General features: G+C 42.2%; 1 pseudogene; it reads right to left on the bottom strand.

Annotated features, from left to right (window-relative positions):
- Positions 1 to 38,028: 38,028 nt before the first annotated feature.
- On the bottom strand, positions 38,029 to 38,870 carry LOC107128491 (keratin, type I cytoskeletal 18 pseudogene; annotated as a pseudogene).
- Between the last annotated feature and the right edge of the window lie 33,219 nt (positions 38,871 to 72,089).

Here is a 72,089-nt window from a genome sequence, read left to right as displayed (position 1 = left end):
TGAAGGAAAGGAAATCTAAGGAAATTTTGGTTTTAGAACAGGAGGGGGCATTCGGTACCCAAACTGCAAGGTGGCCAGGACATTTTGAGGCTGCAAAGCAAACTCTAGGAGTCTCTGTCTGAGTAGGAATGTGGAATAATACTGCAGGCCTCAGTGACCCTGGTGTGGGTGAGGAAAAATGGAGAGAGAGAGAGAGAGGCCTAAGCTCTTCACATCTAAAACCAGAAATAATCTAGTGAGGGAGGGGGAAAAACCCATTTCCTAACCTTAATACAGTTAAGGAGCAGAATAAACTGCCTAGTGAGGATCTTGAGTCATTGGCATAAGAAGCATTCAAACTAGGGGAAATTGGCCAGACATGATGTACCATGTAAAATGAACTACGATAAATAGATCTTTAGTGGTGTAGTCATAAGGTGTGAGTGGAAAGGAAGTCCCCTATAAGTAGTAAGGGACCACTTATCTATGGTCCTATGCTTAGGTCTTTTGGTGAGCCTGTGCCTATGGAATGTGAACGTGGTCAGTGGGGGGAGGTGTTGGAGTCAGTCCTCAGAGGCCACCACACATGTGCTTGCACTCTCTCTGTCACACACACACACTCACATTCACATTTACACTTCTGCACACTAAATGGAAAAAAAAAATTCTGCTCCATTTTCCCACAGCTTATCTGTTTCATTGATGACAAAAGGGCTATCACACTACAAAGAATGTATTACTTCTCCTCACTGACAAGTCACTTCTTGTGATCCTGATGTACCCCTGCAAAAATCCAGGTGTCTCTCAGGCCTTTCCAGTCAGGAAAAATTCAACCTTGCAGGTTTACCTTCAGATATGAATTCTCTCTCTCTCTCTCTCTCTCTCTCTCTCTCTCTCTCTCTCTCACGCACACACACACACACACCCCTCCAACCTGACTCAATTTCAACAGATATCAGCTGGACTCCAGCCTCAAGTCTTTCTGGTTCCCAGAATGCTATGGACTGTGAACGCGGTCAGTGGGGGGAGGTGTTGGAGTCAGTCCTTTCTTCGCCTTTCTGACTGTCAACTCCTCTTAGAGTCTCTTGGCTAAAGGTGAGAGTTTTCATTGCTTCCAGAGGAATCTATGGTACCCCTTGCGCCAAAGCCCAGTGGCGACTATAAAAGGGCCCATTCCTGCTCTGAGGGTCCAGGGAAAATACAGACTTGCCCCAAGCGCTGCAGAAAAGGCCATGTTATTTTCCTTGCCTTTCCTCTCACTCCATCCTCTCCTTCTTCCCTTTGGCCGCAGCAAACTCAAAGGCCTTCTCTCAGTCCCACTGAAGGGAAAAGGAAAGAACAAGACCCAAATGAAATGGATCAACTAGTAGACTGGGAAATTGAAAATGCACCAGAGGCCCAGGGAGGGAAGTGGAGGGCAGCAGGGCAGGGAATGAAAGTGGAAAGCCCCCAGCTGAGAAGCCAATGACCACAAATGGCCCTGCAGGGTCCTAGCCTGGCCAAAGCTGCTCCACTCTGTTCACTGTTAGCTCAGAGCAGAGAGCACAGAATCTATCAGGGCTGGCCAGTGGCAAAACTGCAAGGTGCGGGGAGCTGGTCTCCAGCATTCCCTGTTCGGTCCTCATCTCCATTTTGAGGTCCCCTCTCTCAGACTCCCAGTGATTTCTCTCTGTTCCAAGAGTCTTGTACAACCTCTCCACAAAACAAAATTCATCTGTCCCTGTCCCATTTCTGCAGAACGTTGGGTGCATTAAGTCATTTGTGCAGCAAGGTGTGAAATGATGGTCATGGCTGAAAGCTTTGTTCTCCACGGCTGTTATGTGGCTGTTAATAAGGTGTATTTGAGGAGGAAAAGAAGAAGTTGGCGACCTATAGTCAAATAAGTATTGGAAGCCACAAAACTATGTTTTTAGCAAGTTTCTCTACTGCAAAACTTCTCAGAGCCTTTCATATGCTAATGTGCATTACAAAGCTCTAAGAGAGGTAAGTATACAGCATTTCTCAAACTTATTCGGCCAACCACGGAGTTTTTTTTCTTTTTTTTTCTTTTGGGTAGAGCAGCTTAAAGGACTAGTATTTTATTTGATGTATTTTCCCCCTCAGATAACTTAGTTGCATTTCATAACAGTCCTTAATACTTAAACATTAAAGAGTGACTGTAATGGTGGGAAAGTCAGGCACCCTTACAATTAGAGAAGACAGTGATGGTTAGATTGGATCAACCACCAGGCCATAGGGAAGATATAAATGACCAAAGGACCTTGGTGATCTGGCTGTTTTGTACCACACATTATAGGTGGTTGTCACTTACCAATTGGCTTGCTCCTATCTCATACAGTCCCAAGTGTCTTTAATACTTATTTTTTGTGTTCTGTGTCTGGGAGAGTAGTATGGAGGGAATAGAGGAGACTCTATCTTAAGATGTGTCTATTTTTTTTTTCTTTTTCTTTTTTTAAACACAGTATCACTCTGTCACCCAGGCTGAGTGCAGTGGCACAATCTTGGCTCACTGCAACCTCCATTTCCTGGGTTGAAGTCATTCTCCTCCCTCAGCCTCCTGAGTAGCCAGGATTACAGGTGCGCACCACTATGCCTGGCTAATTTTTGTATTTTTTGTAGAGACAGGGTTTTGTTATGTTGGCCAGGCTGGTTCAAACTCCTGACATACAGTGATCCACCTGCTTTGGCCTCCCAAAGTGCTGGGATTATAGGTGTGAGCCACCATGCCCAGCCTAGACATGTCTATTTCTCATGTTGATACACTCATATTTGATAGCTGAATCAGGTCCTTCCTGAATCATCTGCCATTTGTGACTTTGTTCTTCACTGACACCACCAGTCCCCCAAACTCCATTCTCTAAACCCCACTGGGCATGATGCCTCAAGAAAGACTAGTTGGGAACAATGGTCCTCTCTCTGGGTTCTCCCATGTATGAGCATGAACCAATCACTTCTTTATAGTTCACGGTATTAGAAAAATGGGAGGCATTGGGGAGAACTTGAGGGCTGTTCTCTGTGAACTGTTCAGTCACACTGCTTCTCTGCCAGCTTATTAAGTGGCCTGACCAGATAGGTCCCCAAAAGTGACCTCCAGTAGCTCCCCTTAAAATAGCTGAGATGCTCATCAACCGTTGAACTGAGTGGGGTGGACACCAAGGTGTTCTTTTGAATCAGGTGACCTAATCTTGGAAAGTGTCAGCTACCTAAGAACAGGAAGTTCTCATCCATTAAATTGAGAACTCTGCAAAGTTGAGAACTGTGCAACATCAGGCAGCTAATAAAAGCACTCTGGCTACTGTACTGTGTGCTACTCCGAGTACTCCAGGAGTACTGTGCTCAGTTTTGGAAAGGACCCCTAAGAGGCAGCCTTACAAATTGGAGTGTTGCCAAAGGAAAGTAACTAATATGCTATTGGGTCAATAGGCTAGGACATTTTCCAGACATGTAGATACAAGCCAACATTCTATATAAAATTTCAGGAGGTTCACGGACCTCCAGGTTAAGAAGCTCAGAGGTGGAACCATATCATAAGAGGAATCACTGAGCAAACTGGGTAGATTTAGCAAAAAAAAAAAAAAGAAAAGAAAAGTCGAAAGCTAGACAGACTTGAGGGAACGTGATAGCTATATTCAGATATTTTAAAGGGGCTGCCAAAAGGAAGGAGGAAAGAAATATAAGATTGTTTTCAGCTCGATATCAAAAAATGTGCTAATTAGAGTTGTTCAACAGAATGGGCTACCTTGGGAGGCAGTGAATGCCTTGATGATGAGAGTTAAAAATTCGAGGGGAAGAGTGGATTAGATGATCTCTAAGGTCCAACACCCCTTCCAGCTTTGCATTTCCTTCCAGTCATATGTTTCTGTCTGTGTCACTGAGACCCTTTCTAGTTTATCACAGAAAAGAGCCACAATCTTACCAACAAACAAATCCTAAAAGGCAAGATTAGATTAGATGTGGCCCCAACCTCAGGACTACCTGGTCCCCTAGCTCCACTCCCACCTGAAATTATCACATCTTACCATCCCCCATACTAGGGCTCTCAGGGTTTGCTTGGTGACAGCTAGTTAATCTGATAAACTAATCTGCACTAATGGGATCAGAAATGCTAATGAGTTAATGCGTTACCTTCCCAAGTGACATATTTGCATTTTAACAGAGGTCTTCTGGAGATAATGCCTTAACTCAAATGAGTGATTAATGTTGAAATTTTGTCTGTTTGGCAGTCTAGCAAGGAGATATTTTTAGAAAGGGAACCTTTTTCCATCCTTCACATCAGACCATCTGCTAGAAGAAACAACATGTCCCTGCCCTTGTGGGGTTTACAGTTAATATAGTGGGGGGATTACAATTGCTAACATTGATTGAGCCTCTACCAAAGTGGAGAGCATAGCACTTAGCCCTGTGCTGAGTGCTGTAGAAATATTATCTTTGAGTTCTTGCAACAATAGCCTCCTGACATAGGTATTTTGCAGATAAAGGAACTGGGTCTCAGAGAGGTTAAGTAACTTAGTACTGCATTTCATTGACTCTAAGATGCTATCAACTGTAAGAGGCAACATTTTCTCAGGTTTCCCTAAGAAAGAAGAAATGCTGGCCAATTAAACTACAGTGAACCATGGATCATCAGAAGCATTTCAGTTTCAGAAATGTTAAAAATGTGTATTCAAATATGAAATACACAAAATGGTAAGGCCGACTCCAGAGTACACACTCTGCCTAATGCTTTTTATAAAACCCAAATGGGAAATAGCTGAGGAACACTTTGATATGATCATATAATAGCAAGTACATATTAATATTTTAAAACAAAATAATTATACAAGCACCCAGAAGATTGCACACTGAGTATGAGGTCAATGGCAGATTATATTGCTGGGGATCACAAACCTTAGTGGTGGAGAAAAATAAGGACAGTATTTGTGGAAGAAGGACTACCCTGAGCTGGGCCTGGAGCTGAGGTTGTGGGGGTGGTGGCAGACAGCAGATAACTCTGAAATTCAGTTTTCAAGGAGATGGCACATTGGCTGACTTGGTTAAAGTGAAGGGATTAGTTGATGAAATCAGGAGAAATACTTTAGTGAGAAACAAGGAAGGCAAATGAACTGGCAGGTGGTCTGCAAAGACCCAGATGAGAGATTGCCCTTTAATATGATAGACAAAGGGGGCAACTGTGGATTCTTGCCAGTTAATGCCAAAATATTAGGAAAAGCTGATCCTGGCCACCAGGATGAATTAACTTTTCCAGGGGCTTCCTAAAGGGGCAAAAATCTAGCATGGCAAAGGGGTTGTGTCATCAGAGGCAGCAGAATTCCAGGGCATTTTGCACCCTAAGCTTTCAGCCCTCTCTTGAGAGAAGGGTGCATTCCCTTCTCTCCCAGTGCATCATTCCTCACCTGGAAGAGGAAGTAACAGAGCCATTGGCTGTGTGGGGCACGAAGCCCCAAGCCCTGATGCAGAAACATGCACCCCTCTACTCTAGGCCACGGTGGAGGGTTGGGGAGGATACAGCCTGGATGATGTATGGTTCATCTCCCCTTCCTCTACTAATTAGTGTTTGTTGAGCCCCTGCAATGTGTGTCTGGATCAGGCCTGGAGGATACCTTGATGAAAGAGGCCCCTGAAGAGTTCAGTCTCTAGCTGGGGAGAAAGAAAAATTGAAGTAATATGAGATAGTGGGATCAAGTGTTGAACTGTGGTGGAAAGACTGTTCAGATTCCAAAAAGGAAGAGGTGGAATTGTGTGTGCCTTTTTTTCCTCTTTATTTTTCTGTATTCTCAAAGTTTTCTACTATGCATAGATATTACTTTTATGATAAGGGGAAAATTATAATTTTTAAAATGGGGGCAGCCAATGAGAGCTAGAATAATCAGGAAGTCTTCATAGCAGAGGCTGGACTTGAGCTTGTTGGTTGGAGGATACGATGGAAGGATTTCCAGAGATGGAGCAAAGGGGGCCACTGCAGGCTGGGGGAAGAGAAAAAAAATGGCTGTAGGGACAAGAGTAAGCACCAAGTGGGGTACAGTGGACAGGGAGAGTAAGGAGACTAGGGGAGCCTGGGGGTTGGGAATATATATATATATAGTGAATTCCAGATGTTGTGGAAGGCAGGCCTCAAATACCAGGAAGAGGAGCTTCTATTTGATATAGTAAGCAAAAGGGCGCTATTACAGGTTCTTAAGCAGGGAATGACATGATGAAAGATGTTTTAAGGAGACTCCTCTGGCAGCAGCATTGAAGGATCACTTGGCGCTGATGGGAGGCTGAATGCAGAGAGACCAGTTAGGAGGCTGCTGCAGTAATCTAGGCATGAGGTAATGAGAGCTTGGGCTATGATGGTGGCTGTGGGAATGGTCAAGAGGGGGTGGATTTGTGAGGCACCTGTGAGAGATGAACTGCCAAGACAAGGTGACTGACTGGAGTGGGGAGGGAGTGATTGATTCCAAGTCTCAGGCCTTGGGCTATCAAAAGAGTGATGGTGTCATTGATAGAGACAGAGATACAGCCTGCTGAAGAGGGGCAGGAGCTTTCAGCATGCAGGGTAAGGTTGGAGAGGAGATCCCGAGTTTGCTTCTAGATGTGATGAATTTAAAATTATGGTAAACTCCAAAGAGAAAATGTCCTTAAAGGTAATAATGAAATGCAACTGGAGCTCCGGTTAAAGGCCAGACTTTATCATTTCCAGCAATCACCTAGAATTCCAAAGCAGGACAAGCTATATTTAGACTAAGTGTGGAAATCTCTAAAGCTGGTCGGGGGAAGTAAAGAAAGCAGACCCAACAGTCAATGCTGATTTGGACTTTGCAGGTGACAGACACTAAACTGTGTGGTGGCAGCAGACTAGTGGGTCTGTTTAAAGAACCCCCTCCTTTTTCTCTGTCAGTGAGTGATTTCTCCACATATTAGAAAGATTACAGCTCGATTGTATGTGACGAGATGAATATGGAACAACACTCACTTTATTAATCATATCTGCATTCTCTGCAATTTCACTGATGGTGGCAACAGAGCCAGTGCGACACACAGGACCTTCACCAGCCCTGTGAGTGGGCTGGTTTTCAGAACCCCAGTCCACAAAAGAGAGATCCAGATTCCTGGCCATACTGATACAGGATTAGAGGCAAATTTATTTAAAACATCCTCTGGGGGCTGGGCACGGTAGTTCATGCCTATAATCCCAGCACTTTGGGAGGCTCAAGTGGGAGGATCGCTTGAGCTCAGGAGTTCAAGACAAGCCTGGGCAACACAGTGAGAGCTCATATCTACAAAACATAAACAAAATTAGCTGGGCGTGGTGGCATGGACCTGTAGTCCCAGCTACTTGGGAGGCTGAGGTGGGAGGATTACTTGAGCCCGGGAGCAGAGGTTGCAGTGAGCTGTGGTGGTGCCACTGCACTCCAGCCTAGGCAACAGATAGAGACCCTGTCTAAAAAAAAAAAAAAAAAAAAATCCTCTGGGTACTTCAGTTTCTCCCTGTGGCAACTGGAAAACCATCTGAAACCAACTTGCTTGGGTCTAGGTTAGAAGTGGGATGATAAAGAGAAAAATTACTGAAGGAAGAAATGTATAAACCAATGACAAAACTTAGGAGAGAAACAGCGAGTACAGATTGTAGCAGAATCTCCAAATTGAGAGATCTTGACACTTACCTGGTTGACTCCTAAGCCAGTTGTTGCCACCATGCCCTTTTCTTTCTGCCTTCAATGGGCAGTAAATATACAAACTGCCCTAGTCAGTGACTTGCATTCTCTCTTCTCAATCCTTCACCTGCATAAGCATTTTCCACTCTGGACACCTGCCTACTACTTAGCCACCAACCACCACCCCTGCCTCAAATCTGCAACCAGAAGACTTTACAGAAATCAAAACAGAAATCTTTAGCAGGGAAGTGCTGGAGGCCGCTGATTGACAGACTATGAAGAATGTGTGTGTGTGTGTGTGTGTGTGTGTGTGTGTGTGTGTGCGCGTGCGCGCGCTTGCATGCATGCGCGCACACACACACGTGTGTTCATCCACCAATCTGGCCATCTGTTCCTCTGTTTTCCCAGTGGGTTTGGATCAGAAGCAAGGAGAGGCCTGTTTGGTTGGGTGGTCCTGCCCTCGAAGCAGAGCTCCCTTGGCAGTTAGGAGCCCACAGCCTGAGCAGAACTACTGTACTCATTCATCTTTACAAGGCATCATATGCTCCCACAAGAAGAACCAGTAAAAGGAGACTAAAATCTCACAAATATCTCTTTATCTGCAGTTCTCTATTTCCCTCAAATCCAGGGCTGGCAGACCTGGCCCAGACACCTACTCAGGGCTGATATTCAGTGGATTGGGTAGGGAGGGGAAAGTTGGTAGGGGAGGCTAGTGAGCAGGCAGAGGCCCTGGCCATGACTCTCCCACCTACCTGTGGACTCCTCACTTCATTTCCTCATACCAGCTGCAACAACAGAGCTCCAGCTGGCATCAAAGTGCTGTGGTAGCTCTTGCCATGCTCTGGCACAGGTGTGACCTCCACTGAGATGATTCCCAAGTGCTCAGAAGAATTTTCAAACTGATTCTACCAGGGAAGCTGAAAGATGTCTCCTCACTCTTACCAGCTCTCAGAAGCCTTGGGGGACTGCCTCCGGCCTCCCTGTTGGGGGATGTAATACTCAGCACCCTAGGTTGGCTATCATCTCAACTGCATTCTGCAGCCAGATTCCTCACTGCTCACTGTTTCAGGTCATGGCACTGAAGGCCCCTGTGCAAATCTACTTTACTTGGAATGGATAACTGATTATAATGCTCAATGTCATCTTAGCTCCAGAAACTGCCACCTTAAGGTCCTGAGGGCATATGGCAAAGAAAGTGTAAGTACTGAGGCTAAGAGGAAGGAGTGAGTGAGACAAAAACAAATCAAGAAAATCTACTTGGTGGTTTATCAGCCACGCCGATGCCTTGAGAGACTTTTGGATTCGACCCTCCTCTCTATGCCCACTGCCACCACCCTTATCACCTCTCACTTAGATTGCCGTAGTATCTTACAGGCTGGTCTCAAGTCTCTCCCTATTCCAATCAGTTCTGCTTCCAATTGCAAAGCTAACCATCCTAAACCACTAGACATAATTGTCCGACAGCCTGCAAGGTTTCCCCAAGTCCAAATTTCTCCTTCTGACATCAAAGGCTCTTCAAATCTGGGCATCCCATACCCAGCCAATCATTTTTTCCCCACTGTGCCTGCATATACACCCTCTCCTCTAGTCAGACTTCTTTCTGACCCTTTCTTGATAACACCCCGACCATTTCCATCTCCAGCCTTTTCCCTATGCTGTGCCTCCCCCTCAGAAGCCTGCTCTTTTTCTAGTCAACAATCTCAATCTCACATGTTACTCAAAACATAACACAGGTTCAACCTCTTCTGGGAAGCCTTCTCCCCTCGTTCCAGCCCACACTCTCATTCTCTCTGTGCTTTGAACCCCTACAGTGCTTACTGTTTAGAGCAAAAAAATGTGGCACATAATTGTTTTCCATCTTGAATTATTCTTAGTTACTTCATATGAATCAGTATTGTTTTTCTGTTAAATTACGGATTTCCAAAGAGCAGGGCCTTTGCTTTCCCCTTCTCACCACAACATTAGTACAGGGCTAGATCCTGGAATTGTCAATAGACTTCTGTTCCCATGCCTTAACTCCAGTATGAACGAAGGATGAGATAAGTGAAGCCCTCTGAAGATCTCCCCTGTTCATTCCCTCACCTTTCTCAAAAGATGTTCCAGATGGCAGAGGAGCTGAGGCTGCGGAGTGAGACATAGGCAGCCAATCAGCTGTCAGATCCTAGCTTTCAGAACACTCCCACCTCCTAAGGTTTTCTGGGCAATCAATAACGCTGCTTAAGTGATCAATCTGAGACACAATGGGCTGCAGAGGCCAGTGTTTGATTAACTCGAGAGAATAAATGTACGCTGGAAGAGAAAGAGCAGGGAGAGGGGAGCAGAAGAAAATGCAAGAAGAAAGATGAGTTAGGGGAAGGAAGAGAGAGAAAAGCCTTTATGAAGGAGGATATGATGGGATGCAGCTGAGAGTAGTTCTCACCTAATCCAATTCAACGACTTAAGCAAGTTCCTACAGAGGTGTCGAAATAATCGTGGGGCTTTGTCAGAGTCCAGTGAATATCACAGGGCTTTCAGGCAATTTTTGACCTTGGCAAGAACACTGTTGCCATGGTCCACTGAGGGTCCACACAGCCTCCGTCTCCATATTGGGTGGAAGAGTCGGTGTGGGATAGAGACTTCAGGGAACATCAAGGAAGGACATGGATCTTGAGCTATGCTCATTGGCTGTGTCTAGAGAAATCCCAGGTTCTGGCATCCTCCACTCCCCTACCCAAGCCTGATGACTCAGAAACCCATGATGATACGGGACAGTAGGCTCATCTGCAAGGGAGATATCAGCATTACCTTCTCTCTATCCAGAATTGTATATACTATCCTCCCTCTCAAGGCCCTGGGGCTGGAAATTTAACTATTTGCAGTTAACAAAAAATAAGGAGTCCCCTTCCAAATGTTTTCCAAACATTAGCAAATGTTTAGCTATACCACAAATCAAAATTTTTTCTGGGAAAGATAGTATTATCTGGAAAAAAACAGAGCAGATAGCCTCTTACTGTGAGAAAGTTCCTCCTCTAATCTAACCATGATACCTGCTGCTCTCATTAAAAACTCATCCTTCGCATAGGGTGGTATTGGTACCCTCCTGGTTATGCAGGCTCAAAGCCTCAGAATCATCTTTGACTTCCTTCTTCCTCTCCCCACGCATCCAATTGGTAGGTAAATCAGGTTTCCTCTACCTCCAAATACATTCACCCATCTTCTTTCTGTACCCAGCCATCTATGGTAACAACCTGTTAACTGGTCTTCCTGCGTCCAGAATGATCTTCTTTTAATTACTATGCCAAAGCGAGAGAAAAAGAAAAAGGATCTTGAATCTAATCAAGCCCAGAGCTAACTTCCATTTACAGAAAATATAGGGGATAGGTGAGCAAGCTAACTGACAATAAGAGGACAAACCAGAATGTGGGAATTGTGCAGAGCAAACAACCTGATTTCTGTGACAAGTCAAAGAGAGAGGGCTGTTGAAAGGGCCTTTAGAAATATAACAAACAAAGGTCATGTGTGGAACTTTTTTGGAACGTCTGTCAAACAAGCCAACTGTAAAACATGTTTTGAGACAACTGAGGGCATGTGATTATGACAGAGTAATGGATAATACAAAGGCATTATTGTTACTTTTGTTAGGTGTATTAACAGTTCTGTAGTTATGTTAGAAAATGTCCAGTTTTTAAGAGATGCATAGAGAAATATTAGAAATAAAATGATGTGATCGATATTTGGCATGATAGTTGAAGCAAATATGGCAAAGTCCTGATAACTAGTTAATGTGGATAATGAGTATATGGGGGTTACTATACTATTTTCTCTAATTTTTTTGAGGTTGAAAATATTTATAAGAAGAAATAAAGACAGGCTGCACGCAGTGGCTCATGCCTGTCATCCCAGTGCTTTGGGAGGCTGAAGTGGGAGGATTGCTTGAGCCCAGGAATTGGAGACCAGGTTAGGCAACACAACAACACCCTGTCTCTACAAAACACTAAACATTAGCTAGCTACTCAAGAGGCTAAGATAGAAGGATCACTTGAGCCCAGGAGTTCGAGGCTACAGTGAGCCATGATCATGCCACTGCACTCATTTGGGCAATAGAATGAGACTCTGTCTCTAATAATAATAATCATCATCATCATCCACTATACCCACTCTATCTTCCTAGCCTTATCTTCCATTTCTGCCCTATTTCTCTATGACACAGCCACCCTACGTCCTTGCTCAAGTTTTTTCCAATCTGAACTTCATCCCTTCACTTATTCACGAACTCATTCATTTGATCAATCAACAAGTATTTATTAAGTATCTATTCTATGCACTAGGCACTATAAATTCAAAGATGACTGAGGAGAAGGACAGGAAGCCTCCTTCATCTTTTGTATTATCCACAGCAACTAGCACAGTGCCTTGTACATAATTGGTGCTCAATAAATGTTTTGTGAACTAATGTGCAGGGGGAGATATGATAGAATCCCTGTCTAATATGAATCAACAAGTATTCAGTCCAACTCAACTATGCCTATTGAACATCTACTATGTATAAGGCACATATGCTATGGGAATTTAAAAAAATTTAAAAAATGATGTACTTGCCAAATGTATTTTTATTTATTTATTTATTTAGAGACAGGGTCTCACTCTATCACCCAGGCTAGAGTGCACTGGTGCGACCACAGCTCACTGCAGTCTCGACCTCCCATGTTCAAGCCATCCTCTCACCTCAGCCTCCCTATAGTCCCGAGTAGCTGAGACAACAGGTATGCACCACCATACCCGGCTAATGTTTTAGTTTTTTGTAGAAACAGGGTCTCGTTGTGTTACAAGGGCTGGTTTCAAACTCCTGGGCTCAAGCGATCCTCCCACCTCAGCCTCCCAAAGTGTTAGGATTACAGGTTTGAGCCACCAACACCCAGCCCCAAATGTATTTTAGAGACAGAGGAGTTCACAGGAGACAGAGATCACTTTAGTCTAAAATGATCAGAGAAGATTTCACAGAGGAGGTGAATTTGAATGTAGAGCTGAAGGATAGGTATAGTGATATTGAATAGGAGAGAAGCATAGGCAGAGAGGAAAGGGCATTCCTGGTGAGTGAAATGGAATGAACAAAACATAGAGGGGGAAAAAATGTACAAGGTGTGTTTAGGAGATCCTGGGGTAAGAAACTTGCCTAGAGTAGAAGGGTCCATGTAGGGCTTTGTTTCACAAGTAGACCAAGTGTATCAAAATCACTTGGGGAGCTTGTTCAAATGCATATTCCTGAATCAGAAGCTCAGGAAGTGGGACCCAGGAATCTGCATTATAACAAGTTCCCTCAAGTAATTTTAAGACACATTAAAATTTGAGAATCAATGATGTGGACCAAGCGTGAGAAATAGGGTTGGAAGAATATACAGGGTTAGATCCACACAAGGAGAGCTTTGAATGCCAGGCTAAGGAGGCTGAAATTTATCCCACAGGCAATCAGCTATCACCCTCCAAGGATGATGATCAGAAGCATTATGAATAAAGGATATTCCACAACATTCATCTAGCAGTTGTGTGTATTATGGACTAGAAAGGAAAGAGACTAGTGCAGTGTGGCTGTGAGGTGGTGGCAGGAGGCACAGTGGACTGGGGTATAGGGGAAGAGTCAGAGATGGCTCTGAGGTTTCTAGCCTGGGAGACTAGAAGGCTTATGGTAAAAGAAAGGTGAGAAGAGTGAGTCATCTCTGAGAAATACTGAGTCTGAGAGCAAGTTATCCAAAGGGAAATGTTTAGCAAGCAGCTGGAAATACAGGACTGAACCTCAAGAGTGGGGTTAAGTTTGGGCTAGAGAAATGGGAATGGCTGGTAAAGAGGTGAGAAGGGAAGCCATGCATGCCTGTGTGTCCCTTGTCAACAAAGAAAGTGGAAAGCAAGAGGAGCTGGAGAACACCCAGATTTGAGGGGTAGGAAGAAGAACTAGCAATAAAAGAGATAAAAGGAGGGGTCACTTGGCTGGAAGGAGACCCAGATATTAGAACCTAGCAGAGAGCTCTTTCAAAAGCTGGGAGTGGCTAGTAGTGTGGCTAATGGCAAAGTGAGTTTGAGGCTCAGAGCAAAAACACTGGCTATGGCATGCATGCTGAGAAAGCTGCGAGAGTGCACACACCTGCTCATTCTCATCTTCCTTAACACAAACACACAGGAACAGACACACCTGCTCCTACAGATACAAAAGTAGCACCTCTTTTCCTCTTTCTCCTTTCCCCCGCCCCACATTATACACATATTCCCATTTCCAGGCTTATTTTCTGACTACCAGGGATTGGGCACTAGTGTGCTGCAGGCTGTTAATGTTCTGTTGTAAGGATGGTGCCTCAGGTCTCAGAAAAGGGGGCGCTGCCTGTCATGGGTGGGAAATAATACAGAACCCCAAGATCACTGTCCTTGCCTTTAGCAGCTCAGCTGAGGGGAGGAAAGGAGAGAAAATGGCATGTTTCTCTGGATTTGCTCCCTACCCTACCCCTTTGCCCTAGGCCCAGTATTTCTCAGCAGATAATAAGGTCCACCCCATTTTGAGAGTCCTTCATTTTGGTTGCCGATAATGCAAGAGAATGTTTTTGTTTCTGAATTTATGGTAAAAAGGAAAACAGAAGTCCTTGAGAGAAGAGCCAGAACAGAGTTTTCTGCTGGGAATGTTAATGGCCTTGAGGCTGCCCCACAAACAGAAGCTGACTTGAGTGTGCTTCCTCCCAGGAGGCCTGTCAAAGCCAAGGGTTTTCATCCAGTATCAATAGTTATCAATCCCAGTTCCCCTAGCAATGATTGCTAGGGCCTATACGTGAAGGCACGAACCCCCCAAAACCAACTTTGTCTGCGTGAGCCTCTCTTTCCACAAATTGCCCCAGGTATGTGTTGCGGTGTGGGGGTGTGCCCGAGGGGTGTGTGTCTTGTGTGTGATGTGTGTGTGTATTTATATGTGTGTGTGTGTGTGTGTGTGTGTGTGTGTGTGTGTGTGTGTGTACGTGTGTCTTATGGCTTCAGTTAGCCTGGAGGTGCCACAAAAACAGGGATCTTTCCTCTGTTGCATTGGTGCTGCCCCTCCAAGTGCCTTATCAGGCATTGGCCACAGAGCCCAATCATTTATGCGTAGTGGGAGTGGGTGGGTACAGAGCGCTTCGGTTGTCCTGCATCCACCCATGCTCCCTCCAAGGGCTGAAGTAAGTATTACGGCGATGGGGCAATTCCTCTCCTCTACCCATCTCACCAGAGACTACCCTGTTACCCACCCCCAACCCCATCTCCAAGTGCCTTTCCCAGCTTGCTGCTGTCATCAGCAATCCCAGGGCTTTCTTGTTGCACTGTTTCAATCTACTACTGCTACCATAGGATGTCGTTGGTCACAAAATCCCCCAATTGGGCCACACAGCTCACTTCTCAAGACCCTCGGACTGCACCACTTACAAGAGGGAGGGGTCCCCTGACTCATTCCAAATGCAGCCCGCAGCCTCATAGGAGTCCCCAGACCTCTCCTCCAGTGGGGTAGAGGCTCTGTTGCACTATCCAAAGAAGCTGTAGCACCGACAGCATCACTAGCTTCTGTCGGAGGGGGCACTTACTGACTTCAGGCCAATAGTCTGGCCACTCAGCAGAATGCCTCACATATCTGGGAAACCCTCAGGGGCAGAAGCCTGGGGCAGTTGCCTCCCTCCCCTGGCCAGTCTCCTCTCCCTGGTGGCCTTCAGCCCACAACTGCAAGGCAGTTGTGGTGGTGGGTGCCAGCGAGGGATAGGAGGTATTCTCTCCACATGCAGCAATGAGTGTTTCTTTCCTGCTTAGATCTTATTCCTTCCTTTCTCAGAATCCGGCAGTGGCTCCCAATTGCCTCTCAAGTCAGTTGAAACCTTCTCTTTGTAGGCCTCAAAACCTTCCACAATTACATCTCACCTTCTGACACCCTCACTCCCACACACACATCACCCATAAATCTGGCCTAGGCGCAGACAGTAGAGTAGACAGATGACGTTGTCCACAAACTGCTCCTGCCTGGGTCCTGCCACAGGTGCCTGAAAGCCCCACCAACAGAGTCACTCCTCTGTCTCCTTTAAAAATGCAAATGTCACCTGTGAGGTGTAAGCAGTAAACCTCTATCAGCTATTAACACCTTGGCCTGGCAGGGATTCTGTCATCAAATTTGCCCCAGCAGTGAGCAAAGCCCCGCCTAAATAATCTAAGGGGGCAGGGGAGAGGACCCAGAGGAGTCCTGAGCAGCTGACGGGAGGGGCAGGAGCAGGGAAGGGGCTCTGACGTCGAAGCCATCACCGTCACGATTTTACCAATCTACATTCTAACTCCGCATCTCTACTTAAACCAGTGAAAACCACTAGTGCTTGCTCCCCTCAACCTTGCTTCCCCCATCCACAATACATTATGCCTTATTCCACCTCAGGGGTACCTTCATGACAAGCTGCTAAGGTTGAATTAGTCCTCTCATATGAAAAACAAATACAAAAACAAACAAACAATAAAACAAGCCATGAAATTGGGTAGACGCTGGCATGTTTGCTTGGGCACGGCCAAGTCTTGTTGAGGTCTCCCCGGTTAGAGCAAGATCCTTTTGCTCAGCGGAAACAGTAAAGGCTTCCCGAAAAGACTCTCTTAGCTCCCAAGAAGCTGGCAGCTGGGTTTCCCCTGCTTCTCCTGCAGTGAGCTTCATGGGCAAGGAAGGGGAGGGAGGGGCAGGGCCTCCCAGCTGAGGGCCTCTGTGGCTGAACAGGCACACTATCCTGTGTCCTCTCACTTGGTGCTTCGCTCTGAGTCAGCATAGAATCCCCCACCCTCCACTTCGAGAAGGGCGCCCCCAAGGGAGCCTTGCTCTTATAGCAGTTTCTCCGAAGGCAGGAGTCCAAAGACTGCCCCGCCCTCCCTAAGAGCTGCAGGATGCTAAGACCACCCGGTGGACTCCCCGGTTTTGCACCTGGACCAAGATGCCAAGGGGAGGGGGCAGGTCTAGCAGAATTCGGCATTTGCTGTGATCAGGGGCTCTTTAGTTGCAGCTGCAAGGGTGGAGGTGCCACCCGCTTCTGGGGAAAGGTGTCAAACATTTGCCCCTGCAGTGGTTTCAGTGTGTGTGTATGGGGGTGTGGTGTGTGTGTGCAGGAAACCCAGGAGCTCGAGTGTGGAGGGTATGACTACCAGAGTTGGGCACGCCTTTTTGCCAGAATGGGGTTCTTAAGGGATCTGGTGGAGGTGTCTACAGTAGCTGCGTGTGATGTGATGGGGGGGTTGCTGGGTGTGTACTGGGGGAAGCAGCAGGTACTGGATCTGCAGTAATGTGTAGTTGTCATGTAGTTTCTCAAGACCACTCTGAGAAAACACACACACACTCACATACACACTCTTCAGCCTCCAAAGCACTAGGCTGCGGAGTAGAGGAGTGTGTGTGTGTGTGTGTGTGTGTGTGTGTGTGCATGTTTTAGCAGCGCTGGGGGGAGGTGCATATATCTGTATATGTGTTTGAGCTTTATTAGCATCTTGGTGGGAGGGGGCAAGTGTAGCGCTCTCGCTCTCTCTCTCTCTCTCTCTCTCTGTGTGTGTGTGTGTGTGTGTGTGTGTGTGTGTGTGTGTGTGGTCTTTGCATGGGGCTGTGTGGCTGAGGGCCGGGTATGTGGTGCGGCTGTGTGTGCGTGTGTGTGCGCGTCAGTGTCCGCTTGTGAACATGGCCCCAGGAACCACGCACATGCTTCAGACAGCTGTTTCTGGCAGCCCTTAGGCTCGGGTTTCGCCGGGCACCCCGGCTAAGTGGCCACCTCCCAGCAGCCAGGCCCCGCGTCTCTCCAGCTCTCCCAACTGTGCCCACAGCCCAGGCGCGCACACAAAGGCTCCATAATGAACGCGCTGCACTCCCCTGAGCTCGACTCCTCACCCCGCACCCGCGGCGGCGAAACGAGCCCGCCAAGCCAGAGACTCGCCCGGGCAGTGGGCACGCAGCGGGCCGTTACCCCGCCCGCCCAAACTCCGGGCGGCCAGACGCTCGGCGCCCCCCGCCCTGCCCCCGGCTCCCGGGGGCGCCCAAGCGCCAGTCGCCCCCCAGCCCGCCCGGGGCAGAACGCTCCCGCCGCGACCCACCCCCGGTTGGGCTGAGACAGCGGGCGCGCCCCCCTTAAGGCAGAGCGCCTCTTACCTTCCTCCTCCTCCTCCTCCTCCTCCTCCTCAACCTCCTCCTCCTCCTCCTCCTCCTCCTCCTCCTCCGCCTCCTCAGCGGCGCGGCAGCGGCGTCGCAGCGGCGGCGGCGGCGGCAGCGGGACTAGGGCGCCCGTGCCCCCGAGCCCGGCATGGGCTTGGGGCTCAGAGGCGCCGGGCGGCGGGGCGAGCAGAGGTTGGCTGGGCGGCAGCAGCTGGCCCGGGACGCGGGGAGCTGGCGCGCAGGCGGCGGGCTGCGGGCAGGATGGCAGCAGCGCGCGCGGGCTCCTCGGGCGGGCTTCATGGCTGCGCCGCGGGCGGCACCATCGCCGTGGCTCGCTCGTCGCTCTCTCGCTCCAGGAGTGCGGCAGGCAGCGAGGTGACGGATGGCGGCGAGGCGGCCGGACGGCCGAGGAGGGGAGGGGAGAAGGGGCGGGGGGAGGGGGAGGGGGAGGAAAGAGGGGAGTGCAGAATGAGGGGCCTCTCCGGCGCCTCCCGACCCTCGAGTGCTGGCGTCGATTTCCCCGAATGGGAAAGCGGCTTAAAGGCGCAGTTCCTGGCTCGGGTCACTACTAAAAATAAGCAAAAAAATTGACAACTGGGGAAAGAATCTCCCAAGAACAACCCAGCAACCCAGCAACCCAAACTGGCGCTGCCTCACTTCTTGAATCTGACCGTTCCGGCCGGACTCTGCCGGAAACTGCTGGCTGCCGAGAGGGCAAGCCAATTTCCAAAGTGAACCCGCGAAAGGGGGGCGGGGAGTGAACTGCGGAGAAGGGGCAGCAGGAACGCTTGCTTCCGAGACTCCATTCCCTGGCCCCTGACCTTGCTTCTCGCCCCTTGTTTGCTCGCCTTCTGCTGGGGATGCCCTCCCTGCAGCTCCCCTCCTGGTCACCATCGCAAATATCCACACGCACCTTGAGTTTCGGCTCGGGCTCCTGCTCTCAGCGCCTCGCTCCAGCACTGGAGTGTGAGCGGCTTCGAGCCCAGGCCTAACGCCAGGAGCCCACCTCAGTAAGGGAGCGATCTGTCAGCTGGCAGAGGTCTGCTTAGAACACGCGATTGGTTTGGTGAAAAGGGAAGAAGGGTAAGGTGTGTGTGCATGTGTGTTCACCAGCAGATGGAGGGAGGGTCCTGGCCACACACACACACACACACACACCCGGAAGGAGAGCAGCTAGGCACACAGCACAGTGCCTGATGAATGATCTCAGGACATTTTTTAGAGACATGCTGTGAATACTAAACATGCAGCAGCCGAGATTCAAGATGAAGCTCTTGGCCTCCCAGCGGGCTTCAGACCCCTTCAGAGGAGTTTTGAGGGCCAAGAAAAAAAGGCCACTCTTCCTTCCCCCAAAAGGGCAGCCTCACAGTGGCTCTGGGTAGGTGAAGTTAAGGCCAGGGAAGAGAGAAGCAGGAGGAAGCAGTGGAGTTGAGGAGCTCCTGCTGATGCCAAATACATGGTGAATTTCCGAGTGTCAGAGGCACCTCGGAGAGACAGCTAAACATCCGCACATTTGGGCCTTGTGAGTTCTAAGGTGAAAAGTGAGCCGTCCTCGATTTCCTCTGTGTTCCTGAACTCTAAAGGAGGCTGTTGGCATAAAGGGATCCATTCTAGTTGGAATATTTCCTCACTTTCGGTTCTTTTCAAGCACTTGGTTAAAGCTTCAGAAGAGGCTGGAGGGCTACTGAGGGGCAACTGTGGGACAAGGGCTGTTCTCCTAGGCTGTACGGAATTTCCAGGATATAGAGGAGAGCTCCGCGCACAGGATTCTGTGGCTTCCCGCAGCTGGGCTCAGCAGTGGAGTAGCTGACTAGCAGATTTGGCCATCCCTCCACTGAGCACACTTTTTGCTTTCTTCCTGGCACTTCCCACCTTGAAAAAAGGATGGAAATTCCCTGCATCTGGATGGGAGTAGCCTAAGCTGGGAAACCAAGCTGAAGGAATTATTAAAAGCGGATGGCAAGTGAAAGTGAAGACATGCAGGGAGAGAAACACACAACATTCCCTGCAAATGCACAGGCAGAGCCCATCCTGAGAAAATGCTCTGAGGAACACAACACACACAAAGGGACACACATGGAGTCAGTCACATGTGGGGCCACAGACACACTGAGCTAGTGCAAAAAAAAAAAAAAAAAGGCTAGCCAGAGAAGTGACTCAGACTTTATTTCTAATCCTTCCAAAGGAAAGAGATGAAGAGAAGCAGGGAAGAATTGGCCTCCCATCTCCAGGGACTGGAGAGGGAGCCAGGAACCAGCTGTCCAGTATGAATAATAATATTTCCAGCCAGACTGTCCCTGGCAGATTTTCTTGGGGTGATGTCTCAGAAGGTGGGATCCCCTCCAGGGTCTCCTGAGCCTCACCTTGTTCAGTCTTTATTAATATTAATAACACAGGTCCTGACAAGTTGGTTTGTATCAGTTATTATAATAAAGCTCATGGTTAGTTAAGAACTAAAATAAATGCCTCTCAGGAATCTGATTAGCCCTCTTCTGCTGCTTTCTGGGCTCACTCAAAGCATATGCTCAGGCTCCATTCAAGCTGCTGTGTGGTAAACAAAATAAAGAAGCGGTGGTGAAGCAAGAAAGAGTATTGAGAGGGACTGTGTCACTAAACAAATGCACGCTTGAGGGTTCCTGGGTGACCAGTGAGGCACTGTCTGGTTTAGGATAGCGATTAGGTGTGTGGCTTTCAGAATCTACTTCTTACTAGTGATGTGATCTCAGGTAGCTCACCTAACCTCTTTCAGCCTTACCTGTGAAATGAAGACGATGGCAGAATCTACCTTATGGAGTTATTGGAAGTGTTGAATGAGATAACAGATATAAAAGGTCTCAGTAAATGTTAGCTGTCACTCTTCCTCAAAACCAATCTGCCTCCTAGTCATCTATTTAAAGGCTCATCGTTCTGTTCATATTCTGCCTAATTCCAGTCTGAAGTGATGCAGCATTTGCATTGTTTCTTGCTCTCGATTAAAGTGAGTTCTCAGGACTTGATGAAAACTAGCTTGTTTCACTTCCAAAGAGAGAACTGTCACCCCAGAAAATCATGTAGATGGAATTTTCTTGTTCTTATTTTTGTTGTTTGACAAGTTGTGTGTACTTCCCATGTCCAATAGAAATGATGGAGGTGGGGTACAGAGAGAACATGGTGAAGATTCTTCAGTGTTCTTAACCGTGTACCAAAATGCAGCAAAATAAACACTTTCATGTAAAATGGGGACCCTGGATCCAGTTGCACTGAAATTTGGTGAGGGCCCCTGGGGGCAAGAGTTCAGTCTCTTCAAATCTGAGGACAATTGGATGACAAATGAAGATGGTCCAGCCAGAAGTCTATTTTCTATTGAAACCAATACATTGCGATGAACATAATAAGTGACTGTTTTTCTTCCCTGCATACTGAGAGTGAATGGAGGCAGCCTGGCTTCACTAGCACTTTGCTCTGAAATCAGCACTTAATATCCAAGTAACCAACTTGCCATTAACTGAGAATCCAGGGATAAATAGACAGAGAGTATCCTGGCCTCTAGTAATAATAGTAATACTGACTACCATTTATTGATCCAACACTTAACTGTGAGCTAGGCACGCTGCTAACACTCCTAGGAAAAGGACAGCAGTTCCTCATCTCAGGGATGCAATTACTTCAACTCTCCTGGTAGGACCTCCAGCCAGCCCTGAGAGCATTACATGCATTAGCTCATTTCAGGATCACCACTCCCTCTTACCAGGTAACATCATTATTCTTATTTTACAGAGGAGGAAACCAAGACTCATGTAGCAGTAAGTAGTGGAACCTGGATTCCAACCACATGACAATTCATAATAATAATTATTATTGCTTTTATTGATCACTTTATGAGCCAGGCAATGTGATGGCATTTTACATGCATTATCAAATTTAATCCTCACAGTAAACCAAGAGGGTAGGCTCACAGAGGCTGCTAAGTAATTTCCACAAGGTCACACAGCTAGTAGAACCTAATCTAGGATTTGAACCCACGCTTGTTTGACTACAGAGTGATAGTATTTCCAAAAAAGGCCATGACTCCAAGACTTCAGCTGAGATTACACAGAGAGACAGGTTACTAGCCTTTCCTGCAGACACTTTACTAAACTGCTTGCCTCTGCTGGGGCAGCCCGCCCACTCATTAGCACCCAGGAAAAGATAAATGCCTGAAGGGCAGAGTGTCATCAATGGCTGGAGTATGTACTGCAACTGCCTAAGGCAGCAAGGGGACTCCCTCCGTAGGTTGCTAAGCTGGCCCTGGGATGACAGAAAGGAGATGATATCATCAGAAAGGTCAAGGAGGGAACCCACTTTATAATTTTGTAGCCTCCAACCCTTTAATTTCCATCTTGCGTTTCAGCAAGACCCAGTCACCCCACAGCATCTAGGGCCAACCAGGGCTCTGGTGTTTGGTACATGGTGGGTGAAGGAAAAGGGAGAGAAGCCTCCTGAGCCACTGAGCTACTGGGAAGACTGGGAGCTAGCAGGAACGCTGGGTGACAGAGAATGCATGCAGAAAATGTGGAAGAAAAGGATCATTCCAAAAGATTTGTCACTAGGAGAAGAAAGGACAAAAGGCTGGGAAATTATGCTAAGAGGGCTTTTCAGTGGCCCTTTGTGTGCTAGCTGAGCCTGCCCACCTGGTGTGGGCTGGAAGACACTGAAGGGCCAGACATGGAACAACTCTGGGCTGATGAGCTGCAAAGTGTCAGCCAACTCCTTTGCGAAGCTGACTGGCAGGCACCCTCTCCCCTCAAATGCAGCTGCTGAGCAGGACTCACTGCCTGCCATTTTCGTGTGTCTCAGCTAGCTCCCAGCTTCCCTGCCAAAATTCACCCCTTCCCAGATCCTCAAACTTGCTGGAAAAGTGCCCAGTCATTGGTAGGGGATCAAAACTGGGGTTCATACTACCATGGTGCCCAGTGACAAAAATGAGGTCACTCGATTCCTGGCTCCTCTCTGGGGACTGGGGTCAGGCAGCCACTACTTACAGTAATAAAGCCCAGGTCTTTTTTGTGCTGCTGGGAAGCTGGCTGTTTTGATTCTAGCCTTCCTTGCTTCTGCCCATTTCACTTATTTAAGTATTGGGTTGACAAGATTTCCTTCCAGCATACAGAGACGCACCTTCCTTCAATAAGCCCTTAGATTCCTAGATCCTCTCTGAGTGTCTTTCCCTGGACAGCTCCTCAGGTTTCGGGTGTTTTCTGAAAGCAATTTCTACCCCCTATCAAAATTTATCCATCCCTAGTCTTAGTCTTAGATAATCTGATAATTGAATCTATACTAAGGTAAACACAGATGGTAATTGGCAATACTTCTCAACCTTTAAAACGAACACACGCACACACACACACACACACACACACACAGAGAATCCCTAAACATAGAATAAAGTGAGAATCTGGAAGTGAAAGCCATCGTGGCCAAAATCATAAAATTTTTTTGAATCTCACATTTTATTTTGAAAACACTAGAACTTTCACATTTTACTCCGTAGTATACTTGTGTTTGATTTACCATGAAAGTACCGCATGTCTCTAAAATCCTTGCATGAATTGAAGCTCGAAAAAGATGCACTGTGTTGATCTTGTGGCTCTATGTACCTCCTAGGAGGTAGAGAGATCCCCATTCGAGAAGTGCTGAATGAATGCCCAGAATCTGTTTGCCTTTTGGCCCACTATCTCTATTGAAGACAGAAGTGAGCAGAATGAATGACTAGAATCGTTTGGCGTGCTGGGGTGTGGGGGCATGGTGGGTGAGCCTGTCTTCTTCTCAGGCTCCATTTCCCCCCACAGGAATTACAGCAGAGCCAGCCACACCCCTAGATCATAGAGGGTGCATGCAGCCACATACTTGGTGTGATACCAGCCTTCCCCTTACTCAAATTCACCTGCCCTCCAGCTGTGTGTGCCGGAAATTCTCCTTTGGGTTAAAGCCCAATCTCCAGAAGGTCCCGGTAAATTGCACATGTTATCTGGAATGGACAGCACATTAAGTCATTAGCGCCCATTAATGCACTTGCCTGAATAAATCTATCAGATTGCCTGTCACCTCTCACAGGAGGGTAGAGCAGTAAAGGAATGAAATACTGACCAGGGACGTTTTCCTGGGGTGCCGTGGAGTGAGGTGGGGGAGCTTGAGTGCAATATTTCCCCAGCTATGGGCCTTGACCCAGCTGCATCAGAATCCTGGGGATCTGGGAATTCTTTCTACCTGGGGAGCTGTAGAAAGGCTGATTCCTGGGCCCCACCCTAGAACCCATGACTCTATGTTTTTTAACAAGCCCCTTGGGTCTAGGTTGCATCTGCAACGAAGCACAGCTGAAGCAGGTCTGAGAAGAGGAATGCTGCTCCAGAGGGCATGGAGTCCAGTACTAAGAGGACCTTGTGGGGGCAATCCACCTCAACTCTGACCCTGTTCTGGAGCTTCCTTTTTTCTTTCTTCCTCTTCTTCTGCTGCTTATTTTTTTTAAATTTTTATTTTTTATCTTTCTCTAGAGAGCTTCCAAGGTGCTGCCTCCTCCTTGCCCACCTCCATTGTGCAGAGGGAGCCCCACAGAGGGAAGGCCTGTGGCTCTGGAAGGCTTTGGAGTGGAAACTGAGTTGATAGTCTCCAGGGAATCGCCCATGGCTTCCTTGAATGCCTTCCTGCTGTCCCCCCTGCTGGCATCTTAGGGCTGTTTGCCCTCCTGGAGTTAGGAAGCAAAATACCAATTTAAATTGATGCTGACAGAGCCTGTCAGATGCCAAGTGCTTGCTGCGTTTGCCACCAGTACAGCTATTCCTCATGAGGGAGGTCAGGTGTGTGCTTGGGACAGTGCTGCCAGGAGCCAGCCTCCTCCCCCTCCTCACCTGTCTGGGTGGGGCTGAGGATGGGAGGATATTTGCAGAAGAGAAACTGGATGGACAGGAAATGTAGCTAGGCTGGAGAGCAGAGGACTAGGTGCCTCTGATAGGCTCTCAATCCTGGGTAGGGCACTGTGTGATCATGGACATTTTACTTAACCTCTTTGCGCTAATGTCCCCCTGGGAAAAAAAAAAAAAAAAAACCATGAAGGAAAATTGAATGCCTGCCCATTGCTTTTTACCGGGATGCAGACTTAAAGAAGGATACACCTGGAGCTTTTTGAGAAAAACAAAAAAACAAGCAAACAAACAAACAAAAAAAAACGCCATGCAGAGACAAATGTCCCTTGAAAGACTGAGGAAGAAAGGGTGTTAAAAATCCATCTCTGCCAAAGGCCCTGGGGGTCGCCACCAATTTGATAAATGAATTTTTGCTAATGTGCTAGTGAATGCTGATGGGCCAATGAGTTAACCTCTGAACAGTTTACATTTTGTCCAAACCTATCTCAGTATCTCTCTCTAAAGGCATGATTGGTAGTGGGGATGTTTGACTTGGAGGCAGATAGCTGAGGAGTTTGAGGGTATGGTGGTCTTTCCTGGTTCACCAAGATAATCCCTTATAGGTATACCAAGTTTTACAGTTGAATTTGATCTTCACAATAACACTGAGAGGTAGGGCAGCTATAATTCCCATTTTATAGATAAGGAAGTTGAGGCTTAGATTGACTAAATGACTGTTCCAAAATCCCACAGGTAAGAAGCCACTGATTCTTTGATCAAGTGCTCTTCACTCTTTTCCATGCCTACTCCACCTGAGCGGAGTAAGGGGCTCAGAAATACCAGGCCTGGAAGAGATCAGCTGGCTTCTCCCGTTCTCTTTTTCTGTCTGTCACCAATTTCTCTTTTCTTCATTCTGTCTTTCCGAGACCCCATTTTCTGTTTCTCTGGCTGCCTTTCACCAGACAGGGAAGAAAAAAAAATCAGCTTTGAAAGGAAAAGCAGGTGTGGGTTTACATGTCTCGGTGGACTAAAGCAGTAAATTCCAGAAAGGCCTGACAAGAATATTCTCACCACTGGACTGTCAGTAACTTCCTGTGTTTGACCTGGAGTCAATTGATTAACCTTTCTGTCTGCAAGCTCTCATATTTTCAACCTGCATAAACCTTGCCAGGCTCATGGCAGGATTGGTGAGAGGGAAAGAGAGGGAGAGGAGAGCGGGTGGGAGATAGGGATGGCTAATGAATAACAAGAGCAGAAAAGCACTTTGCAACCATTCCTAAGTGCTGCATCGATATTTAATGTCATTCTTTGCCTCAAAAGCTATGGTTCAGAAATGGGAAACATTCGTTAAAGCACTGCAGGCAGGTCCCTGGTTATCCAAGAAGCCTCTCATTTAGGGGGAAGGCCTAATTATAGTGTCTTCTTTTCCTTATCTCCTTCTCTTGTTCATTAAGACCAAAGGACATTTGCTCGGGAAATCAGATCTTGGTTTCAGAAGATTTCATCTGCTCCCACAAATTGAATTTCCCACCTGGAGTCAAACTGTCTATTTATAACAAAGATATCATCTGCCCAGAAATTTGTCCTTGGTACGGGCCTAAGTTTGCTGAGATGTGCTGTGAATGATGACCAGCTCCTTGGGCTGGGTGGGCTTGAGGGAACTGAGGCTGTGGTCTCAGGGTATGGAGTCCAGACTGCACCTTTTGGAGAGATCACTGGACCCCAGCTAGCTTTGTCAACTGAGACCTGGCCCCTGTCAGCACTTGGGCACATTTTCAGTGGCTACAGCTGCAGGTATTTTCTTAGTGACTGTAGTCTTAGGCCTGGTCTCCCCACCTCCACTTCCACCCCACTATGCCTAGACAGATCGATCTTGCCAAAGCACAACTGGTAATGACTGCCCAATACCTGCAACATAAAATCCACACTCTTCTGCTTGTGTCCATCTCTCACTACTCCCTTTAAAGAACTGCTCACCCCAGCCAGGTATGGCTCCTCATTCTTCCTTGCCCATACCCTACCTCCTGTATTTTGGTCTTGCCAGTTTCCCAGACCTATGTTGCTTTCCACCCTCTCTGCCTAGCCACATTGTGTACCTCCCTCTAGGCTCCAGCCCCACCACCTGAGAAGATCCCTTCCTCCTAGGAATGCTGAACATTTCTCACTGCACCAGTCATTTGGCACATAGCAGCGAGTGAGTTCCTTGTCGCAGAGCTTGCATTCTTGGCTTGGATTGCACTTTGTCCTTTTGTGGGTATAATCCTGTCTCTCTACCTTTGTGGGCACAGGCCAAGCCTTAGGCCTCTTTTGATCTACCAGAATGCCTGGCCCAGTGCTGGGCCCATGGTGGGGTGCTCAATGGAGGTACCTGGGCCCGGGCTAACTGCCCCTCCTCCCACAGATCCCCGCAGCTCTGCGGTCTCTGGCGGGTGCTTTGCTTTCAGCCTTCAGGGCCTCCTCCTCCCCATCCCCTTTTCTTGTCCTTCACTGGAAGCTCCTAGCATCACTCAGTAGCTTCTTCCTTTTATTAATCATTTTGATGGTTTTTCCTTGGACCCTCTTCAGTTTCTCTGAAATTAATAAATCTAGAGGCAGCCAAAAAAAAAAAAAAAAGAAAGAAAGAAAGAAAAAAACAATACTGGGAAGTCGAAGAAGTTTGTCTTTCATACGACCCTCCCTCTTCTGGTTGCTCAGTGTTTGCTATTGAGGCAGACAATCCTCATTTTCACTTCCTGTTCCCCGAGAGTAAACTTCACTAAAAACAGGCGTGTAAATGTCCTTTTTATAATTTACAGATATATATATATATATATATAGAGCTTAGCAAGAAGCTAGGAGTTTCTTAACTCTGGGTAGCCAGAAGCTGGGACAAAATGGTTGTTCTAAGATAGTCAGAAATGCTTTTCCTGGGTCTAAAAGGAGGCTGGTGGGAATGTGTCCTTAGGGAAGGAAGAACCTTTCTCTGTTCTGGGAGGGATCACTTTCAGTTACATGTTCACTCATGGGCCTTCATGGTCCATTAAGGTATTCGAGTACAGCTACTTCAGCCTGTCCTGGAAAATTTTCTCTTTAATCAGAAGATGGGGATGTTCTAGCTGGAGGAGAGACTGCATCATTGTTTGGTTGAGGAAAAAGAGCTGATATTTACTGAGAGTTTATCAGGTGCCAGGAAGGGATCATGCCCCACAGGTGATGTCAAAGATCTAAACAACTCTATGAGGTGTTTTTATCCTCAATTGTAGATGAGGAAACTGAGGCACAGAGAAGCAAAACTTGCCTAAGGGTTCCACTGGTAAGTGGCAGAGTTGGTACTCAAGCCCGGATCTATCTGTTGCCAAAGCCTGTGAATTTCATCATCACTCTATTCTGCCCTGACAAAACTGCCTTTGTAGAGCAAGTATATAAACAAGGGCTACCCTTTGACTACCTTCTCTATGCCCTCAAGGCATGTTTTCAACCTATTACCTGCAATTTATCTCTTCATCGTAGTCTTAACAACTACAATATGCCCCACACTGTGCTCAAATTGCCTTTACTTATCTAGTACAAAAGCAGTACAGGCCAATGGATGACAGCACAGAATCTGGAGCCAGACTACCTGAGTTCAAATCTAGACTCTGACATATTATAGCTTTGTGACGCTGGGCAAGTTGCTTAATCGCTCTGTGCCTCAGTTTCCTCATCTACAAATTAGGGCTAAAATAATACCTCACAGAATTGCTAAGAGAATTAAATGAAATAGCGGATGTGTTGGGCTTAGCACAATACTTGGTACCTAGTAAGGTCTCAGCAAATGCTCTGTATCGTAATTCTCCCATCTTTTGCCCTTTCTTACCTGGGGTTTCCAGAGGCTTTATGCCATCCTTGGATTATCAAGGATTCCTGTCTATGGCACCCTTTCAGGCTTGCTGCTGTACTGTCCTCCTTTGAATATCAGCCTTCTCACCTCAAACTTCATGCTGAGTCCAACACCTTCTTCAATTATTAACCCTTAAAAAGCAATCCTAACATCATCAAAATTAAAAACTTTTGTGTATCAAAGGACACTATTCACAGAGTGATAAGGCAGTCCATGGAATGGGAGAAAATATTTGCAAATCATATGCCTGATAAGGAATTGATATTCAGAATATATAAAGAACTTTTACAATTCAACAACAAAAAAAGCAACTCAATTAAAAAAAGGGGAAATGATTTTAATAGATATTTCTCCAAAGAAGATATATAAATGGCCAATGAGCACATGAAAAGATGTTCAACATCACTGATCATTAGAGAAATGCAAGTCAAAACCACACGATGTACCACTTCACACCCATTAAGGTGGCTACTATGAAAAAACAAAAAACAAAAAAACAGAAAATAACAAGTGTTGGCTAGAGTGTGGAAAAATTGGAACCCCCACATATACTGCTGGTGGGAAGGTTAAATGGTACAGCTGTCATGTATATTTTACCAGAATTTTTTTTTTTTAAATCCTTTAAATTCCTCAACCCTGTGATGGTGTTAGGCACTGAGGATGAAATGGTAAACAGAACAGACAAGGTTACTACTCTCAGGGGGCTTGTATTTTAGAGGAGGGGGAGAAACAAACTCTATTCAACAATTGAATGAATATTTTCAGATAGTGGTAAGTGCTATGAAGAAAATACAGCGGTGATGGGGGAAGTTACTTTAGATTAAATAGTCAAGAAATGCTTCTCCGAGGAAGTGACATTGTAACACTGACCTTAATTCTGAATGAAAAGGAGCCAGTCATATGAGGACCTGGGGGAAGGACATTCTAGGTAGAAGGGACAGCTAGTGCAAAGGCCCTGAAGCTTGAACTAGCTTAGTGCAAACTAAGAACCTAAAAAAGTCCAGTGAATGTGGAGATTAGTTTGGAGAAATAGGCAGAGGCCGGATCCTGGAAGGCCTTACATGATGAGGGTTTGGATTCCAATCTTAAATCCACAGAAAGCCATTAAGCAGTTTTAAGCAAGGGAGCAACATGATCTGAATAACTGCTTTAAATAGATTAATAGCATCTGTGTGGAGGATGAATCCAGGTGAGAGGTGATACTGGCTTGATGATGGCAGCAGTGGAGATAAAGAGAAGTGGATAGATTCTGGATATATTTGGAAGTTTGACAGACCCTGCTATTGGATTAGATGTAAGAAGTGAGGCGAAAGGATGACACTTAGGTTTTCCTGAGCAACTGGATATGTGGTGGCATCACTTACTAAAGGTGAGGAAAAGTGGGAGGACTAACTTGGAGGGCACAAGTTACAAGTTTTGTCTTGGTCATGTTAAGTATGAAATGCTTGTGAGACCTCCAAGAGGCAATACCAAGTTAGCCAGTCAGATACCATCATCATCATCACCATCATCATCATCATTATCATCATCTATTTATTGATGCTTACTGTGTACCAAATACTGTCCCAAATGCTCTACATATATTCAATCACTTAATTTTCACAATTACCTTGTAAAATCTGATATTATTATCCTCTCACTTTACAGAAGAGGAAACTGAGGCAAAAAGGTCAAACAACTCACATAGTAAGTGATGGAATCAGGATTTGAACTCCAGACCCTGTGCCAGAATGCCATGTTTGGAGCTCAAAGGACAGGTGAAGGCTAGAAATATAAATTTGGGTGTGTTCATCTCATTAATGCTGTTTAGAGTTATTGAGCTGAAAGAAATTATCTTGGAAGGGAGTGAGTGAAAAAGAGGTTTAGGGTTGAGCCTGAGAGCATCTCAAATATTTAGAGGATGAATAAAGGAAAAGGAGTCAGCAAAGCAGACAGAGAAACCACAAAGCAGGAGGCAAGCCAGGAAAATGTGGTATCATGACAGCCTAAAAAGGAGAGTGTCCCAGGCCAACTGTGTCCAGTGCTCCTGAGAGGGCTTGTATGCTGAGGACAGAAACATAACCATATTGGTATGACCAATGTTAAATGAAAGGAAGGGTAGTTTACTAATGTTTACATACCAAGACTTGTATAATACATGGCTCCTTCCCTTCCCTTTCTTTTTTTCCTTCCTTCCCTCTTTCATTCACCCATTCAAATATTCTGAGGTCCACTTCTGTACTAGTATCTAAGAAAGGTGACCAAAAGGTTCAGCTCTAGAATCTCAGGGTTTCCTACTCAGTATTTGCTTTGGAAGGGATTTCAGAGTCAGTTTCAGGTTGCAAGAGAATTCAGTCATGCCTGACCCCGAAGAAGGATTTTAGTGGGACAAGACAGCCTTAGGGTGTCGCTAATTTGTTGAAGGTAAGTAAAATTGGCACCAATTTTCCTTAGCAGCTTGGGCCTCCTTCCTGGGAACACAGCCTCAGGAGCATTGTATTTTCCACTCTGCAGGACATTTCTTCAGTAAGCCATAAACAACTACTACCATGCCTTTCTCAATACGTGAAGATTTTCCAGGGAACAAACACGCTCTATACATAATTTTTTACAGTGAAGACCCAGAGTCCAGTTTTGTCTTGCTCAGGGATTCCCTGATTCTGAACTATTAGTTCACTCTGATGTATTCCTGGTCACTATCCAGCTCTTAGAAAAGTATGTTCTGTTTCTAGGAACATCGACCTCTGGTCCAGGCTGAACTTTACTTGAGTAATCAGTAGGTCTCCTCTGCCTTCCAGGTCTCACAGAGACCTATCATTACTTTGTTTTGCTCTCCCTTTAACTATCCTTTACTTAGCTCCCACCAAAAATAGGGGGGCTTATCTTTCATCTGCTTGTAGAATGAGGAACAGCTGGCTACACTCAGGGCCAAAGGAACCTGTCTCCAAGACCTGTTATACTGTAGTTACATTTCTGAGCATATACAGTCCCCATCATTTAGCATAGATATGCCCACTGTACTCCAGGCTAGGGCAGAAGGATGGTATTGTAAAAGGAGGGCGCTCACTAAATTCTTGAAGTGAAACTAATTTCAATTATATATACACATATGTGTGTATATGCATATTCACACACATATATAACAACACATATGCAAAACTATATATAAAATAATATATACATAAGCTATATAGTTCTGTATATGCTCATATATGGACATAGATCTATTTATGCATTTCTACTTGTATAGATAATAGATATAGAAAACTATAGATCTATTTATAGATCTATATATAAAGGGAATAGAGAGCTACACCCCAAGACATACAATGCCTCATAACCTCCTCCTGAAAGCCAGCTTTTCCAGTGGACAAGTGATTTGAAATCATCTTTGTATCTCTCTCAGCATCTGACCTACTACCACACACAAACACACACACTAATAGTAGATCCTTACTGGATACATGTTGAATTTATTGCAATTAAATGTGCAGGCTTTGATGTCTGACATTGCTAATATCTATAGGACTAAGTTGTGATTCTAGTTCAATGTGATCTTTACTAAGTCGCTTTATCTTTCTGGATCCAACTTTTGATAATCTGTAAAAAGAACAAATTAAACTAGATTATTTATAAAAAACCTTTCCAATTCTGATAATCAGTGATTACCTGGGAGAAATTATGAATACTACAGGGTGGGAAGGGTGTATGGGTGAAAGGGAGGACAAAGAGAGGTAGGTTAACAGGTACAAACATATAGTTAGATAAAAGGTGTAAGTTCTATCATTTGACAGCAGAGTCGAGTGACGGTTGCTAACAACAATGAATTTCGTATTTCAAAGTAGCTAGAAGAGAGGACTTGAATTGTTCCCAACACACAGAAATGATAAATATTCAATGTGATGGACACCTCAAATACCCTGACTTGATCATTACGTATTTTATGCATATAACACAGTATCACACATGCTCCGTAAATATGTAAAATATGTATCAGAAAATAAAAATAATTAAAAAATGATTACCTGGGTATGGGACATATAAGAGATGGAAAAGATAAAAGGGAAACCCCCCCTTTTTTTTTGAGATGTCTGTCGCCCAGGCTGGAGTGTAGTGGCGTGATTGGCTCACTGCAAGCTCCACCTCCCGGATTCATGCCATTCTCCTGCCTCAGCCTCCCAAGAAGCTGGGACTACAGGCACCCACCACCACACCAGGCTATTTTTTTTCTTTTTTGTATTTTTGGTAGAGACGGGGTTTCACCATGTTAGCCAGGATGGTCTCTATCTCCTGACCTCGTGATCCACCTGCCTTGGCCTCCCAAAGTGCTGGGATTACAGGCGTGAACCAACATGCCCATCCGGAAATCCCTTCTTTTAAGAACATTTAGCACTGAAAGGCTTGCAATGTCTGGAGAAGGATGGGAGAAGTTCGTTGTGGAGAGGAGGAGCAAGTATCTGAAACTAGAGAAGCAGGGGCATGCAAGAGGGAAAGAAAGACTTTTCATTCCAACTAATAGCTAACATTACTGAACCCTAACTAGGTGCCTGACTCATTACAATCTCATTTAATCCTCACAACAGATCTATGAGTTAAGTACTATTGTCATTCTCATTATAGAGATGAAAAACTGCCACAGAAAGGTAGGTAAACGGCACAAGGGTGCATAGTTGGCAAACAAGAGTTGGGCTGTGAACCCTGGCAGTGTGAACCCAGAGCATGTACCCTTAAGCACTACTCTACTGCCTCTAGAGATCAGAGGGGAAGAATTTATAGAATACAGATTCCATTTGGGTACTTGATGACCAACTCAGAGGAAAGGAAGCCAGACAAAGTGTAGGAACTTGGAAGAAACCAGTTAGAAGTTAGGAAGACATGGAAGTTAGGCTCTGAATCAATTGCATGTACTAACATTGTCCAACTAAGAGACTCCTCATTGCCCACAGTCAAGTAGTTACTGCAGATCTCGAGATGTGGGAGTGCCAACGAATCCAGGGAACTGTGTTCTAAGGGCTGAGGCAAACCTGCCCTTGAACCACTGACAGTAGTAGTGAAGACACTCAAGCTGTCTGCCCGGCAGCAAGCTGTGTGCTGCCACCAGCTTTTTTCAATCACTGTGAAAGCAGGAACACCATGTCCTGCCTTTGCCCTAGGCCCTAAGAAGTAAGCCCAGCGCAGGAGGGGCATTTTTCATGCTTTCTACTCCAAGCCCTCCCCACTTAAAAGAAATGGCCTCAGTGTTCATTTCTCCTCTTACAACTCCCCGTCTTTCTGTGACCTGAATGAATCTGCCGGTTGACCCAGCAGCTCTTGCCTTTTTTCAGTTTACTTGGAAGTCTCCCGATGAGAGCCAAAGACTGAGCTACATGCAGCAGTAGTTCAAAATGGATCAAACAAACCCCTGTCTTTGAGTTACTCATTCTAGAAAGATTCTGAGTGACTGCAGTTGCCTATTGACAATTCACCCGGCCCCAGGAATCTGGCCACAGGGAGGTTCCAGCACCTGCTAGACAAAGCTGAAAGACAGTTTGTTGTCTTCCTAGAAAGAGGAAGGCACAATTACGGGTGCTAGGTTTCTAGACCTGCAAGCAAGGACTTCTCCCTGTGAGCCATCTTGACTCTAACCCACATCCTCCAGTGGTGGCGTCGTAATTCCTCATTGGCTTTTTTCTATGCTTCCCTCTTTTGGGTTCCCCTCATTAGAAGAATGTTCTCTCCAGGAAACCCTAGACAGCCCAAGGGGTCTGATGGGGTTGTCTGAACCTCGAAATCTCCCTGTCTGTGACTCTCCAGGGATCATGTGTGAGGCTATGGCCAGGAGGGAGCGGCCTCACAGATCACCTTTCCCCATTTAATCAGGAAACAAACAGGTCTGCCCATACCATTCACCCCAGCATATCCAAGGTTCTTATGTAGGTGGCTCTAGAAGATATGACAGCCCAATTCCTCTCCTCCATGCCCCAGGCTCTCTTGTTCTGACCCTAAGATAATCTTCAGCTTTGCTATCAAGCAGTTTCCAGAGCCCTCTTCAGAACTGCCCATGAAGGACCACAAAAATCAGCTTCATCTACTGGACGTGCCTGTACTTGCTGGCAGGTACAAGCCCAGGCAGACTGAGAGAAGCTTCTTTAGCTAGTGTGGAAATGCCAACGGCTTATATCTCCCAGGGCTAAGAGGTGCCTTTGCTATTCCCTCTTCCTTTTACTCCCTGCAAAATGCCCACTTGAAGGCACTCTTTAATGTTCTTTTAAAGAGGATTTCAATGCTGGAAGAATAATCTGATTTACCCCAGCTCATGCCCTCACCAGGGAAGGTTTAGAACACTTTCTGGGGTACTATTTGGCTGTAGTGCCTTTCTCTGCTCATGGCCATCCCTGCTTTTAGCCTTTTGGAGGACACTGCCTTTCCACAACAGAACATCTTCCATCTCAACTGCCGGTTGGTCCTAGAGGAAGCTTGGAGAGGCCTTTGAATAAGAAGTTCCCAGAGTGCTATGCAAGGTGTAATCCTGGTTCCTGGGCTACATTCTATGCCAGGCACTGGGGATAGAGTGGCAATGAAGACAAGACTCTGTTCTTGTCCTTGCAGAGCTTACAGTCTAATGGGAGAAAAAGACATTAACTGAATCATCACACATATAACTAAAATAATTACAGATTGTGATGAGAACAATGAAGGATACAAATGATGCTCAAGTAGAGACTAACAGGGGTGAGAGAAGATGACTTTTTTAAAATCGAAATGACACATGAACCTGGTTAAAAAAATCAAACAGTACAGAAAAACTTATAATGAAGAGCAAAACCCTTTCTGCCAGCCCATCCACCTTCAGACCCACAAAGCTGCCATTTTTAATCTTTCTCTTTTAATTCTTCTGATGATTGACCTCTAGTTCACTAAATAATATGCCTCTGCTCTCTTCCTTGATTTATCAACTTGAGATACCTATCTATTTAATTTCTACTATGATAGATGAGAGGGCAGTACTCAATAACATACCCACTTCCCCTCCTTCACACCCCCAATAGAGTTATGTAATACTGTTGTTCTACTACTAATTACTTTTAGAACATTGAATAATATATCTGAAATCTTATGTATTATACCATAAACTATAGATAGCATCTCTTGACTCCCCATTTTTATCAGATGGAGCTAATCAAGTCCATATGCTTCCCTCCACCTCTTCTCCCCTTCTACTTACATTTTCTGTCAAATGTATAATTACTTCTACATTGTCAAGGTTGATAGTATTTACATTTTCTTCTATAACTTTGAATACATCTCCCATGCTTTGTTTATAGGTTGATTCTAAAAGTTGACAGCCAATAAATCATGTTTACATTATTGTAACTTTGCCAATATAATTCACTACGGAGAGGAACGTATTATGATTTGCATGGCCAAAGGAACTTTGGCCTTCCTGCACCCTTTCTTCATTAAACAAAGTATATTTTATGACTGCATTAGTATAAAGATAAGTATATTAATATTATATGCTGAAACATCTTTGACCTAAAAGTCCATTTTTACTTCTGACTTTAAAATAAGTTAAAACATTTTCACATTCTCAAACTTCACATAATGGAATCATATGTAGGTAACTTTTTGTGTATGACTTCTTTAAATTAGTGTAGTTTTTATAATCTTTTAAAATAGCTTTACTGAGGTGTAAATGACCTACAATAAACTGTACATGTTAAAAGTGTACAATTTGATAAGTTTTGACATATGTTTATACTTGTGAAACCATCACCACAATCATATCCAACACCTCCAAAAGTTTTCCTCGGGCTCCTTTGTAAATCATTTCTTTATCCCTAAGCAACCACTGACCTGCTTTCTGTCACTATAAATTAGAATCAGGCAGTATGTATACTTCTGTGTCTGACTTCTTTCACACATCATAATATTTACGAAATTCATGTTGTTTCATGTATCATTAGTCAAGTCCCTTTTATTGCTGAGTAGTACTCCATGGTATGGATTTACTAAAATTTGTTTATTCACTTTTATTGGGTATTTGGATTGTTTCCATTTTTTGACAATTGTAAATAAAGCTGCTAAGGAGATTGTGTACAGGGTTTTGTGCAGACATATGTTTTCCATTCTCTCTAGGAGTGAAAAAGCTGTATCATATGGTTGGTGTTAAGTTGAACTTTATGACACTGCCAAAGTACTTTCCAAAGTGGTTGTACCATTTTAGAATCCCACCAACAATGAATCAGAGTTCCAGTTGCTTTACATCCTTGCCAAACTTGGTATTAACATTCCTTTTTATTTCAATTACTAGTGGCTCTGTAAAGGCACACTTTTGCAGTTTTAATTCTCATTTCCTGAATGATGAATTTTATGTGTTTGTGAGCCGTTTTTGTATCCTCGTTTGTAAAGTGACTTTTCAAAATTTTTTTTGCCCACTTAAAAATATTGGTTTGTTTCAGTTAGTTTTATTGAGTTTGATTGTTTTTTGGGAGATGGAGTCTCACTGTGTTGCCCAGGCTGCAGCCTCAAGTGATCCTTCTTGGCCTCCCAAAGTGTTGGAATTACAGGCATGAGCCACTGTGCCTGGCCTCTTACTAAGTTTTAATAGCCTCTTCATATATTCTAGATACAAGTTCTTTGTCAGATATGTGATTTGCAAATATTTTTTCCCAATTTGCAGCTTGTCTTTTTATTCTCTTAACAGTATCTGCCACAGAGCAAAAGTTTTACATTTTTATAAAGCCCAATTTACCAATTTTTCTTTTTTATGGATCAAGCTTTTGGTGGTATGTCTAAAAGTTCTTTGCCTAACCCAATGTCACAAAGATTTTTCCCTTACATCTTCTTCTAAAAGTTTTATAGTTTTAGGTTTTGCATTTAGATCTAATATCTATTTTGAATTCACTTTTATATAAGGTATAATATTTAGGTCAATGTTCTTTTTTTGAAACTGTGGATGTTCAACTGTTTCAGTATTATTTGTTGAAAAGATGGTGTTTTCTCCACTGAATTGCTTTTGCATCTTTGTTTTTTTTTTTTTTTTTTTTTGAGACAGTCTCACTTTGTCACCCAGGTGCTGGAGTACAGTGGCATGATCTTGGTTCACTGCAACCTCTGCCTCCCGGGTTCAAGCAATTCTCCTGCCTCAGTCTCCCTAGTAGCTGGGATTACAGGTGCCCACCACTATGCCTGGCTAATTTTTGTGTCTTTAGTAGAGATGGGGTTTCACCATGTTGGCCAAGCTGGTCTTGAACTCCTGACCTCAGGCGATCAGCCCTCCTCAGTCTCCCAAAGTGCTGGGATTACAGGCGTCAGCCACCATGCCTGGCCTTTTGTCTCTTTTTGTACATCTTTTTCTGAACTCTCTTTTCCATCTCATTGATTTATGTGCCTATCTCTTCACCAGTAACACTCAGTATTGATTACTTAACTTTCTATAAATCTTAAAATCATTCAGTGTGATTCCTCTAATTTAATTTTTTCCACAAATATTGTCTTGGCTTTTCTAATTCCTTCCTTCCTTCCTTCCTTCCTTCCTTCCTTCCTTCCTTCCTTCCTTCCTTTCTTTCTTTCTTTTCTTTCTTTTTTCTTCCTCTGAACTTTTAATCAGTCTCCGGGTCCCCAAAGAGTACCCCGCTTCTGCTGGGTTAATATCCCAGACACCACTTTGTGATCCACTATCCGGAGGGTGGTGGTCTTTTGAATGGTTTGCATGGAATTGCTGGTGTCCAGGGCATCACCAAGATTGAAGTCCTCGCCATCTTCCAGCAGGCGGCGGTAGGTGGCAATCTCAGCCTCCAGCTTAACCTTGATGTTCAACAGGACCTTGTACTCCTGGGCCTGGCGCAGTCCCTCTGCCCGGGTCTGTGCCAGCTCTGACTCCAGGTGGAGCAGGATCCCATTGAGCTGCTCCATCTGCAGGGCATAGCAGGCCTCCACTTCCCTCAGGCTGCTCTCCAAGCTTGCCGTCAGATTTCTCATTGAGTCCAGGTCGGCCTCCAAGGACTGAACTGTACGTCTCAGTTCCGTGAGCATCAACTCAGCAGCTCCAACTTTAGCGGACTGCGTGGTGACCACTGTGGTGCTCTCCTCAGTCTGCTGAGACCATTACTTGTCCAGCTCCTCTTGGTTCTCCCAAGCCAGCTCGTCATATTGGACCTGGATGTCTGCCATGATCTTGGTGAGGTCCTGAGATTTGGGGCATCTACCTTCATGGTCAACCCAGAGCTGGCAATCTGGGATTGTAGGCCTTTTACTTCCTCTTCGTCGTTCTTCTTCATGAAGAGCAACTCCTCCTTGAGAGCCTCGATCTCTGTCTCCAGCTGCAGCTGAGTGACATTGGTGTCATCAATGATCTTGTGGAGCCCATGGATGTCACTCTCCATGGACTGGTGCATGGCCAGCTTTCTCATCCTTGACTCTAAAGTCATCAGCAGCAAGACAGGCATTGTCGATCTTCAGAACGATGCGGGCATTGTCCACACCTTTGCCTTTTCATATTAATTTTAGAATAAACTTGTCTATATCTGCAAGAAACCTCTTTGAATTTTGATAAATGTTGCATTAAATCTATAGCCAGTTTGGGATAACTGGCATTTTAACCACGTTAAGTCTTCCAATTCATGAATATGTTATGTCTCTCCATTATTTAGGTTTATCTGATTTCTTTTATCAGCATTTCGTAGTATTCAGCATATGAACCCTGATATGGTTGGGAATGTGGCTTTGAAAAACACAACTCTGCATGACATTCAGTTGGCTTTTTCAGTCAGAAAACTCGTTTTTCATCGGCTTTCAGAAATTTTATCATATTACTTCTTTGATAATTTTCTCCCTTCTTTTTGGAATTTCTAATAATTGGATGCTAGACGTTGAACTTCCTAAATTTTTCTTCATTATTGCTTTTCCTTTATTTCTCATCTATTTTTCCCCATTGTGAGGGATTTCCTCATCTTTGTCTTCCAGTCCTTTGTAGTAGGCAGAATTCTACAATGGCCCCCAAGATTCCTGACTCATGTACATGTCCTATATAACCCTCTCCTCTTGAGTGTGGGTGGGACCTGTGAATAGGATGGGATGTTACTTTCATGATTAAGTTATATGGCAAAAGTAAAGGAATTTTGCAGGTGTCATTAAGATCCCAAATTAGTTTATTTTTAGTTAATCAAAAGGGATATTATTCTGGGTAGACCTGACTTAATCAGTGAACTTTTTTTTTTGTATACTTTAAGTTCTAGAGTACATGTACAGAACGTGCAGGTTTGTTACATAGGTGTACATGTGCCATGTTGGTTTGCTGCACCCATTAACTCATCATTTACATTAGGTATTTCTCCTAATGCTGTCCCTTCTCCTTCCTCCCACCCCATGACAGGTCCCAGTGTGTGATGTTCCCCACCCTGTGTCCAAGTGTTCTCATTTATCAATTCTCACCTATGGGTGAGAACATGTGGTGTTTGGTTTTCTGTCCTTGTGAGAGTTTGCTCAGAATGATGGTTTCCAGCTTCATCCATGTCCCTGCAAAGGACATAACCTCATCCTTTTTTATGGCTGCATAGTAATCCATGGTGTATGTGTGCCACATTTTCTTTATCCAGTCTATCATTGATGGAATTTGGGTTGGTTCTAAGTCTTTACTATTGTGAACAGTGCCGCAATAAACATACATGTGCATGTGTCTTTATAGTAGCATGATTTATAATCCTTTGGGCATATATCCAGTAATGGGAAGGCTGAGTCAAATGTTATTTCTAGTTCTAGATCCCTGAGGAATCGCCACACTGTCTTCCACAATGGTTGAACTAGTTTACACTCCAACCAACAATGTAAAAGTGTTCCTATTTCTCCAAATCCTCTCCAGCACTTGTTGTTTCCTGATTTTTTAATGATTGCCATTCTACCTGGTGTGAGATGGTATCTCATTGTGATTTTGACTTGCATTTCTCTGATGACCTGTGATGATGAGCATTTTTTCATGTGTCTATTGGCTGCATAAATGTCTTCTTTTGAGAAGTGTTTGTTCATATCCTTTGCCCATTTTTTGATGGGATTTTTTTTTCTTGTAAATTTGTTTAAGTTCTTTGTAGATTCTGGATATTAACCCTTTGTCAGACGCGTAGATTACAAAAATTTTCTTCCATTCTGTCGGTTACTTATTCACTCTGATGGTAGTTTATTTTGCTGTGCAGAAGCTCTTTGATTTAATTAGATCCCATTCGTCTATTTTGGCTTTTGTTGCTATTGCTTTTGGTGTTTTAGTCATGAAGTCCTTGCCCATGCCTATGTCTTGAATGGTATTGCCTAGGTTTTCTTCTAGGGTTTTTATGGTTTTGGGTCTACTATTTAAGTCTTTAATCCATCTTGAATTAATTTTTATGTAAGGGGTAAGGAAGGGATCCAGTTTCAGCTTTCTACATAGGGCTAGCCAGTTTTCCCAGCACCATTTATTAAATAGGGAATCCTTTCTCCATTTCTTGTTTTTGTCAGGTTTGTCAAAGATCAGATGGTTGTAGATGTGTGGTATTATTTCTGAGGCTTCTGTTCTGTTCCACTGGTCTATATATCTATTTTGGTACCAGTAGCATGCTGTTTTGGTTATTGTAGACTTGCAGTATAGTTTGAAGTCAGGTAGCATGATGCCTCTAGCTTTGTTCTTTTTGCTTAGGATTGTCTTGGCAATGCAGGCACTTTTTTGGTTCCATGTGAACTTTAAAGTAGTTTTTTTCAATTCTGTGAAAAAAGTTATTGGTAGATTGATGGTGATGGCATTAAATCTATAAATTACCTTGGGCAGTATGGCCATTTTCATGGTATTGATTCTTCCTATCCATGAGCATGGAATGTTCTTTCATTTGTTTGTGTCTTCTTTTATTTCGTTGAGCAGTGGTCTGTAGTTCTCCTTGAAGAGGTCCTTCACATCCCTTTGAAGTTGGATTCCTAGGTGTCTTGTTCTCTTTGTAGCAATTGTGAGTGGGAGTTTACTCATGATTTGGCCCTCTGTTTGTCTATTATTGGTGTATAGGAATGCTTGTGATTTTTGCACATTAATTTTGTATCCTGAGACTTTGCTGAAGTTGCTTATCAGCTTAAGGAGATTTTGGGCTGAGACGATGGGGTTTTCTAAATATACAATCATGTCATCTGCAAACAGGGACAATCTGACTTCCTCTTTTCCTAATTGAATACCCTTTATTTCTTTCTCTTGCCTGATTGCCCTGGCCAGAACTTCCAACACTATGTTGAATGGAGTGGTGAGAGAGGGCATCCCTGTCTTGTGCCAGTTTTCAAAGGGAATGTTTCCAGTTTTTACCCATTCAATATGATATTGGCTGTGGGTTTGTCATATACAGCTCTTATTATTTTGAGATACATCTCATCAATACCTAATTTATTGAAAGATTTTAGCATGAAGGGCTGCTGAATTTTGTCAAAGGCCTTTTCTGCATCTATTGAGATAATCATGTGGTTTTTGTCTTTGGTTCTGTTTATACAATGGATTATGTTTATTGACTTGTGTATGTTGAACCAGCCTTGCATCCCAGGGATGAAGCCAACTTGATCGTGGTGGATAAGTTTTCTGATGTGCTGCTGGATTTGGTTTGCCAGTATTTTATCGAGGATTTTCGCATCGATGTCCATCAGGGATATTGGTCTAAAATTCTCTTTTTTCGTTGTGTCTCTGCCAGGTTTTGGTATCAGGATGATGATTGCCTCATAAAATGAGTTAGGAGGATTCCCTCTTTTTCTATTGATTAGAATCGTTTCAGAAGGAATGGTACCAGCTCCTTCTTGTACCTCTGGTATAATTCATCTGTGAATCCGTCTGGTCCTGGACTTTTTTTGGTTGGTAGGCTATTAATTATTGCCTCAATTTCAGAGCCTGTTATTGGTCTATTCAGAGATTCATCTTCTTCCTGGTTTAGTCTTGGGAGGGTGTATGTGTCCAGGAACTTATCCATTTCTTCTAGATTTTCTAGTTTATTTGCATAGAGGTGTTTATATTATTATCTGATGGTAGTTTGTATTTCTGTGGGATCGGTGATGATATCCTCCTTATCATTTTTTATTCCATCTGTTTGATTCTTCTCTCTTTTCTTTTTTATTAGTCTTGCTAGAAGTCTATCAATTTTGTTGATCTTTTCAAAAAATCAGCTCCTGGATTCATTGATTTTTTTGAAGGGTTTTTGTGTCTCTATCTCCTTCAGTTCTGCTCTGATCTTAGTTATTTCTTGTCTTCTGCTACCTTTTGAATTTGTTTGCTCTTGCTTCCTTAGTTCTTTTAGTTGTGATGTTAGGGTGTCGATTTTAGATCTTTTCTGCTTTCTCCTGTGGGCATTCAGTGCTATAAATTTCCCTCTACACACTGCTTTAAATGTGTCCCAGAGATTCTGGTACGTTGTGTCTTTGTTCTCATTGGTTTTGAAGAGCATCTTTATTTCTGCCTTGATTTCGTTATTTACCCAGTAGTCATTCAGGAGCAGGTTGTTCAGTTTCCATGTAGTTGTGCGATTTTGAGTGAGTTTCTTAATCCTGAGTTCTAGTTTGATTGCACTGTCGTTCTGAGACACTGTTTGTTATGATTTCCATTCTTTTGCATTTGCTGAGGAGTGTTTTACTTCGAATTGTGTAGTCAGTTTTAGACTAAGTGTGATGCAGTGCTGAGAAGAATGTGTATATTCTGTTGATTTGGGGTGGAGAGTTCTGTAGGTGTCTATTAGGTCTGCTTGGTCCAGAGCTGAGTTCAAGTCCTGAATATCCTTGTTAATCTTCTGTCTCATTGATTTGTCTAATATTGGCAGTGGGGTGTTAAAGTTTCCCACTATTATTGTGTGGTGTGTGAGTCTAAGTCTCTTTTTAGGTCTCTAAGAACTTGCTTTATGAATCTGGGTGCTCCTGTATTGGGTGCATATATATTTAGGATAATTAACTCTTCTTGTTGCAGTGATCCCTTTACCATTATGTAATGCCCTTCTTCATCTTTTTTGATCTTTGTTGGTTTAAAGTCTGTTTTATCAGAGACTAAGATTGCAACCCCTGCTTTCTTTTGCTTTCCATTTGCTTTGTAGATCTTCCTCCATCCCTTTATTTTGAGCCTATATGTGTCTCTGCACGTGAGATGGATCTCCTGAATACAGTACACTGATGGGTGTTGACTCTATCCAATTTGCCAGTCTGTGTCTTTTAATTGGGACATTTAGTCCATTTACATTTAAGGTTAATATTGTTATGTGTGAACTTGATCCTGTCATTATGATGTTAGCTGGTTATTTTGCCCGTTAGTTGATGCAGTTTCTTCCTAGCATTGATGGTGTTTACAATTTGGCATGTTTTTGCAGTGGCTGATACTGGTTGTTCCTTTCCATGTTTAGTGCTTCCTTCAGGAGCTCTTGTAAGGCAGGCCTGGTGGTGACAGAATCTCTCAGCATTTACTTGTCTGTAAAGGATTTTATTTCTCCTTCACTTAAGAAGCTTAATTTGGCTGGATATGAAATTCTTATTTGAAAATTCTTTTCTTTAGTAATGTTGAATATTGACCCCCACTCTCTTCTGGCTCGTAAAGTTTCTGCCAAGAGATCTGCTGTTAGTCTGATGGGCTTCCCTTTGTGGGTAACCACACCTTTCTCTCTGGTTGCACTTCACATTTTTTCCTTCATTTCAACCTTGGTGAATCTGACAATTAGGTGTCTTGAGGCCGCTCTTCTCAAGGAGTATCTTTGTGGTGTTCTCTGTATTTCCTGAATTTGAATGTTGGCCTGCCTTGCTAGGTTGGGGAAGTTCTCCTAGATAATATCCCAAAGAGTGTTTTCCAACTTGGTTCCTTTCTCCCCATCACTTTCAGGTACACCAGTCAGATGTAGATTTGGTCTTTTCACATAGTCCCATATTTCTTGGAGGCTTTGTTCATTTCTTTTTACTCTTTTTCTCCAACCTTGTCTTCTCACTTTATTTCATTAATTTGATCTTCAATCACTGATACCCTTTCTTCCACTTGATTGAACTGGCTATTGAAGCTTGTGCATGCATCACACAGTTCTCGTGCCATGGTTTTCAGCTCCATCAGGTCATTTAAGGTCTTCTCTACACTGTTTATTCTAGTTAGCCATTCATCTAATCTTTTTTCAAGGTTTTTAGCTTCCTTGCAATGAGTTCGAACATCCTCCTTTAGCTCGGAGAAGTTTGTTATTACTGACCTTCTGAAGCCTACTCATCAGTTAGCTTTTTAAAGGGAGTCTAGGAGTCAGAGACAGAACCTGGAGTGACTCTTTCACTGGCCTTGAATAAGAAAACAGTTGTTTTGTGAACTGCCTACAGAGAGGGGCACTTTTGAGTTGTAAGGGTCTCATTCTTACAACTTTGAGGAATTGAATTCTGCCAACAACCCGAATGAGCTTGGAAAAGGACCCTGAGTTTGAGATAAGAACACATCTTAAGGTTACCTTGATTGCAGCCTCATGAGGCTCTAAACAGGAAACCCCTGCTATGTTGTGCTTGTACTGTTGGACCTGCAGAAATCATAAGATTAAAAATGTGTGTTGTTTTAAGCCACTAAGCTTATGGTAATTTGTTATGCAGCAATAGAAAGCTAATACACCTTTTATGATCTTTTATTTTGCCAATGATATATTTTATTTCCAAGAGCTCATCATTTTAAAAAATTTAACTGCCCGGGCACTGTGGCTCGTGCCTGTAATCCCAGCACTTTGGGAGGCCAAGGTGGGTGGACCACCTGAGGTCAGGAGTTCGAGACCAGCCTGGCCAACATGACAAAACTCCATCTCTACTAAAAATACAAAAATTAGCCGGGCAAGGTGGCAGGCACCTGTAATTCCAGTAACTCGGGAGGCTGAGGCAGGAGAATTGCTTGAATCCAGGAGGCGGAGGTTGCAGTGAGCCGAGATTGCCCCATTGTTCTCCAGCCTGGGTGACAAAGCGAGACTTTGTCTCAAAAAAAAAAAAAATTAAACTAATTTATTTCAAATAAGTAGTACCTTTGCGTGGTTCAAACATCAAAGCAATGTACAAATGTTTATATTGAAAAGTTTTGCAAAGAGCTCAATTGCATTCTTTGTTCTTATTTTTTATTGCATTCTATTATTGTTTTACAGATGTAATATGGTGTCAAATTTCTCTGTGGATACTACTTGAAATTTTATTTATAGTACCTTTAGTTCTCTAAATCAATTCTGCTTGTTTCATTAAATATTGTGATTTTTTCTTTAAAGTTCCAGTCTTCTCTCATATGTCTAATTGTCTAATATTCTTTTGTTTCCTGTTTATCTTTTAATATGAGGCTATAGAGAGTCTGACTGGGAGCTGGGTATATGTGAGCAGACCTTGACAATGGGCAGATTTTGCTTAAGGACAATGGGAGGGGATCTGTATATTAATCTTTTGCAGGGGATATGGAGTGGGGTTTAAATACCAAACTACAAAAGGCCTAACTCTGAGTCACTGACATCCAACTAGCTGCCCTAATTATCTCTAGAGACTTTATTCAATTTCTGTAGTGAAGAAACTCTTTGGTTTTAGGCTGGCAAGTAAATATTTGGCTTCCAGGTCATCTCCATGTAGGGACTGGGGATCAACTCTTCTTTTTACAGACCTTCAGTTAATCGCCCTGTTGTCAGCCCCAGTCCTCACTCTTATTTCTGTCGTACCTGTAGTCTTGCTAAGGTTTGCAATGTAGGCGAGCTGTCTCCTTAGCTGCAGCCCTTCCACACAGAGTTTCAACTGATTGTTTGCTCCACTCGACTTCATCAGTTAGCACTGCTCAGATGCTTTCTGACTTCAGAAATTTATTTAAATTTCTCAGCCACTGATGGCCTCCCTCCCGTTCTCTTTGTTGTGGTGGGTTTATGCATTTTAAAATGTCTGTGCTATTATTTTAATGAGGCCTCTGGAGGGACAAGACTTAAATATTTGTGCTCAGTCTACCATCTTGAACTGGAAAAATGTACAATGGGGATAATAGTGGTGCCTATTACATAGTTTTTTTTTTTTTTAGATTAAATGATTTATGCATGTAAATTCTTTAGCACAGGGCCTGGCACATATTTATTTGTAAATATTAGTTATTATTATTCCCTGGACAGCGAATCTTTTCCAAATGCTGTTTAAAACCATACCAGGCAGGTGACCACTGCAGCCAACATCAATTCAGGCTTGGTCTAAGTCTGAGTTTTAGTTCCTTTAGCTCCTGAAATGATGCTTCCAAAAACAGCTTTAAATTTGAGCAAAAGCCATGGGGGAGGGTGGTGGGTGGGTAGAGCTGCATGCCCCAGGGAGGGTAAGCACTGAACGGAAGCAGTGGAAGCAGAACCTGAGCAACAAAATCTCAATTTTTCCTTGCAGCAAACTGGGGAACCAGATGTGTTAATGGATGGAGAGTGGTCCTAAGTAGCAGCAGCAGCGGCAGCAGCAGCAGCAGCAGCAGGCTCAAGTAGAGGCCAGAACTAAGGCGAGAAGGCTGAGTATTAATACAAAGGCTCAAATCTGTCATTGACCCGAGAAAGTAAACAGGGTGGAGGCTGGAACCAGGAGACAAATGAGTAAGATTGGATTTGTTTTTCTCTCAGAAGGATTGAAAATCTTCCCAACAGCAACTCATTCCTTTCCTTTTTCAGCAAGCTCCCTCACTTCCTCCTGAGTGATTGTGGGCCCTGCGCTTGGCTGCACCCACTAACCCCATAGGCAGAGGCCAGAAGGACCTGCTTCCGTGAACTGTATCCTCAGTCTTCTCCTCCAGTGGAGCCAGCTCCCTGAGGATGGGGCTGATCATATATGCGATAGGAATAGGTAACCTGCCTAAGTTTTGTAAAATCTTTAGCAGAGCTGCCAAAAGGTGATCCTGCCCAGGGATACCTCCCTAACTAGCCTATTATGCTACCTGAAATTCCACAGTTCTTTTGGGCTTGGTGTCTTCAGAGTTCTGAGTTAAAATGCAAATGCCATGGCTATTTGCTATTCAGGCATGGGTTCATTACCAGCCAGAAGACATTAAGTCTAATTTGTTTAGTCAATCAAAGGGCCATCTAGCAGACTTCCCAAAAGGGGAAGCGAGAAAAAGAAAGGGTACCCGTACCTGGCAGAGAGAGAGAGACAGAGAGAGAGAGAGAGAGAGAGAGAGAGAGAGAGAGAGAGGGGTACCCTCGAGGCAATCTTCTCAACTTGCATAGAAGGCTGGAATGCTTTCCAAGGTCTCTTCCTTATGTGATTCTACAATTCTAAATCTTTGGGAAGCTAGAAAGTAAAATGATTCAGCTATTTCTCTTGCTCATTTGGGAATTCCATAGTATCCAGTCACTTGAAAAAGGAGGGAAAGATAACAGGGGCAAATGTCTGGAAAGGAATTTGGATCAAAGCCTTGGGAGGTCCTTTGCCTTCCCAACACATTCAGGGAAATACAGTAGAGTTAAGAGAGTCCTGAAATTTGACGTTAGGGTTATGATTCTATCCCAAACCCACTCTATTTTCCAGGGCAATCACTTGCTTTTTCTGCCTCAACCTCTTTCCATACAATGGACATGATGATCCCTGCCCTACCTATCCCCACAGGATTGTATGGAGGATCGAATTAATTGTAGGTCATGGAAGTGGTCCAAATCCTCCAGAGTTCATTAAATATAAGATACTTTTATGTATTAGGCTTCACAAGGTATAGTAGCTAGCCTCAATTTGAAGGAAAAAATTTTTTTTTGAGAAAGGATCTGGCTATGTTGCCCAGGCTGGTCTTGAACTCCTGGGCTCAAGTGATTCTCCTCCTCCAGACTCCTGAGTAGCTGGAATTACAGGAATGTACCACTATGCCTGGCTTGGAAAGTATTTTTTAAAATAACTTTTCCTTAATTGTATAAGTAGTATATAATCATGGAAAATATAGAGAGTTATCAAGCAAAATATTAAAATCACCCTTAACCCACCCAAACATAGGTATCTTTAATGATATGGATTTTGGTTTATTTCCTTTTAGCCTTTTTTCCTTCATTAGGGCAAAGACTGTCTGGCCCACTGCAATATCCCCAAAATCTATCACTATACTCAGTAGATCTTTGATACATTTTTTTTTGAAGTAAAGAGTACATATACTTATTATATTTTAAAAACTATACGTTTTACATCCCGATTTCTTTACCTAATTAAATCCTGAACATTTTCTATGACACTAAATATTATTTTAAAACATGACTTTTAATGTCTGCATTGTATTCCATCATATCAATGTATCAGTCCTCTATTATAGGACATTTGGGTTGCTTCCAACCTTCCACTATTATAATTAAAGCTTAGATTAATATCCTCATAGCAAAATCTTTGTGCCCACATGGTTTATTTCCTCTGGATAAATTCTTAGCAGTGGGATTCCTGGGTGACATGGTAAGCACATTTGAAAGGCTTTTAATAAATATACCATATTTCCCTCCATGAAAGTTGTACCAATTTATTTACCTGCCAGCAATGTCTGTTTTTTTAATACACATAAGTTTTTTATTTCAACTTTGTCACATGTGTCTATATTTTTCCTTTGTGACTTCCTCCACTTCATTTATGCTTAGAAAGTCCTCAGGGAAGACCTTTTAATATGATAAAAGGTCAATTTGTATGCAGTTCCTGTTTTTGCAATGCAATGTATTCATGGAAGCTTTATCATACGACAGTCTACATACTGGCAAATGGACCAAGCTCATGCATACACATGGCTGTATTCCTCTATTCCAACTTGATTGGTTTCATCAGTGGAAACTAATGAATTGTGGATAAAGGCAGCAAGGGGTGAAGTGTAGGTGTTCAGAAAGCAGTGTTGCAGGGCAATCAGTGAAGAACAGCACTTACCTCAAGTGGCTCCCATGTCTTCCTTGGGTATTAGAGAGTCTTCAAGCAAACTGTTCTGGAAACCGCTTTCCAAAGGTGGAAGTGTCCTACAACACAGGGCTTTATCTGACCAGCTGGTGGAGGGAGGCTTAAGAAAGGCCTAGGATCATTCCAAGATTTAGGAGATGCTGGAGAGTGATAAGCACTTCAGAGAGGTTTGCCCTTGATTTTGGTCCCTTTTGACCGACTGTCTTCAGTGATTTGAGGGTCTGGCTGAATGGTTGGATTTTGGAATGAATAAAGTTCAAGCTGGCCCTCAGCAGGGAGGTGGAATAATGTCTCTGGCCAGTGTTGCCCAAGAAAGCTGTTTTTGGTTCACTCTGGAGCAGAGAAAATAAAAGAGATTCCAAAAGGAGAAGTTCAGTCATTGATTACCTTTATTCCCCCAACATCTAGCAGAGTGCCAAGCGCATAGTTGACACTCAGTAAGTATGTGTAGAATGGATGAATGGATAAATAAATAGCTGCTTTGTTAGCCTGTGCACCTGGAGAGGTTCTTGTTCACTCTGGTATTTTCTATGCCTTGGCTTTCTCCTTTACTGCCCAAACTTCCTTATGCTTTTTCCCATTTTCTCAGGTAGGCTTTCCCAAGGCCATGAAATTAGATGTTCTAATTGTAACATTGGGTAGTGATTAAGAGCATGAGTTCAAGGGCCATGTAAATTTGGGGTAGCTCTCTCAGTATAACCATTGAGTTATACGCGACATTGGACAAGTTATTTATCATCAGTAAATCTCAGTTTCTCTATCTGCAAAATGAAGTTAACAATAGTATCTACCTCTTCGGACTGTTGTGAGGATTAAATGAGATAATGCATGTAAAGGACTTAGCATAGTATCTGGCACATGGTAAACGCTCAGTGGTTGGTAGCTGAATTAGTTTCCTATGGCCTCTGTAATAAATTCCCACCAACTTGGCTGAAAACAACAGAAATGTATTCTCTCACAGTTATCAAGGCTGGAATCAGTTTCACTGGACTGAAATCAAGGTGTCAGCAGGGCCTCCATCCCTCTAGGGGCTCTAGGGGAAAATCTATTTCCTGCCTCCTCCAGCTTCTGGTGGGTGCTAGAATTTTGTGGTTTGTGGCTGCAGCACTCCAATCTCTGCCTCTTTGATTACATTACCCTCTCATCTTCTGTGTGTCTAGTTTCCCTCTGCATCCCTCTTATAAGGATACAGGGACTTGCATTTAGGGTTTACTGAGATAATTCAGGATAATCTCTTATAGTGTAAAAACTAAACTTTCACGTGCTGCCTTGACATCTTTGAGCCTCCCAGGGCCTCAAAGTCCAACCATGATTTCCTCCAATCTTGCCTGGTATGTCCCCCATCCAGCAGGAATAGTTTCCTACCCAGCTAGTCTCTCTATCAGCTGTACCAGCTACACACCACCTAGTCCTCAACCTAATGGGTTTCTCCTCTTTGGGAGCCTATGCAATTATTCAGACAAGGCAATCACATCCTCCCAGAGGAACCAGGGGATACCCCACCCTTCTGTTACTACAAAGCCTACCTCCCTGTCTCTTCTGGTTTACTCTGTTCCCAAATGCAACCCCTGTGTGGCCCTGCATGTCAAGTAGTGTCCCTCTCCTTTGGGCTGTGACTGTATGTAACTAATAAGCTGCTGTCAATCTCATTCATTCAGTGTCAAGTGTCGTGTATTTGGCCATTACCAGAAACCTAGGGCAGTACTCCCTCTCTCAATAATGAGATGAAGTGGAGGCAGACAAAACACCTCCTCATCTCAAGATCCTTAATTTAATCACAGGTGCAAAGACCCTCATCCCCCTCTTTTGCCATATAAGTTTACATTCACATGTTCTAGGGATTAGGATGTGAATATTTTTGGGAGGTGGTGGTGGTGTTTTTTTGCCGCAGTAGCCCTTATTATTTTTTAAGAAAGTGAAAGTTCACACGCCTCTTGGTAACTTTAAAGGGCTGATTATTTAATGTGGCCTATCTGAATTCCTGTTGGCTTCTCTGTTAAGGGATACCAAAGACTTATTCAGTTATTACTATTATTATTTTGTAGAGACAGCATTTTGCTCTGTTGCTGAGGCTGAATTCAAACTCCTGGACTCAAGTGATCCTCCTGCCTCAGCCTCCCAAGTAGCTGAAACTATAGGCATGTGCCACTCTGCTTGGCATATTCAGTTATTTTTTAAAGAAGTGAGGCAACATTGAAGCATAGATAATTTAAGATTACTTTTGAACATCATTTAAATGGTGAGAATCTTTCTCTTTGGCCAATAAATCTTTTACCAATTCTCCCTTCTTACCTGATTTCCAGGGCTGTGACAGAGCCTGCTGTTTGCCCCCTCCCCAATATCTATTCTCTTATTCTTCCATTGTAATATAAACTTTAGCTAGGTGCATGGCTTTGGCTTCCCAGAGAAAAAACTTTCTACTTCCTAGTTTCCTTTCTAGATAAAAGTGGCCATGGGTGTATAAGCCATTGGTATGTAAAGTTCAGACCAGTGGGATGTAAGCTTAAGTGATATGTGTCAGCTTCTAGGAATATTTTTTGAGAAAGTTGGCTGAGCATGGTGGCTCACACCTGTAATCCCAGCACTTTGGAAGGCCAGGATCATTTGAGGCCAGGAATTGACCAGCCTGGCCAACATAGCAAAACCCTGTCTCTACTACAGTTACAAAGATTAGCTGCATGTGGTGGCACATGCCTGTAATCCTAGCTTCTTGGGAGGCAGAGACACAACAATTGCTTGAACCTGAGAGGCAGAGGTTGCAGTGAGCCAAGATCGTGCCACTGCACTCCAGCCTGGACGACAGAGCAAGACTCTGAAAAAAAAAAAAAAAAGCGCCCATGTCCTTTGCCTCTTTGAAACTTCTTTTGTCCTACTGTCTAGAATGGAAATGTGATGAATTGTGCTCTAGACTTCTCCTTCTCCTTCCCCTCCTCATCCTCCACCTCCTTTTCCTCCTTCTTCAGCTTCTTCTGGTTGTTATTGTTGTTCTTTGAAAGGACTACTGCCTTCAAGTAGGATTAACTTTGCTTATTTCCCTGTATGACTTCAACATCCATGTGGACAACTCATTCATCTGGCTTCTCAGTTCTTTGGTACCTCATTCTAATGACTTTGTTCTCTATGCCACCTCAGCCACCCATGACTGCTCAATCTCCACAATCGATAACTCAAATATCCCACTGTTTGAGTTCCTCTCATTCTTGATTATTTGACTATTCCCACTATGACCTTTTTAAAACCTAATTAGAAACTCCAATATACTAACCCCTTAATTTTCTCTCAGTCCATCGACTCTCTTCTTTTTTTCTTCCATTCTTATTCAATTTATATTACATGATTCATCATTTTATCATCTCGCCACTGTCTCAAACCCTCTTGTCCCTCTGAATTTTTGCTGCATCTGTCTGGTAAAACCCTAATTCTGGATGAACTCTATTGTCTACTTCTTTGATGCCTTTACCCAATTACCTAAGCACTGACAAAGAAATTACACAATGGGACAGATGGAATCACTATACATTTTTGATAATAGAGCATAGAATTTTAACATAGCACATTGAACACCTAATCTTTCATTAAACTCCACTAAAATGGGGATAAAGACATTTTTTAAAAAGTGTAAACACATGAGAATAAAGAGAGCATAAAAGGAGACCACAGAGGAAAAGAGATAAGAAAAACTTTGGAAAATGGAAAGCAGATAGAGGAGTTAGCGCAGCTGAAAAGGCAGAACACCATGCAAGAAATATTCCATGCAAGGAATAATGCCAATGAGAAGCAAACCAATTTACCTACAGAATCCCAGAAAGACAGGAATTGGAGTAAAGTTGGGTTGGGAAAAGAGTGGAGTTGAAAAGAGTCTGGCTAAAGGCATGTATAAGAAAGAGTTGGCTGGGCGCGGTGGCTCATGCCTGTAATCCCAGTACTTTCGGAGGCTGAGGCTGGCAGATCATGAGGTCAAGAGATCGAGACCATCCTGGCCAACATGATGAAACCCTGTCTCTACTAAAAAATACCAAAATTAGCAAGGCATGGTGGCATGCACCTGTAGTCCCAGCTACTTGGGAGGCTGAGGCAGGAGAATCACTTGAACCCGGGAGGCGGAGGTTGCAGTGAACAGAAATCGTGCCACTGCACTCCAGCTTGGCAACAGAGCAAGACTCTGTCAAAACAAAACAAAACAAAACAAAACAAAAAAGTTACACCCCTGAGTCTCTTCCTCCATCCTAGTACGAGACAGGAGATTTATTCCATGGAGAAACTGAATCAGAGAGGTGCTGGTTTTGGAGATATTAGGCACACAGCAAGGTACCATTAGAAAACAGTGGGATTAAGTAAAAGTCTACATATTCAATGGTGAGATCTCCTGTAACTCATGTGCTGCTCAAATCCAAATGTTAGCACCTAGATATATAGTCACCAGGCAAGGGATTGAAGGATTGCTCCCCAGAGAAACTGAACAGCCCAGACAGAAGATCTGTAGATGCTGGTAGTCCTTGCTTTCACAGTAGTGCAAGACCATAAAAATGACCATTGCAAGCTGGAACCTTAATAATCAATGAGGAAAATTACAATTGTTCCATAACCTTTAAAATTGTTTGTCAAAGCATGAACAACTCTTACTGTCAGGTATAAATGTATAGGGAATAGATGGAATAGTAAAACTGGTATTAGTGCACTGTAATTTAAAACAACATTGAGAATTAGACTTATTTTTTAACTTAAGAATTAATTTGCCCTCTCTGGCAGCAAGCCCTAGGTGCCATTTTGAGAGTTTAACACTTGGGCTGCTTCCCACCCTCGGGCTGAGTTCAAGTTGATGTGGATTGCAGCCTGGCTGAGGAGGACAAGGACACCAGGCTCTCCTACGCATACCTAGGACAATATCCACTGCCTTGCAATGGGCTGCTGTGAGACTGAGATTCAAGCAGACCACACTTCCCATGGCTTCTTGCAATGCTGCTTGCCTAAAAGGCCTCCCACTCTCTTTCTAGTCACAACCCCACAGGTGGCACCATTTTGAGAGTTTAAAGTTGAGCTGTGGCCTACTCTCAGGCTGAGTTCAAGGTTATTTGGCTGCAGCTGCCACATAGCTAGGGTAGGGACACAGAAGACCAAGCTCTCCTAAGCACACATAGCACAATACCCACCACCCTTCTATGGATGGCTGTGGGACTGGGGACTAGCTTGCCCAACTTATCACAGCAATCAGGAACACCAATTGGGTTCCAATGGGTTGCTCCATCACTGCTACTGCCATCACCCACATGACACTAGCTTCCCAGGGGCCTGAGAACCTGAGAACGTGCCAGGCCCACCACTCTCCCAACTCCTAGCTTTTAAGGAAGCCACCTGGAAGTCCAGGAAGTAGCTCTCCAGGACCCACTAACACTGGATCCAGTGTAAGCTGCTCTGGGGCCTAAAACCAGGTTCATCAGCCACACTGCTGCCACCACTGGGGCCTGAAGACTGGTGCAGTTGACATCCAAGTCCTCAGAAAAACTTCACCATCACGTCAACTAATAATTGTACTCTAGCCACCATGGAAATCACAGATACGACTGCCTGTGTACTGCCTGTGTACTACCAAAAGAGCCATACAAAGGTCACGCTATTGCAGACGCCTAAAATAAAAGCCAAAGTGTCCTATTTAACCAAAAATATTTATCATTTTCAGGAAAAAATTCTCCCTCATAAAAGCAATTTTAAAAAGTTGGAACAAATGACTGCTACACCAGCTGTACAGATATCAATGGAAAGGACACAAGAAATGTGAAAACGCAGGGAAATATGACAGCACCAAAAAACCACGATTGTTCAGCAACAGATACCAATCAAAGAATTCCTCAAAATGTCAGATAAAGAAAAATTCAAAATATTGGTTTTAAAGAAGCTCAATGAGATGCAAGAGAAATCTGAAAACCAGTACCAAGAAATCAGAAAATTAATTCAAGATATGAATGAAATATTAAACAAGGAGATAGATATTATTTAAAAATGCAGAAATTCTGGAACTGAAAAACTCTGAAGGAAATACAAAATACATTGCTTACATCAAAAGCAGAAAGATCACAAATTAACAACCTAATGTCATACCTCAAGGAACTAGAAAACAAGAACAAACCAAATCCCAAGTTAGCAGAAAAAAAGTAACAAAAATCAGCACAACTAAATGAAAATAAAAACAAACAAACAAAAAACACAAAGGATCAATGAAACAAAAAGTTGGTTCTTTGAAAAAAATAAATAAAATCGATAAACCAGTAACTAGACTAACCAAGAAGAGATCCAAATGAACACAATCTGAAATGAAAAAAGAGACATTACAACTGATACCACAGAAATAAAAAAGATAATCAGAGATGATTATGAACAATTATATACTCACAAACTAGAAAACCTAGAGGAAATGAATAAATTCCTAGAAACATACAACCTCCCAAGATTGAAACAAGAGGACCTAGAACTTCTGAACAAACCAATAATGAGCAGTGAGACTGAATCAGTAATAAAAAATCTCCCAAGAAAAGACACCCAGGACCAGATGGATTCACAGCCAAATTCTACCAAATATACCAAGAAGAACTAATACTAATCCTCTTGAAACTATTCCAAAATATCAAGGAGGAAGGAATTCTCCCTAACTAATTCTGTAAGGTCAATATCACCCTGATACCAAAACCAGACAAGGACACAACAAAAAAAGAAAGCTAGAGAACAATATCTCTGATGAATATAGATACAAAAAATCTCAACAAAATAGTAGCAAATCAAATCCAACAGCACATCAAAAAGAAAATACAACATGATTAAGCCGGATTTATCCCAAGAATGCAAGGACAGTTCAACATATGCAAATCAATAAATGTGACCCATTGCATGAACAGAATTAAGGACAAAAACCATAGGATCATCTCAACAAATGCAGCAAAGGCATTCGATAAAATTCAGCAATGCTCCATGATAAAAATCCTCAACAAACTAGGCATAGAAGGAACATACCTCAACATAGTAAAGGCAGTATATGTCAAACCCACAGCTGACATCATACTTAAGGGGAAAAATTGAAGCATTCCCTCTAAAAATTGGGACAAGACAAGGATGCCCACTTTCACCACTCTTATTCAACATGCTACAGGAAGTCCTCATCAGAACAATCAGGCAAGAAAAAAAAATAAAAAGACATCCAAGTTGGAAAAGATAGAGTCAAATTATTCCTGTTTACTGATGATAAGTTCTTATATTAACATCTAGAAAACCCTAAAGATTCCACCAAAAAACTCTTAGATTTGATAAATAAATTCAGTAAAGTTTTAGGATACAAAATTGATGTACAGAAATCAGTAGTATTTCTATGCACCAATAACGATCTACTGGAGGGCCAAATCAAGAAGGCAATCTCACTCACAATAGCTACAAAAAAATAAAATACCTAGGAATATATTTAACCAAGGAAGTTGTGATGGTTAATATTAGGTGTCAGTTTGACTGGATTGAGGAATGCCTAAATGGCTGGTAAAATATTCTTTCTGCATGTGTTTGTGAGGTGTTGCCAGAGGAGATTGACATTTAAATTGGTGGACTGGGAGAGGAAAATCCACCCACATTGTGGGTGGGCACCATCCAATTGGCTACCAGCCAGCTAGAACAAGGCAGGTGGAAGAAGAGGGGATAAGCTTGCTTGCTGCATCTTCTGGCTCTCTCTCTCTTCCCATGCCAGACACTTGCTTACTCTCCTCATGCTCTTGGATCGGACTCCCGGCTCTTTGGCCTCTGGACTCTGAGACTTGAACCAGCTTCTCGGGGGCTCTTGGGCCTTCAGCCACAGACTGAATGCTGCACTGTCAGCTTCCCTGGTTTTGAAGCTTTTACACATGTACTGAGCCACTACCGGCTTCTCTCTTTCCCCAGCTTGCAGAAGACCTACTGTAGGACTTTGCCATATAATTGTGAGAGCCAATTCTTCCTAATAATCTCTCTCTCTCTCTCTTTCTTTTTCTCAATCTCTCTCTCTCTATCTTTCTCTCTCTCTCTCTCTGTTTCTTTCTCTCTCTCTCTCTCTCTCTCTCACACACACACACACACACACACACACACACACACAATTGGTTCTTTCCCTCTGGAAAATGCTGACTAATACCGAAATGAAAAATTTCTATTAGAACTACAAAACATTGATGAAAGAAATGGAAGAAAATGCAAATAAATAGAGAAATAGCCTGTGTTCATAGATTGGAAGAATTAATATTGTTAAAATAACCATACTGCCCAAAGCAATCTACATATTTAATGCAATCTCTATCAAATTACCAAGATTATTTTTCACAGAATTAGACAAAACAATCCTAAAATGTATATGGAAGCAAAAAAGAGCCCAAATGGCCAAAGCCATCCTAAGCAAAAAGAACAAAGTTGGAGGCATCACATTACCTAACTTCAATATATACTATAAGGCTATAATAACTAAAACAACATGGTACTGGTATAAAAATAAACATATAGATCAATGGAACAGGAATAGAGAAACAAAGCCATATAGCTACAATCAACTGATCTTTGACAAAGTCAACAAAAATATACACTGGGGAAAGGACAGCCTATTCAATAAATGTTGCTGGGAAAATTGGATAGACATAGGCAGAAGAATGAAATTGGATCTATACATCTCACCATATACAAAATTAACTCAAGATGGATTAAAGAGCTAAACATAAGACCTGAAACTATAAAAATCCTAGAAGAAAACGTAGAAAAAAGTCTTTTGGACATTAACCTAGGCAAGGAATTTATGACCAAGTCAAGTTCTCAAAAGCGAACCCAACAAAACAAAAATAGACAAATAGGATTTAATTAAACTAAAAAGTTTCTGAACAGAAAAAAAAAAAAAAACATAGTAGACAGACAAGCTACAGAATGAGAAAAAATATTTCCAAACTATGTATCTGACAAGGTCTAATACCCAAAATCTGCAAAGAACTCAAGTAGCTCAATAAGACCAAAAAAAAAAAAAAAAAAAAAAAAGCCCATTATAAAGTGGGCAGAGGACATGAACAGACATTTTTCAAAAGAAGACATACAAGCAAACAACAAACACATGAAAAATGTTCAACATCATTAATCATCAGAGAAATGCAAATTAAAACCACGAGATACCATCTTAAACCAGTCAGAATAGCTATTATTAAAAAGTCTAAAAACAACCTATATTGGTGAGGCTGTGGAGAAAAGAGAAAACTTATACATTGTTGGTGAGAATGTAAATTAGTTCAGCCACTGTGGAAAGCAGTTTGGAGATTTCCTAAAGAACTGAAAATAGGCCAGGCATGATGGCTCACGCCTGTAATCCCAGCACTTTGGGAGGCTGAGGTGGACGGATCATGAGGTCATGAGATCGAGACCATCCTGGCCAACATGGTGAAACACCGTCTCTACTAAAAATACAAACAAATTAGCCAGGTGTGGTGGCGGGCACCTGTCATCCTAGTTACTCGGGAGGCTGAGGCAGGAGAATCGCTTGAACCCGGAAGGCAGAGGTTGCAGTAAGCAGAGATCGCGCCACTGCACTCCAGCCTGGCAACAGAGCGAGACTCCGTCTCAAAAAAAGAAAAAAAAAAAAAAAAAAAGAAGGAAAGAAAAGAAAAGAAAAGAAAAAGAACTAAAAATAGAACCATCATTTGATGCAGCAACCCTACTACCTACTGTATACCCAGAGGGAAAGCAATCATTATACCTGCACTCACATGTTTATCACAGGACTGTTCACAATAGCAAAGATATGGAATCAAGTGCCCATCAAGGAAGGATGGATAAAGAAAATGTAGTACAAATACACCATGGGATACTACTCAGCCATAAAAAAAGAATGAAATCATGTCTTTTGCAGCAACATAAATGGAACTGGAGGCCATTATCCAGGCTGAAATAACTCAGAAACAGAAAGTAAAATACTGCATGTAGTCACTTATAAGTGGGTGTTAAACAATGGGTACATGTGAACATACAGGGGAGAATAATAGGCATTAGAGACTACAAAAGGTGGGAGGGTGGAGAGGATGAGAGCTGAAAAGTTACCTGTTGGGTACAATGTTCACTATTTGGGTAATGGACACATTAAAAGCTCAGACTTCACCACTATGCAATATATGCATGTAAGAAATCTGCATTTGTACCCTCTAAATATATAGAAATGAGAACATTTAAGACTGGGCATGGTAGCTCATATGTGTAATCTCAGCACTTTGGGAGGCTGAGGCAGGAGGATCACTTGAGGAATTCAAGACCAGTCTGGGCAACATAGTACAACCTCGTCTCTACTATTTTTTTTTTTTTTTTAATTAGCCAGGTGTGGTGTCATACACCTGTAGTCCCAGCTAATGGGAAGGCTGAGGTGGGAGAATCCTATGAGACCGGGAGGTGAAGGCTGCGGTGAGCCGTGATCATGCCACTGCACTCCAGCCTGGGTAACAGAGTGAGACTCTGTCTCAAAAAACAAAACAAAGCAAAAAATTGAAAAGAAGTAGTTTGAACAGTGCGTCTCTTCTTGTAGTATGATGTACAATATGAATCAAGCATCTTTTCCATGCCTTGGAAGTTTGGATCAGCTTCCAACATTTTATCCTTTGTACTTTCAATCTTGCAAAATATCTCTGAAAGTTCATTTAATGTGAAGGTCTTTTCCCCAGTATCTCTTCCTCTGGGACATCTATATCCTTTCTGTCACAACCACTTTCCTCCTTTATGTCAATAAGTTCATCTTCACTAAGTTTCTCTGGCTGCATATCTAGAATCTTTCCTTTATGGTCGCTTGGTGCCCCTTCATCTTTTGTCGTATAAGTTATTGATGGGGTTGCCTTTCAAAAAGACCTGTCTCTTCAACATCAAATGGTCGATGATTACCATAACCACCAGCCTTAATTAATCTTTGGAATCTGGGTGCAACTTTTACAGTAGTACACGTGCTAGTAACTTCTCTAGATAGGTTAGCACTAATCAATTCATGCAGACTTTTTAAATGATTAAAGCAGCCTTTACTGGAAATAACTTCAATGCTTTGGCCTGAACACTAGCCAAACTGATTGTGATTTTTAAATTACAGTCTTCAATCCAAAGTATTGTTTTAACCATAAGCAGCTTTCTGTTCCTAGTGCAATTTAGATTAAAAGATGTTGATGTGATTTTACCTTTTAAAATATTCACTGAAGTTTTCAATATTGTTTGCATCATAGGTTTATGTAGACTCTGTCCTAACTTTGCTTTGCTATCACATTTTCAAATCAAATTCAATTTCACTTCCAGTACTTTCACTTTTCGTTTCTTTGCTGTGCTTTCATCTTTGTTAGCCAATTCCCTCTTTGATTATTCATTTCTGTAAAATATCATGTGGGTTTATCACTGGGGGACAAGGAGACAGCACAAGAACAGTCCATGCTTTGTGGTGTGTGCATGAACTGGATAACAGATGCACAGTGACCAATCACCGATAGACTTTGGTATTGATGCACATATTTATTTATTTACATAGTTATTACATAGTTATATACAGTTATTTACATAATTATTCATGGGCTGAAGATCTAGCAACAAATTTGTACTTTATGGTATTCCTCACAGTTAATATTCTGTGATAACTGAAATTTGAACTGTGCTGTTGGGGGACTGGTGGTAATTAAAATTTGTGCAAATTGGGATCATGCAACACAAGGATCTCTTGTGTTGATAATTGTCCTTCCAGTGGAATTTCTGGGTTCCTGCCCAATCATCTAGAGTGAAGCCTACCAGTTAGTAAGACTTAAAAATACTTCCATTTAAAAATACAAATAGGTAGTAGAGGATCTTCAGGCAATTGGGAAAAGCATCTAATGTGAAAGAGAGAAACAACACAAATACATACACAAGCGCACACACACACATACACAAAGAGAACAAAAAACTCTAAGAAAACAGAGACAATGCATAGAACAGAAAACTTTAAAAACTCAATAATTAATTTCCTTAGAGAGATAAGACATTTTTTCCTTTTGTTTGGTGCCTTAAAACAACAACCACTCTTATTTGCTCATGATTCTGTGGGTGAGGAATTTGGTCTAGGTTCAGCTGGGAAGTTCTGCTGATCTTGCTGAGGGTCGCTCATCGTGACTGCAGTAATCTAGTGATGTCCTTGGGGCTGGATGGTCCTAGATGGTCCCATTCACATTCTGTCAGTTGGTGGTACCTGTCAGCTGGGCCTTTTTAAAATCCATTTAGTCTCCTGTCCTCCAGGGGGCTAGCTTGGGCTTCTATTCATGGAAGTCCCAAGGTTCCTAGATGGCAAGAGTGAAAACTGAAAGGCTTCTTGAAGTCACATCGCTTCTGCTGCAATCCACTGTTTGCAAACAATCTACATTTTTGCAAGCAGAACAGTCTTCTTTATTGCTACAATCATTTACATTCATTCCAGATGCAAAACGTAGTCACCTTCTCCCCAGCAAAATTCTCATTTCATTATGGTTTCAGATGTGGAGTCCAGGTTCTTACCTAATTGAGTCCAGATGTGAATGAGTCACCTCAGGTACCGAACCTCCTATGTGACTCCTCTTAATCTAAAGACCTGTGAACTGAAATGAAAATTTACATGTCCTCATCACACCTCAATATGCAGTGGTGAGAGGAACAGGGTAGCTTCAGTAGACATTTCCTTTCAAAAATTAGAGGAACAGGAAGCAAGTAGAAGGCATTCTGAAATCTAGACTGGGGCATGTTGTCAGGACTTCCTTTCCTTGGGACAAGGAGTGTAATTAGGACCTACTTCTGTTCTCTGAGAGTGGTTCCCGTTCCCCAGTTCAATGTTCGCCGTAATTCTTGGCTCTGGACTCTGAGATATCTTTTGTTTTCCAGAAGAAATGATCCATATTTGTACCTTAGTAGCTTTCTTAGTCTGCTTCTTGTCCATAGAAACTTGATGGTCCAGAAGCCTCTTTCCATTTTGGAAAGTCCCAGCCTCTTTTAGTTCAAGGAAGTGGCGCTTTTGTCAATACATCTCTCTCACAACTTTGTAGAGTTTCTTTGGATCTTGTGTTCATTTATAACTCCAAGGACACATTTTTAATTATATATAATAATTAAATTTTAATTCTATATTTAAAATTTTTTTGTAGAGAGGGAGTCTCACTATTTTGCCCAGGCTGATCTTAAGCTCCTGGCCTCAAGCAATCCTCTTGCCTCAGCCTCCTAAAGCACTGGGATTGCAGACATGAGTCATTGCACACTGCCTATAATTATTTTTAATAAAATCTCTCTTGATCCTGTATATGTTAGGCAGCTGTGAGATAATGCCCCTCTTATGGGCTGAACTGAGTATCCCCTAAATGCATATATTGAAGCCCTAACCCACAATGTGATTGTATTTTGACATAGGGCCTGTGAGGAAGTAACTAAAGTTAAATGGGGTCATAAGAGTGGAACCTTGATCCAATAGGATAAGCGCCCTTATAAGAAGAGACACCAGAGAGCTCAGACACACACACACACACACACACACACACACACACACACACACACACACATTCTCTCTCTCTCTCTCTCTCTCTCTCTTCTCCTACTCTGTGAGCACACGGCAATAAGGTGGCCATCTGCAAGCCAGGAAAAGAGCCCTTAGCAGAACCTGAATTGGACAGAGCCTTGGTCTTAGACTTTTCAGCCTCTAGAACTGTGAAAAATAAAATTCTGTCGTTTAAGCCATCTAGCCTGTGGTATTTTTTTGGCGGGGGGAGACATGCGATAATTTAATACATTCATATAATTTATAAAGGTCAAATCAATATACTTGGGATATTCATCACCTTAAATATCTTTTTTAAAGCTACAGCCATGCAAATTCTTGTCTTCTAGCTATTTTGAAATGTACAATAGATTATAAAATATAGTCATCCTACTGATCTATTTAACACTAGGTCTTATTTCTTCTACCAAATTGTATATTTGAACCCGTTAAAATTCACTTCTCTTCATTCCCCCTCCTCCAAAAAGAGATGTTATTTTATTCAAGAAACTGAAATAAGATCCTTTTTAAAAAAGGAATATAGGACAAGAAACAGCCATTAGAAATTTAAAACAGTATTACTGGATTTTAAATAATCATTGGAAAAGATATAAGATAAGACTCTTACCCAAAAAGGAAAGCAAAAAGATAGTCATGGAAAATTGGAGAGAAAAGATAAGAAAAAATAGAGAGTCAATCGAGAAGGCCAAAATTCAATCAATAGGAGTTCTAGGAAGAAAGAAGAGAGAAAATGGGTAGTAGGAAGTTATAAAAGAAATGGTATACATTTCCCATTAATTAAGGACATAAGTATCCAGATTGTAAAGGTCCAACAAGTAAATGCCCAGTTCAATTAACGAAAATGAAGTTGCATTATGGCAAATCATCACAAACATTGAGAACATAGGGGATAAATAAAATATATTAAAAGCTTCCAGGAAAAAAAAAAAAAAAAAAAACAGGTTATACATAAAGGACTGGGGAGCCAGAATGGCATCAGAATTTTTAGTAGGCACACTGGAAGTTAGAAAACAATGAAAAAATGTTATCAAAATTCTAAAATTATTTTTAAATAAGAATTTTATACCTAGCAAAGCTATTAACCAAGATTTAGCTTAGAATAAATAAATTTCCAAACATGTAAGATCTAAGATAACTTACCTCCCATATATCTTTTCTTAGGAAGTAACTAGAGGAAAGGCTCCAAGAGGCAGGACTGTTTGGGACTCAGGAAATAGGAAATCCATCATAGAGCAGGGGAATGAAAGGAAGCAGTAAGACAGTAGCCGTGCAGCAAGCCTAGAGGGCAATCAGTCCAGAGTGGATCAAAGGAATGGAGGCCTGTAGGACAGATTCCCCATTAAAAATATGAAACTGACAGAGTTCCAGATTCCTTTGATCATGTGAAAAACAGTATTTGGGGAAGAGGAGAATTTAAGGAACATTGGTGATAAATAAAAAATCAACACTTTTTTAAAAAGGACACACTAACTCTAGGGAGAAAAGAGATGTAGAAGAGAAGAAATATAATCATAGTGTAACTTGACTCAACAGTGATAGATATTGACATAGTCATAATAATGTAAACAACGAACATCAGTTTAAATAATAATTGCAACATGACTCTATTGGAAGGATGAAGGGTAGGGAAGTCCATGTTTATGTGTGTTGGTAAGGAAGGGTGTGTTTTATAGAGCAAAAATTCTATACCCTCCTTAAATTATTGATGATTTGATAATATTGTCTCTGTTCTACATTAAAGTATTTCTTCTCTCTTGGGTCTTTCAGCTTTTAAACCTATTTAAAATTCTCTCATTAATACAATAGAGCAAAAATAAAAAGAAAAGAAAACCATCCAGCCAAATAATAAAAACATCTTTCAAATTGACATTACCCTTCAGCTAACTACTCTCTCTCCTACTCCTTACCACTGCCAAATGTCTTGACAGAACAGTTTATAGTCTCTCCCTTCATTTCCTCCTCAAAAAAAGCTACTTCCTCTGCAAAATAAGTTAGTTTGTCAAGATTTCAAGCCACAAGATCAATATATAAAAATTAATTGTACTCCTATCAATGTCTACCCTCTGAAAATTGACCTCTGAATTCGAGGCAATCTCCATCAAAATCCTAGCTTATTTTTGTAGAAATTGACAAGATTCTAAAATTTGTATGAAAATTCAAAGAACCTAAAATATCAAAAACGATTTTGAAAAAGAGTGAAATCATGGTATTTATACTACCTGATTTCAAATGTTTTTATTTTAATATTTTTAATTTTTATGGGTATATAGTAGGTGTGTATATTTATGAGGTACATGAGATGTTTTGATGCAGGCATGCAATGTGAAATAAGCACATTTTGGAGAATGGGGTATCCATGCCATCAAGCATTTATCCTTTGAGTCACAAACTATTCAATTACATGTTTTCAGTTATTTTTAAATGTACAATTAAGTTATTATTGACTATAGTCACTCTGTTGTGCTATCAAATAGTAGGTCTTATTCAGTCTTTCTAATTTATTTTTGTACTCATTAACCATCCCCACTTCCTCCCCAGCTTCCCACTACCTTAAGCCTTACTATTAGACTCTACTAATCTAGACAATGTGATATTGATGTAAGAATACACATGCAGATCTGTGGAACAAAATAGCATATGTACAAATAAATATATATAACATATAATTTCAACATATCTAAATGATAGGTGTATATATGTATTCAACTTACTTTTGACAAAGATACTACAAAAATTCAATGGAGAAAGTATACTCTCTTTCTCTAAAAATTAAAAAAAAATTTTTTTGTTGATGGGGTCTCTGTTGCCCAGGCTGGAGTCCAGTAGTGAGATCATAGCTCATTGCAGCCTCAAACTCTTGGGTTCAAGTGATCCTCTTGCCTCAGCCTCACAAGTAGCTAAGCTGACAGGTGCATGCCCTTATACCCAGGTAATTAAAAAAATTATTTTTTGTAATGACAGGGTCTTGCTTTATTGCCCAGTCTGGTCTTTAACTCCTGGGCTCAAGTGATCCTCTTGCTTTTGTATCAAGTAAATTTTGTCACAAAAACATCTTAAAAATATAGAATGTGGTCACATGGCCTCTTAGCAAAAAGTGATGGTTCAGTTCCATGTCCAAAATACTGCATAAAAAGTACTTCTGGCCAGGCGCGGGGGCTCACACCTGTAATCCCAGCACTTTGGGAGGCCGAGATGGGTGGATCACCTGAGGGCAAGAGTTCGAGACCAGCCTCGCTAACATGGTGAAACCCCGTCTCTACCAAAAATACAAAAAATTAGCTGGGCGTGGTGGTGGGCAACTGTAATCCCACCTACTCTGGAGGCTGAGGCAGGAGAATCTCTTGAACCCAGGAGGTGGAGGTTGCAGTAAGCCGAGATCACGCCTTTGCACTCCAGCCTGGGCAACAAGAGCGAGACTCTATCTCAAACAAAACAAAACAAAACAAAACAAAAATCCTATTAAATAACTGTCATTATTTTTTGTGTCTTTTTTCTTTTGTTTTGTCATTCTTTTTTGTCTTTATAAACATATTCTTCACTCGTCAATTCTTGAGTTTGAAAAAATTCATCTAAGATATCTTCGTCTGAAGAAGACTCATAATCTGAGATTTCACTTACATAATCAGTTTTACTATCATCAGTCTGGAGTGCTTTTATCTTTCTCTTTGTATTCACATCCTGCTTCATCTAAAAATTATAAAACTCCCCTTTGTCAATTTTTCTTCTATTTGTCACTATGGGAAGAAGATATGAAAAATATCTGTATTCTCAAATGGGTTTATTCCTAAAAGCAAGCTATAAAACAAAAACAAAATAGCATTGAAAAACATCCAATATCTAAGAGCAAAACCAGAAAAAGTGTGCAAGGCTTCTAAACAGAAAGTTCCAGAACATTTTTTAAGAGGAAGTAAATGAGACCTAAATAAATGGGTAAATCGTAAATCTCAATATTGTAAAGACATCAATTCTTACCGATTTGATCTATAGATTCAAGACAATCCCAAATTCCAACAGGATTTTTTTTATTTGTGGAAATTGACAAGTCAACTCAAAAACTTATACGGAAATGTAAAAGGCCAAGAATAACTGAGGCAAATTTGAAGGACAAAACAAGACATAATGACAGAAACCAAGCCTTATCTAGCTATACGTATGAAGTTCATATGGCATTGACACAAGGATAGACAAGTAGACCAGTGGAACAGAGGATCTAGAAACAAATGCACACATACATTATGTCAAAGACAACATCGCAATTCAATGGGGGAAATGACAGTCTTTTCAATAATTGGTGCTTTCAGTAAGTAATTACTTAAGTATCCATACAAAGGAAAATGTATGTTGACCTTTTCTTCATACCATATACAGAAATGAATTCCAGATGGTTTGCAAATACAAATGTGAAAGGTAAAACAATATAGCTTTCAGATAAAAAATTAGGAGAATATCTTTATAGAATAGGCAACTATAGGGAGTTTTCAGTGGCCATGTCTGGGACAATTTGAACAGCAAAGTAAGTAAACGATAATAATGGATTATAACTGATAGAATAAAAGAAATATACTCGGGTCCACACTGATGTAAAGTTAAGAGAGGGATAGCTCTTTCTTTCTTTCTTTTTTCCCTTCCATTCTAGAAAAGCTAGGGATAGCTTTTTCTTATAGAAGAATTCCAATTAATAAATGCATAAAGAATGATGGAAATAGATAATAATCATTAGGCAAACATCACAGTAATAATTATTGCCAGCAAGAAATGTTGATGGATGCTAAAATTAGTGGGCAAAAATGTGAAGAGAAAAAAGATACTAGTGTAGTCTCAAAGTATCTACCCCCCCAAAATTCATCAATTGCAAAAGGGAAAATAACAACTTTATAGTGGAGAAACTGAGTAAACACCATCTTAGCCAAGTGATCAAGATTACCATCAGCAGTAATAAGGCATATTGGCACCACGTACCCCCTGACATGATGCATTAAGAGTACAATATCACATCTGTGATATGCTTGCCAAAAAATGCATAACCTCAATTTAATCATGAGAAAATGTCAAACAAGCTCTAATTAGGGACATTCTACAAAATAGCTGACTAGTGCTCTTCAAAAGTATAAAGGTCATTGTATTAGTTTCCTATTGCTGCTGTAAGATATTACCACAAACATAGTGGCTTAACGTAACACAAATTCATTTTCTTACAGTTCTGGAGGACAGAAGTCTACAGTTAAGGTGTCAGCAGGGCTGCATTCCTTCTGGGGTCTCCAAAGGGAGAATCAATTTCCTTGTCTTTTAACCTTCTAGAGGCCACCTGCATGCCTTGGTTCATGACCCTTTCCTTACACTGCTCCACCATTTTGCTTCCATTGTTGTATTTCCTACTACTGACTCTGCTCTCCTGCCTGCCTTCCCCCTTATTAAGGACCCTTGTGATTACATTGGGGCTACCTGAACAATCCAGAGTTATCACCCCATCTTAAGATTCTTAATTGTATCTGCAAAGTCCCTTTTGTCATATAAGATAAGACTGGGGTTAGAACACGAACATCTTTGGGACCATTATTTAACCTTCTGCAGTCACGAAAGATAAAGACTGAGGAATTGTCACAGATTGGATGAGACTAAGGAGACATGGTAATTAAATGCAATTGGATTCTTGACCAGAAAGAAGACATTAGTGGGACAACTGACAAAATTCAAATAAGGTCTGTAAATTAGCTAATTGTATTGGATCAATATTAATATCATGGTTGCTAAAGCTGAACTATGGGTGTTTAAGATGTTAACGTTAGCTGGCATGGTGGCACACTGCTGTAGTCACAGCTACTTGCAGGGGGCTGAGGCGGGAGGATCCCTTGAGCCCAGAAGTTTGAGCTATAATACTGCCAGCCACTGCACTCTAGCCTGGGCAATAGCATACGACACTGTCTTAAAAAAAAAAAAAATTCTAGTATCAGGGGAAGTTAGGTAAAGGGTATCTTGGAATGCTTTGTACTATTTTTGTAACTTTTTCATGAGTCTACAATTATTTCAAAATAATTAAAAGAAAGACACAGACAACAACAAACCAAAAAAGATACCACTACATTTTCATCAGCATGGCTAAAATTAAAGAATAAAAAAAAAAGACAATGCCAACTGTTTAGCGAGGATTAAGAGAAACTTGAATTGTTATTAATCACTGGTAGGATTATAAATTGGTACAAGAATTTGAAAAACTCCTTGGCAGTATCTTTCAAAGCGGAATATATATCCATGCTGCATGACTTAATGATTTCAATTCTAAGCATAAACTTAACAGAAGTGCAACTATGTTTACCAAAAAACATGTATAAGGCTACTATTGCCGCTGCAGCTCTTGGGAACCTGAAAAAGAGGAAGTGAGAGGAATCTCTCAATTCTCTTTAGATAGTGGCTGCAGTGGTGGTCAAAGCCATTGGAGAAGCATAGTGGCCAGGGTGGGGCTCCACAGTTGCAAAGACGGGTGGGCAGGAGGAAGCAGTTCAGCTGTGGGGAGTAAAAACAAGGAGAAAGAATCACCAAAAGTGGGGAAACGTGGGACAAATTCAAAAGGACAAAATACAATAGAACCAGAGTGCTACAGATTTTGAAATTACCAATGAAAAAAACTGAAATGTTGGGCTCTTTGACACTTCCTCACAAGGATACCAGAGGCAGCATGTCATATTAAGCTTGATATGTGACAGATCATTGTGTAAATTATTTTGCAGGAATACAAATTGATTCACTTATAGTTCCTCTGAACTTTGAATTGACACTTTTTTTAATAGTTGGTTTTTCTCCCTCATTTTCACCATCCTATTTCCACCCACTTCTAGTACCACCCACTTACTAAATATGATTGACTCATGCATGTGAATTAAACCATTATTGTACATGTTTTTACTCTCTTGTCTCTCAACATTACTCTTAATTTGAACATTTCAACCTGAACATTTCAAATAGGTTTAGTATTTTCATGTCACTTTTCAAACTTCAAAATCTCACATCCACTTTCACAATCAACAGCTGCTCAGATTATCCTGTGAACTCACCTTTATTAAGATAGTATATTAGTTTTGAGAGGTATAGAAAGCATGTACCAGTCCAAGATGTTGTAGCTTGAAAACCTTAGGAAATAATACTAACAAAGAAAAGATTAAAGAACTTGGACACATGGATAATTGTATTTCAGTATCTGAAAGTTTTTTTTGTTGTTGTTGTTGTTTTAGAGACAGGGTCTTGTTTTGTTGCTCAGACTGGAGTACAGTGGTGCCATCGTAGCTCACTGTAGCTTTGACCTCCTTGGCTTATGAAATCCTCCCACCTCAGCCTCCAGAATAACTAGAACTACAGGCAAGCACCACTATGCCCAGCTAACTAAAAAATACATATATTTTAGAGAGGAAGTGGAGCAAGATGACCAAATGGAAGTCTCCACCAATCATCTGATCTGCTCCTCAGGAACACCAAATTTAACACTATCTGTATGAAAAAAAAGCACCTCCATAAGAATAAAAAATCAGGTAAATAATCACAGTACCTGGTTTTAACTTTATACTGCTGAAATAAGCACTGAAGAGGATAGGAGAGACAATCTTGTATTGCTGACACCACCTGTCCCCCACCTCCTAACAGTAGCCATTTATCACTAAAAGATGATCTGTTTGCTTGGGAGAGGGAGGGCACAGCAATCATGAGACTTTGCGTTGAATTCAGTGCTGTCCTGTCACAACAGAAAGCAAAACTGCACTGAACTCAGCTGATGCCCAACCATAGAGAGAGCATTTAGATGAGCCCTAGCCAGAGGGGAATTGCCCGTCCCAGTGGTGGGAACTTGAGTTCTACCAAGCCTCACCACTAATGGCTAAAGGTGTCTGGTGCCCTAAAAAACTTGAAAGTAGTCTAGATCACAAGAACTGCAACTCCAAGGCAAGTCATAGTACTGAGCTGGACTCAGAACCAGTGGACTTGGGGAACATGTGACCTACTGGGACACCAGCCCGGGTGGCTAAGGGAGTGCTTGTACCACCTGTCCCCTAACCCCAGACAGCATAGCTCACAGCTCCTAAAAAGACCCCTTCCTTCTACTTGAGGAGAGGAGGGAGAAAAGTAAAGAAGACTTTGTCTAAACCTAGAGAAAGATATCAACATCCAATTACAAGAAGGTTATAGAACACCAAGTAAATATATACACACCCAACACTGGAGCACCCAGATATATAAAGCAAATATTATTTGAGCAAAAGAGAGAGAGACTCCAATACAACAATATCTGGAGACTTCAACACCCCACTTTCAGCACTGGACAGATCTTCCAGACAAAAAAACCAACAAAGAAACATGAGATTTAATCTATACTATGAAACAAATGGACCTAATATATATTTACAGAACATTTTATCCAACAACTGCAAAATATGCATTTTTTCCCCCTCAGCACATGGATCATTATCAAAGATAGAACATATGTTAGGTCACAAAACAAATCTTAAAGTATTTAAACATTGGGACAATATTAAGTATCTTCTCTGACCAAAGTGGAATAAAACTAGAAATAAATAAGAGGAATTTCGGAAACTACAAATGCATGGAAATTAAACAATATGCACCTGAATGACCAGTGAGTCAATGAAGAAATTAAGAAGGAAATTGAAGATTTTCTTGGAACAAATGATACTGGAAACACAACATACCAAGACCTAAGTGATACAGCAAAAGCAGTAGTAAGAGGGACGTTTATAGTTATAAATGCCTTCATAAAAAAGATGAAAAATTTCAAATGCATGATTAATAAAATCAGTAAAATTTCAAATCCATGACTAATAAAATTAGCAAAATTAGTAGAAGAAAAGAAATAATAAAGATCAAAGCAGAAAGATTGTAAATGAAATTTAAATGAAGAAAACAATATAGAAGATCAACAAAACAAAAACTTTTTTAAACCTAAAGAAAATTGACAAACCATTATTCAGACTGACTAGGAAAAAAAGAGAGAAGACTCAAATAATATCAGAGCTGAAAAAGGAGTCATTACAACTGATACTGCAGAAATTCAAAAGATCATTAGTGCTACTATGAGCAACTATGTACCAATAAACTGGAAAATCTAGAGAAATGTACAAATTCCTAGACAAGTACAACCTACCAAGATTGAACCAGGAAGAAATCCAAACCCTGAAGAGACTAATAACAAGTAATGAGGTGGAAGCTGTAATAAAGTCTCCCAGTGAAGAAAGAAATAAAGGGCATCCAAACTGGAAATGAAGAAGTCAAACTA

Source organism: Macaca fascicularis, chromosome X (genome assembly GCF_037993035.2).
Source record: "Macaca fascicularis isolate 582-1 chromosome X, T2T-MFA8v1.1".
Classification (NCBI taxonomy): Eukaryota; Metazoa; Chordata; class Mammalia; order Primates; family Cercopithecidae; genus Macaca; species Macaca fascicularis.
This window is presented reverse-complemented; position numbering and strand designations above follow the sequence as displayed.